Source organism: Sciurus carolinensis, unplaced genomic scaffold, assembly GCF_902686445.1.
Source record: "Sciurus carolinensis unplaced genomic scaffold, mSciCar1.2, whole genome shotgun sequence".
NCBI classification, from domain to species: Eukaryota; Metazoa; Chordata; class Mammalia; order Rodentia; family Sciuridae; genus Sciurus; species Sciurus carolinensis.
In genome coordinates, this window is record NW_025920127.1 from 1,988,365 (window position 1) to 2,045,855 (window position 57,491).

Below are 57,491 nucleotides of genomic sequence, written 5' to 3' on the forward strand. Positions count from 1 at the left end.
CAAAATTCACTAAGACCACAACATCTGTGCTTCTCCATTTTGGTGACAGAAGTCTGAACATCTTTGTTTTGGGTTGGAATTATTGATAATCCCTTTCTGGGAATCCCAAGTTGATGAGGAGTGGGGGTCTAGTCTTCCTGGGTTTTTGTCACCTGTATTTCCTGGGACTGCACCCCACACTCTGGTGGAGACTCGTTGTAAAGACTAGGTTTCTTTTAGTTGTAAATGTTAGGTCTGCAAACTAACTTGTTGATGTGCAAAAGTTAGTTTGTTTTCTTAAGTAAAAACTTGTGAAACCTAAGAATGTGGAACAAAAGTAACTGTTATGTTACCACCCTATTGTGTAACCACCCATTGAGTAGAAATCTCAGAGAATTTTCAGACCTGGGGTTCAGAGATTTTGGTGTTAGCCTCTCTGGATTGCTGCAGCTTAATAAACCTGCTTCCTGCAAATTCCTCAGGTGTACAGCCTCATGTGTCCTACATCAATGCCTGCTTGGAATGCTAGAATGTCCCCATTCTTGAAGGGCACACAGAGATAGTGCTCTGTCACAGTATGAATTCTAAAAAGAGTCATTAATCACAAAAAACTGAAGGGAGATTATACTCTAGTGACCTCAAAATCAAATTAGTGTTACTTGATAAAACTTATATTGTATACATATGTTGAATTCCTTTGACATGCTCCATAAAAATGTATAAGTGATACATCTGAATACATTCTTTTAAATCTAGTACAAAATATGTTTTTTGAGAAATCTGAACGCCATCTTTGCATTTTGTGTTGTTTGTAATATGCTGTAATAATATTAAATATAATTATATTTATTACATCTGAAAAAGACATCAGAATATTTTACTGTAATATTGTTAGTAAAGGGGATATTTTGGTGGTTAGAACTTAAGCTTTCCTGTTTTTAAAGGTGTCATGTTGAATTTTTTGCATCATAAATCAACTCTATCAGAGCTTCAGTCCAGTCAAGATACAATTAGAAGCCTTGACCCAGGGTGGAGGGACCTGCATTCCAGACCCTTATTTGCTAGTTTAGGGCAAACTTGACTGCTGTCTGTGCTTCAATTTCTCATTTGTGATGATTTTTACTCAATATTTCCATGGGGCTATTGAAGATCAGTGAGGAACTTCATCAAGTTTACCAAAGTCTGGCTGGTCTCCAGTGTGAGGAGGGGCATCCTGCCAGAGTTGTCTCTGTAACTGACACCCGACCACGACCTTTTTTACTGTGTAGTCCCTGTGGAAGGCAGAGGGAATCCTGTTCATCTGCCATCCAGCCTGTCAGCTCCAAGGCAAAGGGACCCTCCTCTTCCCTGCACCTGACAAAATAAAGAGGGTCATTGTCAGTTCTTTCAGAGGGTGGGATATGGTAGGTAGCAGTGAGTAGTGAGCAGTGAAATGCAAACCAATAACAGGGCAAGGTCATGGGTTTCCTTTAAGTTACTTTTAATGCAAGTGGGTAATCAGATAGTGTAGAAAAACAACAGATGTACAAATAAACAGAACAAAGGGAGCCACTTATGAACTGTTTCAAGAAAGATTAATGAGACTATTACAAATTCTTGACAGTGTCATTGTAAAGCCAGAATTTATGGCCATGCATATCTTAATATATTTCAGAAGAAAACTTTTCTTAGTAGCACAGGCATACAAAGGTAAATTATGTCTGGTCAGTGACCCCAATACTCTCAGTAACATAGGATTGACTTGTAAATGAATTTTCCCCTTATAACAATGGCCACTATAACAGTTCTGGAAAAGACTAACTAGGTCAAAAACTCTACCACCCGCCATGGAGGAGTTGAACATATGATTGGCAAAGAGTGGTGAAGGTGGACCCCAGTTCTCAAGGTAACCACAAAACACCAATAAATTTGGAGACAGCATGGTTTCATTTGTCATTCTGTCCTGGGAGATGATACACTCTCATGAGAGTGCTCTTCGTTTGAGACTTACTTTACTTTTACTTAAAATAAAGTTCTCTTGCATGGCTTTTGATGTCTGATTTAAATTTTCTCTCTTTGGAGCACAAGAACTGAGGTTTGGAGCTTCAAATTTCCACTTTCCTGTGAAATAGGAAAAATTAACATGGTCCCAGCACTCAGCTCGACAGCCATCTATAGGACTAGTATTTTAACTTCACCTTGTTCCTCTCCCAACTTTGGTTGAGATGATGTCTAATAGCCTCTGATATCTTGCCTTTTGTTTTGAGCTTCTCTGTGTACACTTCTCTGCCAAAACTCTTTTGTATGTCACACCCGTGCTCTGTTTGATGTCAACTATGTTGTCGTTGTTCATTTTTTCTTCCAGTCAGTAACTGCAGTGACAACATTTATTTTTCCTGCTAACATGGAGATGTACACTCTCTCTTGCTTTTTGTAGCATTGTTTTGACCAAGGCCACCAGAGAGGAAATGTGACTTCACTGTTCTGACTGTTACCTTATGGTGTCCCCCTGACTCTATTCAATAATGAGAATAATACAACCTTCATTTAGAGGTCATGCCCAGAATCTGGAGGGTAATGAGTTCACCATCTTTACTTCCTTACAAATCACCTCATGGGACACTTGTTAGTTTAAGACATTTCACAGCTGGTATCTTTACACCAAAATTGTAGTTTTTGTCCTTAATGTTTACTGACTCTGCATGAACACTCTGTCCCCTTATAGTTCTTATTCCAAGGGAAAGTCAAGCAATACCATGATCTTTGCTCTTTACTGTCATTTATTCCTGTTGTTATTTTGGGCTGGCTATGTTTCCAACAGAGTGACACAAAGACCACTTGCCCCCTCCATTCTCCAATATCAGTACCATTCTACTCTTCAAATTCTCTGCAAAAGGGTGAAGGGTCACTTACAAAAGTTATATCAGTTGGCTGTCATAAGGTGATTGAAGATAATTCTTCAATAAGATTACAGACTTGAGCAACAGTGTGTTCAGCAAATAAGGCCTGAGTTGATGAACTTGGACACACATGCTGCAGCAAGTTCTAGGAAACCACAGAGGGATGCCTCTTGGATCTTTGTTTACAATGGAATGTGTGAGAAGGATGGCTTCATGCATTCATCTCTCTTGCATGTCAGAACTTATGAGGGACTCCTGGGGTATTGACTGGTTCTGTCATTTTTATATATTTACTTATTTTTGTATTTATTTAATGTGTGTGTGTGTGTGTGTGTGTGTGTGTGTGTGTGTGTGTGTGTTTGTTGTACCATGGATAGAACCCAGGGGCACTTAACCACTGAACCACATGCCCAATCCTTTTTATTGTTTTACTTTGAGGCAGTCCTTTCTAAGTTGCTTATGGCCTCGAAATGTTGCTGAGGTTGGCCTTGAATTTGCAATCCTCCTGCCTCACCCTCCCTTGTTGCTGAGATTACAGGAGCATGCCACCAAAACCAGTTGGCTTTATTTTACAGACAGGAATTCAACCATTGATATAAGCTACCATTTCCTTGGAGCACATAGTGCAAAACTGGGACCATTTTTGCCTGGAAACCCTTAAGAAGAGATTAATTTTCTTTTATATTGTTGATTGGCCTCAATATAAATTAGGGGATAAAGAGAAATGGCCCACTAATGCAAGTCTAAACTACAATACTCTGTCCCTATGAGATTCATGTGGCAGAAAGGAAGGAAAATGGCCAGATATCCCCTACCTACAGTCTTACTTTTTATTAAGGGATCAAAAATATTTATGCCAAGTGCAGCATTGATGCAATGCTCTCTAGCAATTTATCAGTTATAAAATGAAGTTGAAATGAGTTTTTAGCTATGTCCTGTTTCAAAGTCAGTTAATTAACTAATTTGTGATTAAAAAATGAGTATTTTTCCATGTATCTTATACTGACTTTATAATTTCTTCTGCATGTCAATACACATATCCTCTAAGATATTTAAGTCATTTAAGCCAAAGCTTATGAAACATGTATGCTGTATTCAACATGGAATTCTTCAGATCAAGCTTAGCACTCTTAATGAAATTTGATGCTCTCATCAAAGAAACTAATTATTGTTCTTTTCACAGAGAAAAAATACTGAGGTACTTATCAGTACATGGTAAATCTAGAATTTCAATCACTATAGCTACTATATTCTCTAAATATAAGGCAATATATGTAAATTTATAATCTTAAAGGATTTTACAAAATAATGAAAGTGACCTGTCACAAAATCAACAGAGAAAATCCAGTAAATAGGTTCAAGAAACATGAAGGTAATCCTTCAACTGCCAGACTGGATTATATACCTAACTGGTAGTGAAATGCTAAATTGAATGAATTGATTGAAGATGAATAGGATTTATCAGGGAAAACTTCACAGAAGAGTGAGATATAACCAATTCTTTCAAGAAGGGAAGCCAAAAATACACAGAGAGGTAGTGCAGGTCAAGAATTATATATGGACGGAAGATGGTAGTGAGGGGGTTGTTCTGATGAAAACTGGGTGTCTCAAAAGAAATTTTTAAAGAGAATATAATTAATCTGTATTGAAGATATTTAGTCCTTGACCTTGAATGCATTCTAAGTACATTCAATTTTATTACAAAATCATCATTTCCCACCAATAACTTCAAGAATACAAAGCAAATGAAATCAAGAGTCAAGTTACATAGATTATGGATGAAATTTTAATCTATACAAGTTCTTGAAAAAATCATAAATATGTAAAATAAATGGCAACATTTATTTTCTGTTTTCTTTAAAGGGAAATACTTTTGTGAGAAATACAATTTATTAGAAGCAAACATTTAAATAAAACCACATAATTTCAAATACAACTCACTCAAGCATCATATGAGGTGGCAATGGGAGCAAACCAAATGCCTATTTGTCAAAGAGAAATGTTCAATGGTAAAAACATAGCAGAAAGAAATTCCATAAATGTAGGCTGCAGCAATAAGAGCAGGTGCCACTACAGAATCAGATGCAGGGGCACATGCAGGGTGCCAGGGCAAGAATGTGGGTGTAAGGGGCAGGTACAGGGGGCAGGAGTATGGGTGAAGTGGGAAGGTGTAGGGGCAGTTGAAGGGGCAGGAAATCTGGGTGCAGGTAGCAGTTGCAGGCATCAGGTGCTCTGTGAACTCTCTGGGGCAGAGAGGATAGCAAAGAGGGCTGGGGACCTGCCCACTTGCTAGTGTGCTGAGTCCTGGTAGAAGGAATTTAATGATGGCTTCTGGAGGACTTAGAACCCCAGGTTTCAATGTGGCTGGAGAAGCAGCTGCAGACTGAACAGAGTGGAGTTGCACACTTGGGAAACATGCATGCTCTTCTCTTGAGGAATGTCCTGGAATCTTCCACACAGGAGCTGGGGTGTCCAGAGGCCCCACTGCCTGACCAGGCTCTGGTGGGGCCTGGGTATCTTCTCCTCCTAGTCCTGAGTCTCCCCAGCAATAAGTGACTAGGGAAGCCCATGGCCTTCCACTCCCTCTGGGTGGAATTGCGGGCTCTGGGGCCTTGAGGCTAGTAGTCTGGTGCATTTTTGTCCTTCTGAAGTGAGAAGGTGTCAATCTGAAAACCAGAGAAGGGCAGGCAAACTGAAGTGCAGTTCCTGCCTTAATGGCCGGTCACTATGGTTATTTTTTTTTTTTTTTTTTTTTTTTTTTTTTTTTGGGGTTTTTTTATTTATTTATTTTTTTTACGTTTACATAGGGTAATGATGTTTATTATATTTTCCCCTCCCCCCCACCCCTCCCACCCCTCCCACCCTCCCACCCCTCTTTTCCCTCTACACAGTCCTTCTTTCCTTCATTCTTACTGCTCTCCTTAGCCTAACTCTAAACCTAACCCTAAACCTAATGCTAGCCCCTCCCACCCCCCATTATATGTCCTCATCCGCTTATCAGCGAGATCATTTGTCCTTTAGTTTTTTGAGATTGGCTTATCTCACTTAGCATGATATTCTCCAATTTCGACCATTTGCCTACAAATGCCATAATTTTATCATTCTTCATTGCGGAGTAATATTCCATTGTATAAATATGCCACAGTTTCTTTATCCATTCATCAACTGAAGGGCATCTAGGTTGGTTCCACAATCTGGCTATGGTGAATTGAGCAGCAATGAACATTGATGTGGCTGTATCTCTGTAGTATGCTGATTTTAAGTCCTTTGGGTATAGGCCAAGGAGTCGGATAGCTGGGTCAAATGGTGTTTCCATTCCAAGCTTTCTGAGGAATCTCCACACTGCTTTCCAGAGTGGTTGCACTAATTTGCAACCCCACCAGCAATGTATGAGTGTTCCTTTTTCACCACATCCTCGCCAACACCTATTGTTGCTTGTATTCTTGATAATCGCCATTCTAATTGGGGTGAGATGAAATCTTAGGGTGGTTTTGATTTGCATTTCCCTTATTACTAGGGATGTTGAACATTTTTTCATATATCTGGTGATTACTTGTACATCTTCTTCTGTGAAGTGTCTGTTCATTTCCTTAGCCCATTTGTTGATTGGATTATTTGTATTCTTCGTGTAGAGTTTTTTGAGTTCTTTATAGATTCTGGAAATTAGCGCTCTATCTGAGGTATGGTTGGCAAAGATATTCTCCCACTCTGTAGGCTCTCTCTTCACATTTCTGATAGTTTCCTTTGCTGAGAGAAAGCTTTTTAGTTTGAATCTATCCCAGTTGTTTATTCTTGCTTTTATTTCTTGTGCTATGGGAGTCCTGTTAAGGAAATCTGGTCCTGAGCCAACAAGTTGAAGATTTGGACCTACTTTTTCTTCTATAAGATGCAGGGTCTCTGGTCTGATTCCGAGGTCCTTGATCCATTTGAGTTGAGTTTTGTGTAGGGTGAGAGATAGGGGTTTAGTTTCATTCTATTGCATATAGTTTTCCAGTTTTCCCAGCACCATTTGTTGAAGAGGCTATCTTTTCTCCATTGCATATTGTTGGAACCTTTGTCTAGTATGAGAAAATTGTATTTATTTGGGTTTGTGTCCATGTCCTCTATTCTGTACCATTGATCTACCTGTCTATTTTGGTACCAATACCATGCCGTTTTTGTTACTATTGCTTTGTAGTAGAGTTGAAGATCTGGTATTGCAATACCCCCTGCTTCGCTCTTGCTACTGAGGATTGCTTTAGCTATTCTAGGTTTTTTATTCTTCCAGATGAATTTCATAATTGCTTGCTCTATTTCTGCGAGGTACATCATTGGGATTTTAATTGGAATTGCATTGAATCTGTATAGAACTTTAGGTAGTATAGCCATTTTGACGATATTAATTCTGCCTATCCAGGAACATGGGAGATCTTTCCATCTTCTAAGGTTTTCTTGAATTTCTTTCTTTAGTGTTCTGTAGTTCTCATTGTAGAGGTCTTTCACCTCTTTTGTGAGATTGATTCCCAAGTATTTTATTTTTTTCGATGCTATTGTGAATGGAGTAGTTTTCCTAATTTCTCTTTCTGAAGATTCATCACTTATGTATAAAAATGCATTGGATTTATGAGCATTGATCTTGTAACCTGCTACTTTACTGAATTCACTTATGAGTTCTAAAAGTTTTCTGGTGGAATTTCCAGGTTCCTCTAAATATATAATCATGTCATCAGCGAACAGGGATAGTTTGAGTTCTTCTTTTCCTATTCGTATCCCTTTAATTTCTTTGGTTTGTCTGATTGCTCTGGCTAGAGTCTCAAGGACGATGTTGAATAGAAGCGGTGAAAGAGGGCATCCCTGCCTTGTTCCAGTTTTTAGGGGGAACGCTTTCAGTTTTTCACCATTTAGAATGATATTAGCCATGGGCTTAGCGTAGATGGCCTTTATAATGTTTAGGAATGTTCCCATTACCCCAATTTTTTCTAGTGTTTTGAGCATGAAGGGATGCTGTATTTATCAAATGCTTTTTCTGCATCTATTGAAATAATCATGTGATTCTTAACTTTAAGTCTGTTGATATGGTGAATGACATTTATTGATTTCCGAATGTTGAACCAACCTTGCATCCCTGGGATAAAACCCACTTGATCGTGGTGCACTATCTTTTTAATATATATTTGTATGCGATTTGCTAAAATTTTGTTGAGAATTTTTGCATCGATGTTCATTAAGGATATTGGTCTGAAATTTTCTTTCCTTGATGTGTCTCTGTCTGGTTTAGGTATCAGGGTGATATTGGCTTCATAGAACGAGTTTGGTAGGGTTCCCTCCTCTTCTATTTCATGGAATAGTTTGAGGAGTATTGGAATGAGCTCTTCTTTAAAGGTTTTATAGAACTCGGCTGAGAACCCATCTGGTCCTGGACTTTTCTTTGTTGGTAGGCTTTTGATGACCTCTTCTATTTCATTGCTTGAAATTGGTTTATTTAAGTTGTGTATGTCCTCCTCGTTCAGTTTAGGTAGTTCATATGTCTCTAGAAATTTGTTGATGTCTTCAAGGTTTTCTGTTTTGTTGGAGTATAGATTTTCAAAATAGCTTCTAATTATGTTTTGTATTTCACTCGTGTCTGTTGTGATGTTTCCTTGTTCATTCCGAATTTTAGTAATTTGAGTTTTCTCCCTCTTTCTCTTTGTTAGTGTGGCTAAGGGTTTATCAATTTTATTTATTTTTTCAAAGAACCAACTATTTATTTTATTAATTTTTCCGATTGTTTCTTTTGTTTCGATTTCGTTGATTTCGGCTCTGATTTTAACTATTTCCTGTCTTCTACTACTTTTGGTATTGGTCTGCTCTTCTTTTTCTAGTGCTTTGAGCTGTAGTGTTAACTCGTTTATTTGTTGATTTCTACTTCTTTTTTTGAATGCACCCCATGAAATAAATCTTCCTCTAAGTACTGCTTTCATAGTGTCCCAGAGATTTTGATATGATGTGTCTTTGTTCTCGTTTACTTCTAAGAATTTTTTTATTTCCCTCCTGATGTCTTCTGTTATCCATTCATCATATAATAGTGTATTATTTAGTCTCCAGGTATTGGAGAAGTTTCTGTTTTTTATTCTGTCATTTATTTCTAATTTCAATCCATTATGATCTGATAGAGTACAAGGTAGTATCTCTATCTTCTTGTATTTACTAACAGTAGCTTTGTGGCATAAAATATGGTCTATTTTAGAGAAGGATCCATGTGCTGCTGAGAAGAAAGTGTATTCATTCTTTGTTGGATGGTATATTCTATATATGTCCGTTAAGTCTAAATTGCTGATTGTGTTGTTGAGATCTATAGTTTCTTTATTCAATTTTTGTTTGGACGATCTATCCAGTGGTGAGAGAGGTGTGTTAAAATCGCCTAATATTATTGTGTTGTGGTCTATTTGATTTCTGGAATTGAGAAGGATTTGTTTGACGTACGTGGATGAGCCAATGTTCGGGGCATAGATATTTATGATTGTTATGTCTTGCTGATTTATGCTTCCCTTAAGCAGCATGTAATGTCCTTCTTTATCCCTTCTGACTAGTTTTGGTTTGAAGTCCACATTATCTGAGATGAGGATGGATACTCCAGCTTTTTTGCTGTGTCCGTGTGCATGGTATGTTTTTCCCCATCCTTTCACCTTTAGTCTATGGGTGTCTCTTTCTATGAGATGTGTCTCTTGCAGGCAGCATATTGTTGGATTTTTCTTTTTAATCCAATCTGCCAGTCTGTGTCTTTTGATTGATGAATTCAGGCCATTAACATTCAGGGTTATTATTGTGATATGATTTGTATTCCCAGTCAATTGACTCATATTTGTTTTTGACATGATTTGGTTTCTCCTTTATTTGGCTATTCCTTTAGGCTAGCGCCTCCTGTTGCTGATTTGCATCGTTGTTTTTCATCTCTTCCTCATGGAATATTTTGCTGAGAATGTTCTGTAATGCTGGCTTTCTTTTTGTAAATTCCTTTAGCTTTTGTTTATCATGGAAGGATCTTATTTCATCGTCAAATTTGAAGGTAAGTTTTGCTGGGTATAAGATTCTTGGTTGGCATCCATTTTCTTTCAGGGCTTGGTATATGTTGTTCCAGGCCCTTCTAGCTTTTAGGGTCTGGATTGAAAAATCTGCTGATATTCTTATTGGTTTCCCTCTGAATGTAATTTGATTCTTTTCTCTCGCGGCCTTTAAAATTCTGTCTTTATTTTGTATGTTAGGTATTTTCATAATAATGTGCCTTGGTGTGGGTCTGTTGTAATTTTGTATGTTTGGAGTTCTATAAGCCTCTTGTACTTGGTTTTCCATTTCGTTCTTCAGATTTGGGAAATTTTCTGTTATTATTTCATTGAATAGATTGTTCATTCCTTTGGTTTGTTTCTCTAAGCCTTCCTCAATCCCAATAATTCTCAAATTTGGCCTTTTCATGATATCCCATAGTTCTTGGAGATTCTGTTCATGATTTCTTACCATCTTCTCTGTTTGTTCCACTTTGTTTTCAAGGTTAAATATTTTGTCTTCAATGTCTGAGGTTCTGTCTTCCAGGTGTTCTATCCTATTGGTTATGCTTTCTATGGAGTTTTTAACTTGGTTTATTGTTTCCTTCATTTCAAGTATTTCAGTTTGTTTTTTTTTCAGTATCTCTAACTCTTTATTGAAATGATCTCTTGCTTCCCGTATTTGGTCTTTTAACTGTTGATTGGTGCGATCATTTAATGCCTGCATTTGCTCTTTCATCTCCTCCTTCAATGCCTGCATTTGCTCTTTCATCTCCTCATTAGCTTCCCTGATCGTTTTAATTACGTACATTCTGAACTCCCTTTCTGACATTTCTTCTGCTCTGCTGTCATTGGGTTTTATTGATGTAGTATCTAGGTTTGTTTGGGACATTTTCTTCCCTTGTTTTCTCATAATGGTCAGTTGTCAGTGGGACCCTGAGATATTGCAGTTTTCCACTATTGGCTTATAGTGTCCCAGTAGATTTCCAGTGTATCACCTCCCAGCCTTCAGTAGCCTGATGTCTTGGAGGAATCTGATAAAGCAGCTCATTCGAAGAATACTGCCCCTAGCCCCCTACTGGTTCCACGTTTTGGAACTGGCTCTGTGCGGAAATGCTCTCACTGTGGGCCTGCACCGTGCAGCTGGCCGTGTGGGAAGAGCCCACTGTCGGAGTGTGGAAGACTACCTTGGGAAGACTCAAGCTGCCCTGCCCGGCTCTGCTAAGCCACCTCTATCTGGGCCTGCCACCCGGGCTGAGCTTTACCCAGTGGGCAGACTCACCCGTGGCTCCACTTCAGTCCGAGTCTCTCAATGCCTCCCCTTCTTAACTCCTGGGTTCTGGAGCGACCGGGGGTGCAGTCTCCCTCTAGGCCGCCATCTTGGATCGCCCCGTGAAGAGAGCCCCCAGCCGGAGTGGGCAGAGCCGCCTGAAGAGGTCTCCGGCTGCCCTGTCCTTATCCCTGAGGCTGATTGCAGATCGAGGGTCTCCGCTGGTTCTTTGCAGGAGTACACTGCACTGCAGCAGCTCCGGGACTCGGAGCGTGCTCTGTTCAGACAGGCTCTCACTAGCGGGCCAGTTCCGTTCCGAGAACCTGGAGAAGCTGGCTGTGTGGGCGGGGCCCACCGCCGGAGTGCGCAGGACTGCCTGTGGATGACTCTAGCTGCCCTGCCCGGCTCCGATAAGCCACCTCTATCTGGGCCTGCCACCCGGGCCGAGCTTTACCCAGTGGGCAGACTCACCCGTGGCTCCACTTCAGTCCGAGTCTCTCAATGCCTCCCCTTCTTAACTCCTGGGTTCTGGAGCGACCGGGGGTGCAGTCTCCCTCTAGGCCGCCATCTTGGATCGCCCCGTGAAGAGAGCCCGCAGCCGGAGTGGGCAGAGCCGCCTGAAGAGGTCTCCGGCTGCCCTGACCTTATCCCTGAGGCTGACTGCAGATCGAGGCTCTCCGCTGGTTCTTTGCAGGAGTACACTGCACTGCAGGGGCTCCGGGACTCGGAGCGTGCTCTGTTCAGACAGGCTCTCACTAGCGGGCCAGTTCCGTTCCGAGAACCTGGAGAAGCTGGCTGTGTGGGCGGGGCCCACCGCCGGAGTGCGCAGGACTGCCTGTGGATGACTCTAGCTGCCCTGCCCGGCTCCGATAAGCCACCTCTATCTGGGCCTGCCACCCGGGCCGAGCTTTACCCAGTGGGCAGACTCACCCGTGGCTCCACTTCAGTCCGAGTCTCTCAATGCCTCCCCTTCTTAACTCCTGGGTTCTGGAGCGACCGGGGGTGCAGTCTCCCTCTAGGCCGCCATCTTGGATCACCCCGTGAAGAGAGCCCCACTATGGTTATTTTTAATGAAGAAATTTCTTGAATCTTGTCTTGAAGAGAGGCAGACAGGGGTTTTTGTCATCCCAGAGGATGGTGATTGAAGCCGTCTTAGCCAAGTGTCCTTCAGGTTCTGGGTTTTTCCTCTGAAGGCTGTGGTCACACATCTGAGGACCTCTGGAGGTATGCCTTTGAGTTTCTGGTCCTGGTGGGCCTGTGGGAATGGAGAGTGCTTGGGAGAGGGCTTGGTAACCATGTTCTTCCTGTTCTTTCTGAGGAAACAGGGTGCAGATGGGCAGTACTTTCTTCAACAAGGCCTGTGAGCCCAGGTCTCAGTCCAAGGCTGAGGGGTCTGCTCACCCTGCACATAGGGGTTGTAAACCCCAGCTCTTGAGGGACAGAGCTTCTGGCTGACCCTGGGGATGAAGATGGATACATTGCAGGACCCAGGCTTGCCAAGGCAGACCTGCTGAGGCCCTGAATATGTGACCATGTTGCTCTTCCCCGGATCTTTCTGTGTATGCTGGGTCCTCCCCTCACTTGGACCTTCAGGTTGCTGATAACAAATGGGAAAGGGAGATTCTGAACTGACCTGTGTTCTGGCCTGGCTCCAGGTGTCACATGTGGTTTGTCTCATGGCTGGGTCACTGCTTACCCCTCCTATGCCCTCCAGAGCATGTGCTTCTTTATATGCTTCCCTCTGGGTAGACAGAGGCCTCTTTTTGGGCCTATTTTGGTGCCCTGTTGTTCTTTGTCACTGAAGTCAAAAAAAGCTCATTTGGTCTTCTGGGACAAAGTGGATAAGGCTAGGCGAAGTGGGGTGCAGAGGCTTCTAGATGGTGCTGAGAGCCACATGTTAGGTACAGCAGGAGCAGAATAACCTGAGTGTCATGGTCAGGTGTGGGGCAGATCCAGATGAGGCCTCTGAGGTCTGTCTATGGTCCAGTACTTGTTAGAATGACTCTGCCCTCTTGTGCTCAGGGTTTCTCTGGTAAGACTGACAGATGCCAGGGCTCTATTGTGGGAATGGTCTGAGCACCACAAGGTGCTGAGCAGCATCCCTGCCCCTCCTTTCCAGTGGTGACAGTCAAGGCCTAACATGCCCTGGAGATTCCCAGGTGAGCCCTGACCTGTCACTGCCGTGGTCAGCATGTGATCACACTCCTCATACTATTATCTGAACTCCCTCATCTGTCCATTTACTTATAATTTTTTAATAGTTTTGGACTATTAAGCATCATCACTTTTATTGCCTCCTAAATTGAAGTATTCTAACCCAGAGGTAAGGAAGACAGAGTAGTTGGGTCACTTCTAAGTTGAGGGCTCTTTCTCTAGGATCTGTGGCCAATAAGAAGAGATCATTTATGGAATATTTTCTTCCCTGAATGTGGCCACTATTGAGTGCACTAAGGCCCAGGGCATCCCTGCTGTATACACATGCACACATACTCATGCTATGTGTGGCTAAATGTCATTTGCTACCCACATTCAGAGAGAATGGATGGTAACATTCTTTTTATTTACAGTTTTTAAATTAGTGCATTAGAGATATGCATAGAGGTGGAATTCCCTGTGGTATTTTCATATACACACATGGCATAATGTGGTCAATTTCACTTCACAGTTTATCCCATTTCCTGCCTTTCCTCCCTCCCACATAAGCCCATCTTCTCCTCCACTGATCTCCTTTCTATTTTCATGGGATCCCCCTACACACTTTATTCTGCTCTAGCTTCTTGCATGTGACAGAAAGCATTTGATCCTTGACTTTCTGTGTCTGAATTATTTCACTCAGCATGATATTCTCCATTTTCATCCACTTACCAGCAAATGACATAATTTTATTCTTTTGTTTTAGCTGAATAAAATCCTATTGAATACAGATCCTATTTTCTTTAGCCATTCATCTGTTGATGGGCAACTTGGCTGGTTCTTTAACATGGCTTTCGTAAACTTCCCTGTGGCTGTGTCCCTACAGTATACTCATTTTATTTGAATGAGCCTCCCCCAGAAATTTCCCTAGGGAGGTGCACATCAGTGTTCTGTACTTGGGTTCTGCTATTCATGCTGGTCAGCAGTGTTCTGGCTTTTTGGTGTAACTTTTATAGACTAATAGGTATATGCTACTCATTTTCATGCCCAGGTCATAGTTCACTTTTATCAACCTGTCATAGCCATTGCAAGAAACACACCTGTTGAAGTCCAAAGGATGGACTAAGACACAAGGAACACTTGCTTTGTTTTAACAAGGGCTTGCAAGACAGGGTGTCTGGGGAGCAGGCACATGGGAGCAGGTATCACCAGCATCCTATCCCAGAGTGCAAGGCCCCTCCCAAGTGGTTCCTTGCTGATTGAAGACTGTAGGGTGCAGTTTTCCTGAGGTGACCTGGGTTTTCCTGTCTCCCACTAGGCTGTCTAAAGAAATGGACCTTTAGTTATCCCTGCCTCCCTTCGTCTTGTTATGGTGGGAGAGCCCCTGGTCGAGTTTCCTTTGGGCACTGTGCAGTTAACCTCTGCTGCTCAGGTGGATCTTCATTTCCCCACCTGTCAAGGGGCTGTGGATCCACATTCTCTGTCACCTCACCTGCTTGTAACTTTCCATCCTGCCCCCTTGGCTTCCCTCCTTACACCCCAGTCATGTTACATGTAAAGCTAAGAATGGACCACTGGTTTTTCTATCCTTTACAAGTCAGCTCTGGCTTCTTGGTTTATTATTTCCAGACCAATAGCTGTAGACTCTGTCCCCATTTTCATGACTGCATTGTAGTCCTCAACTATTAGTCTTCTGTGGCTGTGAAACTGGTTTTTCATGTTCTTGCTATTACACCCAACACACTAATGAACCTCCTGTGTTCTTGCTCATCTCTCTTTAGCAGAACATTTTTCTTTTTGACACTGGGGATTGAACCCATGAGTTGTCTACCATGGAGCCACATCCCCAGCCCTTTTCCTTATTCTTCATTTTGAGACAGGGCATCCCTAAGTTGCCCAGGATGGCCTTGCACTTGCAGTCCTCCTGTCTTAGTCTCTCCAATCACTGGGCATGCACCACCATGCTCAGTCCTATCTAGCATAACTTCTTAGGAAAAGAACTGTCTCATTAAATGCCTCCACTTTTTCTCATCTTTAACTTTGTTCTAGATGTTTATACCAGGTTTGTGATTTGTATTTACTTGCAGAGGATCACCAGAGTTCTGCAGATTTATAGACTGAGTTGGAGCTGGCTTTGGGTTATTCAGAACCAGCCTCTCGAGTCCCCATTTTCAGAGGAAACACACTAATGCAGCACAGCACATGTGCAGGAAGCACACAGTAGGTTGCAGTGTGACAGCATTAACCAAGGGGACACAACTAGGGTCGCCTCAGATCCAACAGCAGAACTTGGCCAGCATCCATTTGCCTGTGTGGATCCTGCCTGTGGGTCAGCTTTGGCTGTTAAAAGAGCAGTACCAGATGTTTCTGGGTCTCTTCTGGTGAACTCGTGTGTGCCTTTCTGTTTGATATCCACCCAGCAACGGAGTGGCTAGATCCTGGGTGTGCATATGTGATAGATGATGACAAATTTTCCAAGATGGTCCCCTCTTGGAGTATAAGCATCCCAGTTTCCAGGCTTTAGATTGCCTTCCTTTTCCAGAGTGGTCATTCTGGCAGCTACCATCACCTCTTTCTGGTGGACATTTTCTTTTTCTATGACATGGTGACTTTTCTTTGTGTGTATTGTACATGCTAATGCTCCTTAAAAAATCTGTCCCACCCTGTTTGTCTGCTGGACTGCCTGCTGGTTTTTTCTTATTGATTTTCAGTAGTTCTTTGTGCATTTTGGATATGAGCCATTTCTTAGTTACATGTATTACAAATTTCTTCTGTGACTGGGTCTTGCCTGGGTCTGTAGTATCTACTAATGAGCAGCAGTTTTAAATTTTAATTCAGCCCAGTCTGTCAAGCTCTTCTCTTCTGTGTAGTGCTTTTTTATGTCCTGGTTGGGGAATCTTACCTAACTCAAGATCATAAAGAGCCTCTCTTATCACCTGAAACGATCATTGTTCCCTTTCCTGCTCAGATCTATAGCCTGTCATGTTGTGTCCTGGATGCTGTGGATGAGGGGTCAGGCTCTGTCTTCACCCATATAGATGCCAACTTGCCAAGTTCCCACAAGGCAAGACACCTTCCCTTTCCCTGCAGCACCACTGCCTTCATAAATCAAGTGCTCTCTCGGCCTGGTTATTTCTGATTCTGCTCTGCCTCAAATGCTATTTGCACACTGCAAGACTGCTGCTCTGAAAGATGTGGCAGTCAGTGTTGCCACTGGTGGGGCTTCTTAGCACCATTTCCTGCAGTCTCTGGGCCAAGCAATGCACCTGGTGGTGGTTTCTGTCTCAACTCCACCTGCTACTGAGGCTGGATGACTTCTCCTAGGTGAATTAGCTATCTGTGTTTTTCTTTCATGTTATATACATCCCTTGATTTTCCCCATGGAGTGTTTGTTATTGACTCAAGCCCTCCCTGCACATTACAGATGTCAACTTATTGCTGGATGCAATCCACCCCCCTCATTTTTCATCTTGACTACTTTTGCCTTGTATAATTGAAAATTTTTATATTGTTACATGTACTGATGTTTTCTCTAGAAAAAGTGCACTGGCTTCTTAAAGCAGCAGTAACCAATCCCAGACACTCAATGCTCAAAACAGCATGTGTTTATTATCTTAGAGGCCAGATACACAGAATCAGTCTTACTGGTCTAAAATCCAGGGGACACATGGCTGCATTCCCTTTGGAGGCTCAGAAGAGAATCTGTTTCCTTGCTGTCTGTCTTCTGAAGATGTTTATCCTCTTCTCCTCTCCTCTAATGTCTTCAAATCAGTCCTTCAAAAATCCACATACTGGGCTGGGCTTGAGGCTTAGTGGTGAAGTGCTTGCCTAGCATGTGTGAGGCACTGGGTTTGATTCTCAGTACCACATATAAAATATGAATAAAGTAATAAAGGTCTATCAACAATTAAAAATATTTTTTAAAAATCCACATACCCATTGATCTACCCATCTGTCTGTCCACCCACCCATCCTTCTACCAACCCACCCCATCCTTCCACCAACCCATCCTTCCACCAAACATCCATCCACCCACCCAACCATCCATCTACCCTTTTACCCATCCACCCATCCACCCATCCACCCATCTACACATCTCCATCCATCCCCATCGATCTACCTATCCACCCAACCACCATCCATCCATCCACCCAACCATCTGTACACCTGTCCACCCATCATCTGTCTCCCCCACCTCTCAGACCTCTGCTTTACTAACTTCCTCTGGTTCTTACCCTCCTGCCTTCTGTCTCAGGAAACGTAGTTTAATTGCACTGAAATAGCCACCCATGTGTGTAAAGTAGCAATCATAGGTTCTGGGGAATGGGATGTGGACATCTTTGGCATAGGGCAGTCTACACATCATGTAAACAAGAAGAATATAAAAGTCAAGTGTGTCTGCACCATCCCGTTCTGAAGCTACATGTGCAAGTCAGATGCCCACTCCCAGTGCTTTGTCCCTCCCCTGGGGGACGACAAGGCCCAGTGAGGCCTTTCCTCCACTGCACATCAGGGCTGGGTGGGACAGGAACAGGAAAGAGGACAAGATGCTCTTGCTCAATGATTCATCCTCAGCCTAGAACTGTACTGGTATGGGCAGGTTCTCCTGAAACACCTGTGTGAAGATCAAGGTGTGAGAACATAAATGGGGTGCTTAGGATGCAGCAGGTACCCAGCTGGCTGGGTGGCTCAGCCTGTCCTCAAGTTCAGAGGATGCTGGTTGTTGAAGGCTCATCTTTCACCACCCTGACCCTGCTGCCTCTGAAGTGTCAATGCAACCCACCTCATCCCTAGGCCTCTGCCTAGCTGAGCAGAGACTTGCCCCTTGTCTGCTGCCCCAGAGTCTCCTTACTAGCCTCCAGCTCCTGCAGCTGCTGCATTCCCAGCCTCTTTCCCACAGCAGATTGAGTGTCCTTTTAAAGAGGCAATCTGGTCATCTTCCCATGACCCCTCCCCAACTCCTTCACACTCACGTGAACCCTGACCCTCCCTGTGGGCTGCAAGTCAGCATGGTTGGCTCTTGTCCACTCCCTTTCTTTCTCACTGCCTAGCAACAGGGCCTTTGGGCCTGCCAGTCCCTCTGCCAGGATTTCCCTACTCCCTCCTCATTCCTTCCATGTCACCTGAACCAGGAGATGCTTCCAGTGCCAAGTCTGCTCCTGTGCTCTTCATGTGGTCATTGGGGTGCACTTGTCTTTCACATCTCCAGCTGCAAGTGTGGTGTGCAGTTCCCAGTGTGTGGTGTACAGTAGGGATTTTGACTGACAAGGAGACTGAGCTTGTGAAGCAGAATACCCTACTCAGCTTCCCTGCTTCAGAGCCAAGCCTGCAGGAGTAGACTGCAGCCTGCCAGAAGATAGGGCTTTGGGCTAAGATGTAGGCCATGTGACTTCCCTGTGCTCTCTGTACAATAAATTCAGGCTGCCATCTGTATCTGCAAACTCATTCTGTAGGTTTTTGCTCTGGAAGAAAAGTATACCAAGGTGGGATTTGTCTCTTCTGTGTGGAGCTGATGGTGTAGGGATCATGCCTGGCTCCGAGCAGCATGTTTAGTTGCTTGCTTACTGGGAAAGAGAAGGGCTACAGCAAGCAATTGCTTGAGTGGTGCAAGGTTCACGTTGCTATTTAAATTGTGTGATGTTATTTTGTGAGGAAACCACATTATAACAATGCTAATAGAAATCAGGGAAAAAGGAGAAAAATTACCCATTTTCCTTGTTTTATACCTTATGCACACACAAACATTTTACATAGTGGGTATTACAATGCAGGTGAAGTTTGTATTCTCCAGGTAATTAATTTTAATAGGTTTGCAAAAGGCAAGATGCTTTCTTGGAGGTTTATTCACATGTAAAGCAACAGAGTTGAGCCAGTGCAGTTTGAGCTCTGCTATCCTCCTTTAGTCACCTGCCTGGAAATAAGCAAAGGGTCTGAGTTTCATGGACACATGCCCGTGAGGCTGCAGCCTAGTGTTGTGGCCTCCCACTGACGCCAGACTCTGGGATGCATAGGATCTCCAGCACTCACCGTCTGCCATGGCACCACAGCTGCAGCTCTGGCTAACTCTGTCCATGGTGCTTTTACCTTTTCTACTGTGGATTTAGTCTGAATGTTAGAACCTATGTGGACAAGTCACTGAGCCCTTGTTGGCTCAAATTACCTGCAGTCTGAACACTGTGTGAATTAGACCTCACAGCAACAGGCCACTGTTCTTTCTGCTCCCCAACTGGCACTGGATATGGGGCAGGCACCAAAATCCTGGAGATGTGGAATGCCCAAGGGTCAGATCCTGGAGTAACCCAGTGGGCAAGGGACCCATGAACACTGCTCTGCCCTGTGACTTTCACACTCCTGGCCGGAGCAGAGGTAACTGGAGGGGCACTTTCATGTGATAAGAGCACAGTTAGGGGATAAAGGTGGCATATGGGACTGACTTTGGTCTCAGAGTCATAAGAAAATGAGGTGGCTGGGAGCCCACCTGCTGATGGAGCAGCCCTAGGGGCATGGTCATCTAGTCCTGATGATCTTTCCAGGGAAGTTGCCCCTATGTGTCATCTCCTGATATTTAAATATTTTCAACATATACTCAAAACCATACAGTAGGGCTCAGGTTGACCCTGGTGTTGGGGGTGATCACCAGACTCATGTGGGATATGAGCACATACTGTCCCTCTGAAAGAGGAGACCCATTAGCTTCTCAGATTTTGTGAAAGCTCAGAATATGCATGAATACAAGACACTCAGAAACGAGGTGGCCAGGGTCTCCTGCCCTGTGCACTCTGGTCAGAACCTATCCCCACTTCGAGTCCCTGAGAAGGGGCAACAGGAGCTGAGGGCATCCAAGTGGTTCCAAGAGTGCCTACTGTTCTTGCTCTGGGAAAATGAAAGGCCAGGCCAGTACTTATGGCAGGTGGGAACAGCCCGTGGGGGCTCTCTCCAGAAGCTCCATCCCTGCCTCCAAATTTCCAGAATGCTCATGGAAGCAGGGATAGCTTTGGCTTGCCCAGGGCCATGGAAGTAGGAGGAACTGAGCTCATGCCCAAAGCAGGGTTTGCATAAAAACAGGTTGCTAGTCTTGGTTGATATGGGTCATTATATGGCCGCCTGTAAAAATCCATCTGAGTTCATGTTAGCACATCACAGGTGGAAAAAGAAAATAGAAGAAACACAAGTGAGTCTTTTCCAAGCAAAGGCTGCATGTGGACAGCTCAGAACATCTGGCCTTGGGAGGCAAGTATTCCTTATGAGGACATCTTGCTTCTTGAGGCTTCTCTCTCCAAGAGTTTTGCCATTCCTAACCCAGAACAAAAAAGCCCCAGTCAACTGACTGAGTCAACCACTTGGCAAGGATGGGTGACCTTGGAGAGGCCATTGGTTGGGCTCACCTCTGCCTCCTAGGCCATGCAGAGAAAGCTGGTTTGACTTCCTAATGCAGTTAGGAATGAAATACTTGTAGGCATTTTAAATTGGGAGATTTCACCTAAGTCTGGATTTCTATCTTCTCCTGGGAAATGGAGGACCTCAGGAGGGATCACTTTCACATGCAGGCCACCATTTGTGGTCCATGCACATTCTCCTAGAGAGGGCCATGGTTACCTCCCTTCCCCTGGTCTCCCCTGCTTCCTGCCATCTTCTACCCCCGCTCCTTTTTATTGTCTTCCCTTCCACTCCTTCGACTTTTCCTTCTCATTTTCCTTATTCAAAGGGAACTGATTCCCACCAAAGAAAAATAATAAGGATCACAAATCATGGTTGTGCTGTGTGGTTATGTTTTTTATTACACACCTAAGTAAACTTGTTCTTCAATATCAGGGCAAAGTCTGAAGTCCTGATAGTATCCTTGAAATCATGTGCTTGGCACGTCTTTCAAATGTGCATACAATAGATGCCTGACTGTGAAGTAGAAAGAACACCTGACGACCTGCAGTGGGTGACCTACCCTTGGGAGTCAATGCTGTGCAATGGTCCAGGCAACCCCCTGGGAACACTGGACTTGTGGTCTTTGGGATGATCACCTACCTTTGGAGGCCTCTGGTTCTCCAACAAGGTAATGATAATCTGGTGTGTTCTAGCCTCGTGGGCTGCTGGCAGGAAGGTCTTTTGTGAACTTCAGACTTGCGTGCTGGTCAGAGTCTGCTGCTTGCCTGCTGGTCAGAGCTTGCTCTGTGGTGGCCCTAGAACCAAATGTGGCCTGCAGGTGACCTGAACACTAGTTTAGTGTTGAAAACACTTGCCAATTTCAAAATCAGGATTTTTACCTTCGCATCTTCATTCCTCATATTTGCCCTGAAACCTGACTTTCTGGCTGTGCTTGTCTGACCTCTGCAGCCTAGTGGTGGGGCAAAGTGGTGGCTGTCCTGGGGATTTTTCATCCTCATGCAGTAGGTCCCAGGGCTGACTGAGCTCCTGGCAGGGGTGTGGTCATTTTTTGGATGCCCTTACCTGACATTCTGCAGTGTTCCAGGAAGGGGAAAGGCCCTTCCCAAGCACCAAGGACATATGCAGGAAGGGATAGGGACCAACAGAGGAGCCAACCCTGGAGGTTTCTGAGATGCTCTAGGGTTGGCATTCCTGTGGACTGGGCTGAGGCAGAGGAGGGGTGAAGGGGTGCCTGGACAGCAGGAAGCCACTACCCCAGAAAATATTGTGGGGTACACTGGGTAGCCAGGAGGTGTGTTGTCACTCATGGTCTGGGAAGAGTTTGCCCAGCCCAAGAACTCCTGATAACAGAGAGGGGTGACCCACTGCCTTCCCTGCCCAGCCAGAAAGCCACAGGGTGAGCTGAACCACCACCTGCCCTCCTGTCCAGGAAGGAAAGTGTGACCACAGGGACACTTGTGACCTTGGCAGGGAGGAGGAGCAGGGGTGTAGGACTTCAGAGGTGAAGAACTGAACAAGAAAACTTGGGGTTTCCTGGAGAGGTGGGGTGCAAGTTGAAGAGACTCCTGGGAAGACCCAGACCCCACTGTGCATGCGTCCAGGGTGGTTCCCCCAGGAGCACTGCTCAGCTAATGGAGCACTCAGGAGAAGGCATCTGGCCCTGCCCTCTCTGCATACCCCCAGCACCCATGGGGTGGGGGTCTCCTCTGAGGGGCAGCTTCAGCAGATGGCCACTAGTGGGCACCAGGGCATCATGCCTCATCCATGGCTCTGAGGGGTGGGGTGCTCCATAACACCACGGCTTGGAAGACCATGGGTGGGATGGGGGTGGCTCCACTTCAGGCATCATCATCTCCAACAACCTTCTCAAGAACAGTGGCAAAACAGAGGCCTGTTTCCCTCAAGTGGGATCATGGAGGGTGGAGAGGCTGCAAACTCTGCCAGCTCCTCTGAAGGAGGCTCGGGCCCCTGACCTCCTGCCAGGCAGAGTCTGGTCACAGCAATGACCAGCTAGAGGGGTTTTGTAGGGGGTCATCAAGGGCTCTTTTGCTATGGACCATGAGAGCAGATGTCAGTGTGTCACCCTGCACACAGGGCTAGTGTGCCCTTTTCTCTGAACAGGTGCTGAGGGTGGAGGACAAGGCTGGGCCAGCAGTTTTTCTGAACTTGTGACTGGGGTGGAGGACAGCATGGTGGTGGGAGCCCCAGGTCACCTATGAGTGCTCCTCCTGCTCAGGGAGCACAGTTCCTTCCAGCCCACCTCACGGCTGGCTGGGAGTGCATAGCCAGGTAGTGGAGATGGAAGGTCCCCCAGCCTCCTGTGTCTCCCAGCACCCTCCACACCTACAGCTGTGAGGCCACCCAGATGTGAGGAGGGGCTGGTTCACTGGGTTTGAACCCACAGTTCCCAGAAAGTGTTAACTGGGTGGGTACATTTGGGGCATGACCATAGAGTGGGTCCTGGTTATCTGGGAGTCCTTGGATGTGCAGGGTGGGGGCCCAGCCAGCATCATCCCACTGACATTCAGATAATCATGGGTTGTTGATCCAGCAGCTTTTTATAGCTCACATAAGACTCTTGTCTTCTGAGAAACCAGCCCTCATTTGTGTGTAAGCAGGGCTCATGTGTAGATGTTTGCAGGGACCCCATGCACCTGGGGATAATCTCACACTCCAGAGTCCTTGTGTCTGGAAGCAGGGCAGGCCTGCAGGGCTGGGCAGAGCCTGCCCTCTCCCTCTTTGGATGGGCCTCTCCTCAGACTGTTCATCACTGTTCCCTGGTCAGCCTGTACACAGGTTATGGCTTCTCCTGGCACTCAGGGAAGATGGAAGAGGCAGAGGGGAAGTCAGAGGAAAAGAGGAGCAGGGTACAAGGGGAACTGGTGTTGAGGTGGCAGAGTGGGCCCGAGTGTCCTGAAGCACAATCAGGTGGGCAGCAACTACCACCTTCCCTGCTTCACATTGTCATCCTGTGCTCAAGTTCTGGCCCCTGTCCTCAGTTCCTACTTTGTCAGTAATGGCCTCGGTGCTGCATAAGGGCCAGTGAAACACCTGCAGCAGGACACAGGCAGTGTCTCCAGCTGTCCAGTGGGAGCAGACCATGGACCTGGCACTGCCCGCCATGGTTCTAGCACCTGTCTTCATCCCACCTATGTCCTCATCATGTCTGCACCTTCACACCCAAGCTGCTTCCCCTTTATGTGGGTGAACATCTTTGAAACCTGTAAGCCTGCTTTCTCTGGCCAGCAGCAGTCATAGCCAGGAAATATGGTGGTAAAGTGCAGCCTACATCATTGTTGGTGGGTACTAAGATCTGTGTGTCACTGAAATGAAGTGTTGACCCATGGACTACACCAAAGGATCCTGTAGTTCCAAAGCAGTCACATGAACTCTCTCCTGGTGAGCACTGTCAGCTGGACTGGTGGCTTCTCTGGCTGCCTGTCACCATGCAGTCCAAATCACATTCAGCTCTCTGACCTTGAGCTGCTGTCTTGGCTATGACAGAGGACCCCAGGCAGCTGCAGGAAAAGGCCATCCTGGGCCAGCCTGATGGAAGAAGGATGGAACCAGGTCCCCAGAAGGACTGGCCATGCTGCTGCCTGGGGCTAGTGGGGAGATGCACACCCACGCAGAGCAAGGTGACTGGCTGGAGGGAGAAGCAGTAGAGAGACAGCAGGAGAAGAACTGAACCAAGTGCTAAGAGCCTGAGCCAGAAGGACAATAGCTTGGAGCTTGCCAAGGTCACTCCAGGTGGCCTGAAGCTCTCTCTGTGGCTGAGTCCCATCCCTGTGAAAATAGGCAGAAGCACTTCATTTGCACAGCATGGGAGAATATATTGGAGACACAGGGCTCCAGAAATCCTTGCAGTTAACTGAGCATTCAGTGTGTCCCCTCTGGGACAATACTTGGCATGCTGTGCATTGGTGACCTGTTAGCAGGTCTCCCTGTGTCTTCTCAGGTGCTTTTGTCAGGATGTCCTGGTGGCATCTGTGACACCCTAAGTGGGTGGCTGATTGTTGGGGACTTGCTTAAGCAGGACTCTGGAGGATCCTGTCCCATCTGCCTTCCATTCTGCATCTGTGTGGAGGTCTCCTCCTGCTGGAGCACTTTGTCTCTTGTAACCCTGAAGCAGAGCTCCCCTAAGAGCTTCCCAGTTCCTCCCAGGTCTGTCTACATGGGCACCCTCACCTAGGCCAGGAAAAGAAAACAGAGTGCATCCTGAGACAGAGGGACAGAGGAGTGGTCACCTGCACCAGACAGTAAAGTTCTACCATGAACATGGGGGGCCTGGGAGTGGCCCCTGGGCCACTGGCCTCCTTTCTGGTTGTGTTTAGGCAGGGTGGGCTCCAATGTCTGAGGGTGTGGGTCAGGCTCCAGCAGCCAGAGGGGCCTGATTGCCTTGACTCTGAGTTCAGTCTTACTCAGCGCCAGTATTCTGAGGCCAGTGTGGTGGCACTCGCCACTGTCCTGACATTCCAGGCTGGGGTCTGGTATTGCTGACCATATGATCATTTTGCACTTGTCCTCATCTGCTCCATCTTTGAACCTGCCCTGAAAGTGAGCTCTTGTGTGACCAGTACAGATCCAGTAGGCAGGTGCACAGTCCCCTGGGGGCAGGTCATTGCTGCTTGGCCATCAGGGAGTTAGAGGACAATATCCATGCCTTCCCTAAGAACAAGGACCAGGCTTTTCCCTCCACAGGGTGGTTGGGCTTCCCCTAGCAAGTCAAATTGGGGCCAGGGTAATACTGGTTAGCTAAGACCCAGGTGCTGCAGAGGTGTCTGGAAAGGAGCTCAAGCCCTGTCACCTGAACTGCAGTACAGGATGCTGAATGGACATAAGTGCCAGCAGTCTCTGAACAGCCAGAATGAGCAGTGGACGTCCCACACACTGTTTCTCCCTGAGGGTGTCAAGGAATTGACTGGAGGATGAGGCACCTGGGTGGCAGCTGAAGTTAAGGACCTGGGGAAGGATCCCCAGGAGTGTCCTCAGGAGCCAGCTCCCAGGTCCTGGGAACCCTCCACCTAGGGACATTCCACCCCAGGGTCTAGGATGTGAGGTCTTGGAATTCTGCATGAGGACAACATCTCCTCCTCCTCTGCATAGAACCCAGACTGCTGTCAGGTCTGTGAGAAGACCTCCCAGGCAGCTTCCGGTCTCCTGTCACTCTTCCTCTGGAGGCCCAGTGGGCTTCAGCTGCACTGACAGTATGGCAACTCCCACCTCCTGCCAGCTCACCTTCCCAGCACCCTCTCTAGGTGTGGGCTGCAACATGTGATGTGCAAGTGGCTTTTCCTTAGGAACCCTTTCTTGTTTGGTGTGCTTCACACAGTTGAGGTGCCTGCCAATCAAGAATAGGCAACTTGGAGAAAAGCCTTCCATGGAAGCCAGCACCATGTTCAGAAATCATGCAAGAATGACAAGGAACCCAAGGCAGGAGGCTCAGAAGTCACAGGCCACTCACCACAGCAGAACAGAAGGCAATGCTTTCCTAAGGTTTAGACTCTGGAATGGACACTGCATGTTGCCTCTCTTGAGGGACAAGGCTCAGATGAATGTTGACCAAAGTCCACCCTATAAGTCAGAGTGTGATTTCTCCAGGACCGATCTGGCCATGAGCCTTCTGGTGATTCTTTGTTCCATCTTGTTTGAGGACTAGTGGTTGGGGACACCTGGGCAGAAGTTCTCAGGACTGCTGTCCTGCTGGGCAGCTATGTGGAGTACCTGCTCCATGAGTCTTCTGACTCAAAAGCTCATGCCTCATTGGAGTCACCTTTCCCTGTTACTTGGGAGTCTGTGTGCTTACAGGTTCAATGCCACCAAGTCTATCTCCCTCAGTTCCCACTGCTCTTCACCAGGAGAGCCCCAGGCTGAGGGCAGCAGTCTCAAAGCAAACCAAAGTCCAAAGGCAGGTTTGTGGAGGCAGAGTTGGTCAAAAATCTGCACCACGTAGGGGATGTGGACACCCAGAGCCCAGACATTGCCGGGGACTGTGAACATGGACTTCATCCCCATTTCTGCCTGGCCCCTTTAGGACCCTCTTTGGTTCCCTCCTGTTCCCACCAGCCCAAGGAGACCAATAACCACTCTTCTTTCACTGTCTCTTGATGGAATTCCTCCTTTCCCATTCCTGGTGTTCTGTAAAGCTGCCGGGCTGAGCCATTTTGCCTGTCTCTCTCTGCTGACTGCTGCAGGAGCCCTGGAGCACCTGTGTGTATCCCTGACACCATTCTTGTAGTCCCTTTGGTGGCATCCCGGTCCTACAGCAACTCTGCTGCAGGCTCTGATCATTGATGGAATTCTCTGCCAGGCTTCAGGGTACCCTGTCTGGCCATCTCTCCTCTGGTCCTCTCCCCCAGCTCTGGGCACCAGCACTCTGGGGTTTGGCCTGGGCTGTTCCTCCCTCACCACCATCCACAGGCTCCTTCTTAAGTCTGGAGTGCTTGCCTGACTGTGCTCCTTGGCTCATGTCCTGGGAGCCGATTTGCAAACCTGGCCTTATGCTACCTGTTTTGCAGGGCACTCACTGTCCCTCCTCCTGGGACACGAGTCTCAGGACCTGCTTAAGCGTTTGTTCTCCATTTCTATGCTTGGTGATTTGACTTATTTTCAATCCTGGCTATGTCATTTGTTTGGGAGGTTAGTTTTTTTTTTTTTTTTTAATTAACTTGTGGAGGTAAGTCATGGAGGATTTTGAACCAGACCAGAAAGATGGTCAGCTGAACCATTCCATGGGGAAGGTGTCTGGGAAGAGGCTCACCAGCTGTTGGCTGCTTACTGGGGTCTCTCGCTCCTTCCTGCATCTTCGTGCTGCATCAGCTCTAAGATGCAGCCATACTGATCATCTTTCCACTGAAATGGAAATTTCGCCTGGCGGAGTCAGTGGATCTCCCTCCGTGTGGACCTGGACCAGCTCAGTATCTGTCAGGCAGAGTTACTCCTGCATTTGTGTCTCATCTGTTTGTTCCTGGGCTTTTCCCTCAGAAGGTATGGGACACCCTGCTGACTCCCTTGCCAATTCACGAGTTAAGAGGCATCTCAGGCATCTGAGTCATGAGTCACCCTTTAAAGATGTCCTTCAATGAGTGGGAGAGTCCTAGGGGCAAGTTATGCATCTTCTTCACTGACTTAAGAAATGTGCATGGTGTGTATGGTGTGTGGTTCTGTATGGTGTATGTGTGTGGTATGCATGTGGTGTGTGTTTGCTGTGTGTGTGCATGGCGTGTGTGTTTAGTGTGTGCAGTGTATGTGGTGTGTGTACATGGAGTGTGTGTGTTATGTGTGTGTAGTGTGTGTGGTATGTGTTTAGTGTCTTTGTGCATTGGGTGTGTGTGTGGTGTAAGTGTGGTATGTGTATGTGTGGTGTGTATGGGATGTGTGTTTGGTGTGTGTGGTATGTGTGTGTTTAGTGTATGTCGTATGTGTGTTTGGCATGTGTGTGGTGTTTATTGTGTGTGATATGTGTGCATGGGTGTGTGTGCTTGACATGAAATTTTGTGTGTGGGGTGTGCGTTCATGGGGTGTATGTGCTACATGTGTTTAGTGTGTGTCTGTGTGTGTGCAAAGGGCATTTGGTGTGTTTGTGTGGTGTGTGTATATTTGGTGTGTGTGTGCCTGGGATATGTGATTAGTGTCTGTGGTATGTGTGGTACATGTGTAGTGCTTATTTTGTGTGATGTGTGTGCATTGGGGCGTGTTTGCATGGGGTGTGTGTGAATATGTGGTGTTTGTGTGTGCATGGGTGTGTTACATGTGTGGTGTGTGTATTTGCGTGGTATGCGTGTGATGTGTGTGTGCATACAGCCCTGAGTGCTGGAGGCTGGGCTACCTGTACACTGGGAAGCCTGCAGTGGATGGGAACAGAGATGAGTCCTCCTGCAGGCTCCGCAGGCCGTGTTCTTCAGTGAGCTGCCCCCCTCTAGGGGGGTGACATCATCCTTATAGTGGCATACAGAGGGTTGGCACGACATGCATTTTTGTCAGCAGCACAGGACAAGGCTGCAGAGCCTAGTGGTGCAGCTGGGAAGTGGAGGAGCCACCCTCTGGGAGGCTGGCATGGTTCCCTGGGCACACCTGTGCTGGAGTTCCCTATCGCAGAGATTGCATACCAAGTGCTGTATTCTCGCGGGCAGAATACTGGTGCCAGCAAAATAGCAGATCTGATGTCAAAATTATCGTTATCCTTGTTTGTGTTTGAATTCCATTTGCTTATAATACTTTTATCCAGCCTTTCACTTTGAGTCTGAGTCTGTCTTTGCATTTTAGGTGAGTTTATACACAGCATATTGTTGAATCTTATTTTATTTTTGATGTATTCAGTTAGCCTGTTCTTCATTCAGAGAATTAAGTGTATTTATTTCAGAATGATTATTAAAAGGTATGTGTTTCTTTCTGCCATTTCAGTATTTTTTTTCTGGTTGTTTTGAATATTCTATGTTCATTTCTTCATCTTTTACTCTTCTTAGAAGTTTGATGGTCTACAACATTAATAATGTTTGATTCTTTCCTACATCTATTTAGCCTGTCTACCCTTTCATTGTGATTTATTATTTCACATGTTCTCATGACTGCAATTGTCTTTATTTCTCTTCTGGGTGTAGATAGAATTCTCTTAAATATAATCTATAATGCTGGTCTAGTAGTTATGAATTCCCTCTGTTTATGCTTAACAGGTATTTATTTATTCTTAAATTCTGAATGATAACCTTGCTCTTACATTAATCTACGTTGACAGTTATTTTCTTTCAGGACTTTAATTACATTATTTCATGCCCTTCTAGCCTTTAGGGATCCAGCTGTAAGATCTGTTGTTTGTCAAATGGGTTTTCATTTATTGTGGCATGGCACATCTTCTTTTGCAACTTTTAAAGTTCTTTCTTCTTCTGCACTTTTGGAAATTTATTTATGACATATCATAAAGATGTTCATCTCTGACTATGTTTGTGTGGGATTCTAAGTGCCCTGAAACATGGATGTCCATTTTTTTCCCTAATATTTGAGAAATTTTTTATTCTTCTTTCAATTTTATTTGTTTTCTATGTATTATGAATGTAACTTTTCTTCTGGTGTGCAAATTATATGAATGTTTGATATTTTAATGGTGTTCTAGAGGCTTCTTTTTTCTCTATTTCAGTCTGAATATGATATTTTAGAAAAATCATATTTTGAGTTCAGATAGGCTCTTTTCCTTTTGACCCACTTTGTTGTTTCTATATTCAACTGAATTTTTAATCTGACTTACTGAGATTTTTAATTTCCAAAATTTGTGTTTGTTTCTTTTCCCCAATTTCTACATGTTTATTTTATTGCTTATTTATTCTGTATTGTTTTTCTTAATTCACTGAAATGCTTATTTGTATTATCTCAGATTTCATTGAGTATTTTTTTATTCATCCTTTGAATTCTTTGTGTAGCATTTAAACCTCCTCAGTATTTTTGGAATGTTAGTGTGGAGTTAAAAATTCTTTTAAAGAAAAATATGAACACAGGAACTTGTCAGAACAGCTGGGAGAAGCTGCGGAGCCTTGGTCCCCACCCTTGGAAGCACAGGACAAGGCCATGGATGAGGCTTCATTGAGGAGGCTATAGGTCACCTGTGTCTTCTAGAGCCCTCTTTTTTCCCATGCTTCCCCAGTTCTCCCAACCAAGAAAACTCTTGTGAGAAGTTGACCATGGTGAGAAGGACTGTTCCCTTGGGGTCACTGGGTTTGAGAGCCCAAGCTGCTCCTCCAAAAGTTGAAGAAGACAAACAACCTGCTTTTCAAGCTACTCTTGACTGGGGACTCTGGTTTGGGGATACTTTCATCCTTTTTTGGATGATACATTCAATACCACCTTTATTTCCACCACAGGAATAGACTTTAAGATCAAATCAGTTGAGTTACAAGGAAAGAATATCAAACTACAGATATGGGATATAGCAGGCCAGGAGCAATTTTACACCATCACAATATCCTACTACAGAGGAGCAATGGGTATCATGCTAGGACATGACACCATCAATTGTAAATGTTTTGAAAAAATCTGCAAATGCTTAGAAAAATAGACGAGCATACCAACGAACATATGGAAAGAATGTTACTAGGAAACAAGTGTGATATGGACAGTAAAAGAGTTGTACCTAAAGGCAAAGGAGAATAGATCATAAGGGATCATGGCATTAGAATTTTTTGAGACTAGTGTAAAAGTCTAAACATGGAAAGGCATCCCTCTATTAGTTGAAGGTATCCTTCAAAAGATCCTGGTAAACTGAAAATGTAGATATCAGCAGTGGAGGAGGTGGGAAAGGATGGAAGAGCAAAGGTTGCTGAATATTCTCCTGTTCTGTCCTTGCTATCCACCACCTGTTTCTCTCCTTGCTGCAAAATAAACCACTATGTCCATTTAAACAGATTTTGATTCTCATCATAACTCTACAATTCACCTATTTTATTTGTCTTTCATCTGTGACTGCTTGCCGATTTCTTTATAATTTTCTTCAATCAAAAAATGTATAGAAAAGTCAAGTATATGACCTCATTTTTGATAGTACTTGTTCAGCTCACCACCACATTTCAGTTGCATTAGAGTCCAGTTTTTAACTACATTAAAACTTACAGCAATCATGTCAACTATTCTACAAATTGTGTTAAAGTTAGACATAACACTTTTATTTTGTACAAGAGAGGAATTTTCTGTCATACAAAACATGCTTGAGTCCCTGTAATCTATAGGCACATGATAGCAAAAGAAAAACGAAAGCTGGGAAATCACTCATTTTCACCTTACATTTCTAAATGGGGTTAATTTAATCCTGTACCTTATGTGGAAAGGAACTTCTTTGGTTTTAACTTTTTTGTTTTGGTGGAAGAATGTGCTGTAGACATAATATAAACCATTACAATGTTTGTGGTTTACTTAGGTATAATTCAAAGTGTTGTTAATAGAGGACAAAGGGTATTGCAGAAATGACAACTTTGGTTTGCTGAATCTCATTTTGAGTGGTCTTGTTATTTCAAATTGTTCCCACCTCTGGATCTCCTTGGTCTCTTATTTCACTGTGTCTCATCTTCCTGTATGGTGCTTTATTGGCTTTTCCTCCCCCACCACCTCATGGTATGAGTTATTTTAAAATGAAAGGGGGAAACTAGTAAGTTGTCAAGTTTAACATAAAGCATTGATGTAACTTGCTAACTAAACTGAAAGATAAATTCTGCCAAATATCAAATATCACTTAACTGCTTTCTTCCTTACATATATATTGTTCCCTAAAACCTCTGTCCCAGATTCTTTCATTGGTTGTTTTACTTCTATGTACCTCTGATTCCCTTTGTTCTTTTCCTGTCTGTCCATTGAGTTTATGAAATGGAAGACATTAGTGCATGCTGTAGTGTTTGGATGGTGTTGTGGTTTGTCTTTATAATTACATGTATATCCTATTCACTTTCTTAGAATCACTCTGGATCTAAATTTGAGCAGTCTCTATTTTGGCAACTACTCTGGCAGTTTGGCACCCCAGTAAAGATTCTTTTTTAAAAGTGGGAAACAAAGAGTGTATTTTCTTAACATGTTTGCCAAATGTGTTGGCCTCCGAGGAACACTTTTTCTGTCTTAAGTTGTCCTTACCCTAAGATGTAGTAATATTTTAGAATATTATTAATTTTAAGTCCTATGGTCATGCCCTCTTAGAAATCTTGAACAAACATGGATTTTGAAAAAGGACAACAAAGTCTTCCCATGTAAATATAAGACCTCTAGCTATTTCTAACCCGGTCCATTCTTCGATTCATCTTTCTTGTGATTCATTGATTATCATTATTAAGATAGGGTAGGTTGAGTTTGTTATGCTGCTAGTGTCCTAAGGTGATACCTTTGTTGGAGTAATTGTGATTAGGATAATTCAGTTCAAGCAAGGCTGAGTTTAGGACAGAAGCTTCCATTGAAAACTCTTTTGTGTTGTGACACATTTTAATGACTGCTTGGCTTACATGAACAACAACATAGGGATTTATCTACATTGAAAATTCATGAATTTTCAGATAGTGCTAACAATTTCATATGTCATGCTGGTTTTTGTTCTTAGGCTTTCCCCTCATTTGACTTTATAATTGGTTAATAGTAAAAAGCAGCATTGGCTAATAATCCATAATATTCCAGTACAAAATAATGAAAAGCTGTCACAGCTTTTTTGGAAAAGTTTTATGTTAAACCTATTGTTGTTAGGTTAATGTATTGGTTGCTTCCCTTTATCTGGAATGTGTCTTAGTTTTTTTTTACTTTTAACCCTCTTTAATCTTTATTCAAATTCATTTACTTAAAGTTTGAGAGCTAAACACTGGGATTTTGGGGTAACAGACTGACTATTGTTTGCATAATTATATTTGTCATTGTACAGAGAAAGGATATGACTACCTTTAGTTAAATCTGCACTTTATAAATATCAAAAAAGAGAAATGATGTACAAATTAATTTTTGTATAATCTGTTTGAAACAAGAGTTTTGTTTGCTTAATATTAGGACTTTGCCCCTTTTCTGTAAGTTGAAGGCCAAAGAAAGAATGGGCAGTATATCTCCTGCCACATGCCAGGACCTCAGCTGGGTGCCTTGGCTACCTGGCCTCATCCACAACCACAGAGACCACATCACAAACACAAACAGGTGGAAACGGGAGGACTTGGGAACATTCTGGCATCCCAACATTAGATGCCAAGCAGTTTCAGGAAGGTAAGACAGGTTCCCAGAAGACTGACAGAAACTTATAGAGGGGAGAGGGTTGGGGACAATGGTGTACCAGAAGGTTAATGGGCAGTGCAAGGGGTAGCCTCTCCTCAGCAATATCCGGCTTCTGCCCCCTGGGGAGGCCAACTCGGTATGGCCAGAAGTTCAGAGTTTTGAAAAGAAGCGGAAAACACAACTTTACACAGGAAAACCCAGTTTTTCAATCTTGGCAACCTAACTCAACGGCAAGAGGTTTTTGTGCCAGGCAGGAGCTGGTTAACCAACCAGCAAGCAGACACCTCCCTCTTGCTCAGAGACCTCTGGCAAAGACTGGTCACCTTCCCTGCACTGTCTCAGGGGCCTGCCGGGGTTCCAGGAGTGGGAGTCTCCCAGGGACATCCTGGGGAGGCCAGGGTCCTCGGCAAGGTGGAGTCGACTCCACCTGACCCCAGCCCAGGAGCCTGGTCAGGTGGTCACAGGCACCACCTGGGGTGTGGTGTTTGGGTTTAGTGAGAGCTGAGCTGAGCTGAGCAGGCTGGGTCAGTGGGCACCTCAGGAACTGTGCTCAGGAACTGTCCCTCCCTGGGCAGGTCAGCCGCTCTCAGCCCCACCCAGGGAGGGGCACTGGGAAAAACAGCTGGCTGAAGATGAAAGCAGTGTTCCCGTGTGCCGGGTCTTTCCCCAACAGCACAGGCTGGCTAGTTCCAGAGACATCCATGTCCTAACCCTTCACGCCCATAATGACATCCCTGCCCCCGGAGTGTCCGGATCCTGAAATGCTATGAGAAGAGGGCATGGCAGTCTTTAAAGATCTGCTGACCACGGGGCCTGGAGAGGAGGGGCCTGGAGACAGCAGTCAGGAGGGGCAGAGCCATGGGACACGCATGTGGGAACACAAGGCTGTGGGCGTGTACCACCCAGCTCTGCTGTGTACCATCCACGCAGCCTCGGTCAGTGACGAGGCTGCCCTGCCTCCACATCCCTCCTGCAGCCTGGAGTAAAACCACACACACACACACACACACACACACACACACTCCTGCACTGTGCTAAGCTGTTAAGAAAAACAAGCGTCCACTACTCATTCACAGGCCTGGTTACTATCACCTGCCATTGGACAATAGAGTGGCTGCCCTACCAGTGGCCTCTCAGTGCCTGCTCCCAGTTTGCCAGTTCCTTTGACATCATCCCTGATTTGCTGGCCTCTACATTAATGCTCAAGCCTGCCAGAGACATGCTGACCACAGGACCTTTACACTTGCTACCTCCTGGTCCAACCAGCTCCCCTCCTGTCTTTACCAGGCCTGGTTTCTGCTTGCCCAGTGTTAGTCCAAACATCCTGCCCTCAGACAGCTCTTCCTGGTCACACTAGTAAAAAAAGGCCACCATGTCCCTGGTGTCCTCTTTTCAGAGCCCCTAGCCTGTTCTGAAACCACCTTCCTTACTGGTTGCATCTGGGTCCCCAAATAAAGGAGAGTTCACTGAGGACCGGACCCAGCCTGATGCAGTTACCCCTGCACCCCCAGCACTGGTCCAGAGAGGACACTCCAAAAACATCTGCAGATGGCCAACAAGCTGAGAGCTCAAAGGGAGCAGTGGGGACGGGCAAGGGCTCAGGCCTCAGGGCTCACAGCTGCAGGGCACATCCCCATGCCCTCCACGCATGTGACCTTTGGAGGTCACTAATCCCGGGGCTTCCTCTTTTCCATATGTGAGTGGGGACCATGGTCCGAGCTGCGTGCAGGTTGACTGCGAGATGAACATCGAGGCTGTGTGACAGCCCCTGGGCCTATCCAACACCCCAGAAGCAACACTGCACCATGAACACTGCCCCTGGACCCTGCGTGTCCAGCTGGCCGGGTTGGCACCCAGGGGAGCCCATGATCCCCTCTGAGGGAAGGCAGCTCCAGGGGAGCCCAGCCCTCCTCCTGCAGGTTCCAGGCCAGACCTCTGTGTGTAGGGAACAGTGTCCCTGCTGGCCCTGAGTAAAGGACCCAACCTGACCCAGTCACCCCTGCACCTCCCAGCACCTCCAAGCTACCAAGCCAAATCCCACAGCAACCCACATCCAGGTCCAAGCAGGTCCAGACATGACTCAGGGCCGAGGCCACCAGCCAAAGGTCTTTTTAAGAAGTACTTTGCTGCCAGCCTGAATGGGGAGACAAAGGACGACGAGAAAGAAAAAATAAGTGACTACCAAACTCAAGCAGATGTTCGCCAACAGAATCACCAGGCCCTGGCAGGAGTAAGCAGTGAAGGGGCCGGCTGCAGAAGCAGGAGCAGGAGCAGGTGCCACTGAGCACCTGGGCAGGAGGCAGGGAGGGGCTTCTGCTGCAGCCCCACAATCAAATCCAGGCACGCGGCACCACACAGCTTTATTATAATCAGGCCATGCCACTCCTCTAGGCTCCTGCGCTGTGGCCACCAACAGACTGTTATCAGTTGCAAGCAGCTTTCCAGGAACCCCACATCTGAGCCCTTTATCTAGAGATGAGGGTCTTGGTTGTGGGGAGATAAAACATGCTGGCCACTCCCTGGAGACTGGCAGAGAGCAGAGCAGAGCACTGCAGAGAAGCGCGGTCCCTCCCGCTCCCCCTGCCCAGCCCCAAACACAGAGCCTGGGGCCCTGGGGCCCCCTACCACCTGTCATCCTGAGGAAGCATCTGGAACAATGTGCAGAGGGTGGGTGGGGTGCCGACGGGGAGAGGGCACAGCTCAGGGGACCAGGGACCGGGGGCTGTGCAGGCAACACAGAGGCTCCCAGAGGCTGCGGCAAACCCACCGGTGCTGGACAGATCCTGGTTCTGAGGCCTCCTGTCAGTCAGTGAGCAGACACCAGCCCCTCCAAGCTGCAGGACTGTCGGGACCCTCAACACTAACCTGAGCCTGGGGACAGAAGATCATTCTAACAGGGTCCAGACACTGGTGCCGAGAGGACACTGCTCGCACCCCAGAGCAGGCCTGCACCCAAGGCCCTCCTCAGACATGTCCATGACCAGCCCAGCAGGTTACAGATGTTGTCAGCGTGGCATCTCCTCTGTCCTCAGGGGGGTGCGTGGGTGCCACCCTCACTGTTCAGGGCCAGATCCAGCCTGAAGGGAGGCAACTGGCCCAGCCCCGGAGTGGGCATGGGACAGGGACCCTGCCCACCATCACCGGCACGCATGGCCCAGTCCCAAGAAGCAGCACCTCAGCGTGAGAACATAGAGAGCTTGGTGCCAGCAGGCAGGGAGTGGGACCCACTATGCCCTGGGGCAGCACCTTCTCTGCACTCCCAGGGCCTGGCACTCCACAGGGTGCATGGTCACCAAGGCAGACAAGGTGCCTGCTTGAGAAGGCACCATCTAGTTCAAATGAAATCAGCCCAGCCAGATGGAGGTGCTGTGCCCGATGTGCCTGTCCTGTGTCTGTGCCTGAAGCAGGGAGGAAGAAGCCAGACCAGAGCCGTCTGCAAGCCTCCTGACCCCACCAGTTTGTGTGCTAGAGAGGAGGGTTCAATTGGGTCAGTATTCATTAACTGGGTTCATGTGCAGCAGCGGAACTGAAAGCCATGGTGGCTGGCAGCTGCAGGGCAACAGCTGCTTATGGACACAGGAGGATCCCACAAGGGGAGAGGTCCAGGAGTGCAAGCAGGGTGGAAAGGACCCCACCACAAAGCTGACCAAGGAGGGACTGGAAAGGTTCATGCCTTTCACCATCCACCTAGCAGATGGGGTGCACTCCATCCGCAGAGCGAAGGGATGGGCAGAGAGTGAAGGGATGGGTGCAGCTTCCAGGCCAGTGGGTTCCAAATGCCCTTACAGACGGCCAGTTCTGAAGACCCACAGGCACGTGGATGTGAGCCACAGGCATGGAGTAAGGCCCTGACCAGGCAAGGCCACAAATTCAGATCTTACAGGGGTGATCAGAGGCTCTGCACCCACTGTTTTTTTTTTTTTTCCATAAAACACTTTTGTTGTAAATATATGAGGACAATGGAAATGGTAGACAAGGGACTTATCTGTTTTTAAGAGGAAAATTCTCATTTTAGTAAACTGAGCAATTGGTAACCCTGTGTGTGGTGGGCCAAGGGGTAGAATCTTAACACCTGGGTCAAACAACCCAGTCCGCAGGAGGCTCCTGAAGGTGTCTGACTACAAGGTGTGGCCGTGGGTCCCTGGGGAGCTGCCCGTCTCCTGGGGCAGTTGTGGGTATGGGGCAGGTCTCAGAGGGGTGAGGTCCAGGGACGTGCCAGGTCTTGCAGTCTGCACAACAGTCCTGACAGGTAACTCTTACCCTGCTCACATGCCCACTGTGTGGGTCAGCAGGTGGGCTGGGACCGCCCAGGCCAGGGTGGCCCACCACTGCTCTTCCCTTTCCTGCCTGTGCAGTTGCTGGACACCAGGGGAGCTGTGCCACATGCAAAGAGGGCTCTCCTCCCTGACTCCAGCTCACCCCACCTATGAAGCAGGGACTCTTTCCCAACTGTTCTGAGTATAAAGAGGTCTAGGTTTTCTTCCCTCACCCTCAGCTGCTACCTTATACTGTGCTCAGAATGCTCTATTTGGTACCAGGGATTGAACCAGGGGAGCCTAACCATGGAGTCACACCCCCAGCCCTATTTTATATTTTAGAAACAGGGTCTCACTGAGTTGCTTAGTGCCTCACTAAGTTGCTGAGACTGGCTTTGAACTCACAATCCTCCTGCCTCAGCCTCCCAAGCTGCTGGGATGAGCGGTGTGCGCCACTGTGCCCAAATCTGATGCTCGATTTTTCAGGGATGTTTTACACACCTATACAATTAGAGACTGAAGTCCATTGGTGTGCAAGATGAACAAAGTGTTAAACCAGTGGCCTGATGAACACTTCTGTGCTGCCCTGCTCTCCTCCCACATAGATCTGTTCTTACCCATTTCTGGCTCCACCACATTCTTTTCTGCAGATTTCGCTGGTGCCTCTTGGTGATCTTTCCTCTGTGGGGCTGTGTTGGAGAACACGCCAACTGGAGCCCACTCAAGATACAGCGGGACATGTTGGACTGCAGAGGCAAAGGTGCCAACCTGTGGGGCTGCATCTTGGGACATAGCTGAAGTGGAACTCAGTCCCCTGTGCAGATGAAGAGCCCGAGGGTCAGAGGAGAAGGGTGCTCCCCAGGGCAGAGGAGCCAGAAAGAGAAATGTGGTCCAGAGTCCCAAGAGAAAAACACTCTGGCCCCTGGGCTGCACCTCAGGCTGCAAAGGAGAGCCCACACCTCTGCTGCCTTGGTCCAGGGTGGAGTCAATGCACCCCTGCATTTTCTCTAATCAGAGGATAAAAGGGGGAGTGTGACAAGGGGAGGAACTGCTAGCAAGGGGCGGCTCCAGCAGGAAGTCAGTATGGTCACCAAGAGAAGCGCTCTTGTTCCACACACATGTTCAGAGGCGATTTCTTAACTAAGGAGACACAGACATTGCTAATGGCTGCCTCAGTAGAAGGTGCTGGGAGCTGCAGGGCAGGGTGGAAGGATACTTGTCATCTTGGGCCCTCTGGGACTTGTTTCAAATTTCACAATGCGAGGTTCACAAGTTAATTACAATCAGAAAAAAAAAAAAAGCAGTCAGGTGCTGTGGGGCACACGTGTAATCTCAGCAGCTCTGGAAGCTGAAGCAGGAGGATCGCAAGTTGAAAGCCTCAGCAACTCAGGGAGGCCCTAAGCAGCTCAAGGAGACCCTGTCACTGATAAAATATAAAAAAGGGCTGGGGATATGGCTCAGTGAGTGACTAAATGTCCCTGGGTTCAATCACCAGTAAAAAAAAAAAAAAAAAAAGAAAAAAGAAAATTCATGCTCAGGAGTCAGACTGGGGAGCAGAGAGTTAGCTGTGCTACTTCTGAGCTGGGTGACTCTGGGTCACTGGACCTCAGTTTCCCTTGTGCAGAAGAGAAACGTGGCATTGCCTGGGCGGGCCCTTCACCACCCTTCACCTGGCGATGATTCCTTCCCACAGCAGCGGGAGGAAGGAAGAAGGGTGTCTGTGGTGCTGGCACCGGCACCTGTCTTGTGGGTCAGGAGCTCACTGACTGCCTGGCAGTACAGTGGGCAGGGCCCTAGCTGGGGATGACCACCGGGGGATAGCAGCTGTGGAGAAATGACCTCCACACCTGCAATGCCTGCCCTGAGGATCACTGGGGGACAGTGGTCTGCAAAGCATGAAGGCGCCCGACAAAGTACTCATGGTGGGTTAAATGGTGGCTCCCCAAGAGACGGCTATGCCTCCACCGCAGAATCTAAGGAGACGTCCCATGCAACTGTCATCAAGATCCCGAGGTGGAATGTCCTGTGTTATTTGGGTGGGCTGTAAACCCAAGAGAAGATTTCGGATGAAGAAGGCCCAAAGATGGGGCACAGAGGGGAGTGGGATGGTACTGGTTCAGGGAACCAAGGGACACCAGGAGACCAATGGTGGCAGAGACAAGGTCAGGTCCTCCCCAGAACCCTTGGAGGTGCTGGCCACACCCTGGACTTGGAAACCTTCCTGCCAGCTCTGCGACAGGTAACTTTCTGTTGGTCTAAGCCAACATGCTGTGGATATAGATATTCTTAAACAGCCCTGTGTAGGGAACTCAGCTTATCACGGGTACATGACAGCAAAGAAGCAGACAGTGAAGGCTCAAGTTGAGGCAGGAAAGGAAGCCAGGGAAAGCGGGGGCGGGGTGCTTTCTGCAGGTGCACTGCGGGAGGGTGAAGCTCAGACTGAGGGCCCTCCCACACACCGGGTCCCTCTCCCCTAACTGCGCTGGGCAGCCCTACCTTGGAGTAGGCCAGGTGTCAGAAGGCCCTGCACACATCCAGGGGCTCCAGGAACTCCATGATGATGGCAGTGACGCTGCCCTTGGGCAGCAGCACTCGGCCCAGGCGCCCGAAGCAGCCGAAGGTCTCCCACAACTCAGCTTCCAGGGTGCCTGTGGGGAGGTTCTTGGCCATAATCACAGTCTTGCTTCGCTCTGCTGTGGCCTATGGAGTGGACAGGACTCGTGAGGGATGACAGCAGGGGTCCAGTCTGACACCAGCACTGTCTGGGGCCCCAGAGGCCAGGCGCCTGGGAAGCAGACCCAGGAGGCGCCACCCTCTCCAGCAGGCCACCTGCTGGCTCCACAGCTGGGCAGCTCTGCTGAGGGGTCAGCCTCCAGCCCCCCACTGAGTCGTGCAGACCCTGACAGTGAATGACCAGCCTGCTGGACCTCCCAGGTGCCCCAGCCGCTGTTCCACTGATCAGACTGGTATCTCAGTGTGGAACTGCAGGCCACCTGCTGCCACAGGCGTGGAGAAGCCCCAGGAGCAGTCTGTCCCTGCGAGGGGCAGCAGAGCAGTGAGCCCTCAGATTTTGGTTCCAATCACCACAGGGCCTGTCAACACAACCCCAGCCTCCCTGGAGCCCTGTCCCCAGCTCTGCAGCAGCCACCAGTTGGGCCATCAGAGTCTGCGGGGAGGGCAGTGGGGACCCACCTGGCTGAAGGAGTCCAGGCTGACCCCATTGTGGAGGAGGAAGCACTGCACCTCTTGGACCAGCTGGGTCTCCCCAGGGGCCACACGAAAAGCCATGCTGCACTTGGTCTCCTGAGGGAGGGAGGAAAGGAGGCCTGCGGCCATCAGGTGGACCCTGATCTGCTCTCTCCAGCCAGCAGCTGAGCAGACCCAGTAGAAGTGGGTTCAGCAGTGCCCCTCACCCAACCACATCCACCTGACCCCCTCGGGCGCCCTCTCCAGCAACGAGTCCCCACACCCACTCGGGCTCTTCCCTTTTCCACAGTGGGCAGGTCTGTGGCTCCTCCTGCAGCCCCTGGGGGCTTCTACAAGGCTGACCCTGACCCCGACCCCTCACACCAAGCAGTCCTTGCTCTGTCACCTCCCCGACCAGCCCAGGCTCTCCTCTCTCCACCTGTCTCCACTAGGAGGCTCCAGAAGTCACCAGAAGGCTCTAGAAGGCAGGACCCTGTCCCAGCACTACGAAGACCTGGTGCTCAGGGCACTCGTGGCACCAGAGCCACTGCAACTGTCCCTTGTCCTTCCCTCCAACTCAGGCCAAGCTGCACTGCCCAGCATGGCATCCATGAACCCCTGGGCACCTGAGGTGTGGCTTGTTCAAACCCACGTCTGCTACATGTGGAATTCAGTGGCCTGGGTGGGAACGAGGGAGGAGAAACACCCTGTGTCTACACTGGGCACAGCAAAGCGATGATCCCTCAGACACATTAGCTAAAGAGGGCATCTGTTAGAATTAATTTTTCTGCTTCTTTTTAAAAACGTGGCTACCAGGCCGTTCAGTTACACATGGGCTTGCCGTCCACCTCTACAGACAGGCTGGCCTCGAGTGTCTTGAAGGGCAGAGGACCGTGAAGAAAGCAGCCAATGGGCAGAATCAAGGGACGTCCCTCGCCACATGGCTGAAATGGGCTCCTGGTTTTGCCCAGAAAGAACTCCGCAGGGGTCCAGCCCTGGACAGATTTGCCAAGAGGATCTGCAGACACGAAGTTCGCAAGTCACGGGGCACTCACATGGCCCCACACTTGGCTCTTGGTGGCAATGTACTTCTGTGTGATGGCTTTGGCCACAGCATTGGGCCCCATGAACAGCATATTCCAGTTGTGGGAGCTGCAGGCAGGGGCAGAGCAGGACAGGCCACACTGGGACCCACGGGCACTCTCTCGCAGACACACAGCCTATCATAAACCTCCCTGCCTTCCTATCCCTCCCGCCACCTCACCTCCCACCCGCAGGCAGTGGGGCTGAGAGATCCAACCTCTGGCATTGCCAACAGCTGACCTGTGCCAGGGCCCAGCAGGTGGCAACCATCCACTCGTAGAGGACGAGATACCTCAGAGCATAAGTGAGCTCTGCACCGCTCTCCCCATCCACAGTGGGGAAGGCAGCTCAGAGGTGAGGATGAACCTCAAGCTATAGAGCAAAAGGGACCAGGTGGTCAGGAAAGGCGGAGAGGGCAGCAGAGCCTGGGCGGGGCTGGCAAGGACCTGGAGCTGCTGGCTTTGTCCTTGGATGCCGCCTTCTTCTTATAGGACGAGCCGGGGGTGTCGGCATCCTCACTGGCTTCCTTCCTGATGGTGGACGGCAGCATGTGCAGCATCCTGCCCTGTGGGGACAGGGGAGGAAGTAGGCAAGCTGCCCTCCCACCCTCCAGCCCCGCCCTCCAGTGGGGCCTCCTGTCTAGTGGTGCCTCCTGTCCTAAACAAGTTGGACCCAGGGCCAGACCTGCAGGAGGACAGGGACAGCAGCCGGAGCAGACACACGTTACTCTCGGTCCAGGTGGCACTGGGGTCCCCGACATGGCCATGCCAATGGAAAGGTGCTCCTCTGTGACACCCCACAGCCCCTCACACTGCACCCCCAGGCCCTGCACAGGGAGAATGTGAGTGGCTGTGGATGGACCAGGTCTGGCCTGGAGCCCACAAGGTCCATACTCTGTGAATGAAGGTGCACTGGAGGGGAGGTGGCCTGGGCACATCGCAAGGTGACCCTGAAGAGCAGAGCTCCCTGCATTCCACAGGGTCATCCCTCCTCTGTCACCAGGTTTGTCGACCCCAGTGGGCCTGTGAGCAACCTCACTTGGAACACCTGCCCATCCACTGCCATGTAGGCCTTCAATGCATGCTCAGGGAACATGAAGGTGACAAAGGTAAAGTCCTTGGGTTCCTTGGTCATGCTCTTGATGGGGTAGTGGAGCTCTGACAGGGGACCTGAGGACAGGAGAGTGTCAGTCGCCTGGGTTGGAGCTGGGCCCAAGCTCGGGGGAAAGTGCCAGGCACTAAGGTTCAGCCACATGAACACAGAACAGCTGCTGTGCACTGGCCATGCCCACTCAGTCCGAGGGAAGGATGGCGACTGCCAGCCACAAGGTCCACCTCCAGGTAAAGGGTGTCATTTCCCAGTCCCCTCATACCCACCCTAAGAAGCAAGGAGGAAGATGCCGGGCTGCACCTGGCTCCAAGGCCTGCAGTGCACAGCCTGTCCTGGGCAGTGGCCTCGCCCACACAGGCCTCCTCCTCTCACCTGTGCATGGCACAACAGTTGCCACACACACAGTGGCCTCAAGGGTCCAAAAGTTAGTGTGCAGCCACTACCCAAGGCCTGCTGCAGTTAGTGCCACGTAAGTGTTCGTGACGCTGTCCCTCTCAGAGGATACTGTCTGCAGTGGTTCCACTCTGAACACCAGAGTGAATACCACATCCCAAATGGATACCTGCAGTCTATGGTCAAGCCCCCTTCCATCCATTCAGTGCTGCCATGTGGCCAGGGCACCAGCCTGTGGGAGGACCTGGGGAGCAGGACAGCGTGGATAGACCTTCAGGTCCCATCACCTGGCCTGAAAGCAGGTTCCACTTGGGACCTCTGAGCTGTCCTTGGCCCAAGCCACACTCACACAGCCTTGCTGATCCTCCACACCCAGGCCAGTCTCCTTGGAGACAAGGGCGCTGGCAGCATCTCCAGAGCACAGATTCACCTGCACTGTGAGCCCACCTTCCTCCCCTCGACAAATGGCCCCTGTGGCCAAGCTCAACTACAGGCCTGCAAGTTCCCAGCCCAAGAAGAAACAGCAACAAAACCAATGACAGCCCTGGCTGTTGCCTCTTCTCAGAAGCTGGGTTTGCTTGGGAAGACTTGAGAAAGAAACGCATTCTCAGGCAGGAGCACAGTGGGAGGGGAGGGCTGGGCGGCTGCTGAATTCCAACACCAGAAGCCAAGAAATCTCAGGAAAATGCCTCCATCACTCCTGCTCTGCGTTTGGACAGTGAGAGCTAAGGAATCAAGTTCTGCGGGGCGTGCTGGCTATGCCTGCGATCCCAGCAACTTAGGAGGCTGAGGCAGAAGGATCAAGGCCAGCCTCATGGACTTACCAAGACAGTCTCAAATTAAAAGATAAAAAAACTTGGGATATAGCTGGGTGGCAGAACGACCCTGGGTTCAATCCCCAGCACCATTAAAAAAAAAAAGGAATCCAAGTTCAAGTTCAGAAAGCAAAAGATGCCACTGGATCTGCAGTGGGAACAGCAAGTCCTATTTTCAGATGAGGAGACTAGCTGGAGCCACTGCCCAAGGTCAAGAGCAAGAGGGAGGCAGATGGGGCGGACCCAGCCAAGTGGGAGCCGGGCACAGCAGGGGTGCATGGCCAGGAGCAGATCCCTACCTTAGGAGGAGAAGAGCCCCTCCAGGTCCTCCTCGGTGCTGGCGTAGGGCAGGTTGCGCACAAAGAGCCTCCTGGAGTCAGCCAGGTCCTCCTCCTCCTCGTTCTTCCCAAGTGTCCGGCCTTGTCAGGGCTGCACACTGTTCTTCAGGGGCCCTTGGCTGTGAACACGTGTTTCTCCCTGAACACCTTGATGTAGCGTCCACCTGCAGGAGGAGAGGGTCAGGGCTCTGAGGAGCCTGGGACTTGACACACCTGGCTAGGGACCCAGACCCTGGCTGCAGGCTGCCAGATGCTCCAACTGGGAAAGGCGATGGGCCTGGCAGCAGGCTCTGTAGCGGGGCAGCAGCCTGAGCCCCTGGGACCTCACCCAGCCTGCCAGCATGGCCTTGTCCCTTAGAGTCTGCTCCCACTGTCCCAGGCAAAGTGACAGGTCCTCTGAACTCTGAGTCTACTCTGGCACTGCTGGCGGCTCTGCCTTGGGAAAGGTCTCGTGTGACAGCCAGACCCTGAACAATCACCTGCTAGTGAGCAGGTTGCAGAAACTCACCCTATGTGCCTAACAAGGCCACAGGAATGGCCTGCCTCCACCCCCACTGCCAGAGCTTGATGGATACCTTCCACCGACCTGCCAGCAGGACTCCCGGGGACCCCGTCTACCCTGACACAATGCATCCCCAGGAGCTTTGCTTTTCTGTTATTACTGATGACTTTAAATCAACACATTAAGTTTAAATAATAAAAGGAAGGTTGCAAAGAACTTTCTTGAGTTCAGACTCTGGTGTGCTTGGGGGATCCACCTGTGGGGCGAAGCTCAGCACCAGCTTGGCAAAGGCCTGGATGTTCCTAATTCTGCCTGACACTTCTACGTTGTCCTTCAAAAGGCATGAAAATGTTTATTGCCAAATGTGAAAAATGTATGCCACATTGGCAAGTGAAAAACCTGAACTTGCAGTTTCCATTTTGTTTTTAATAATTATGAATAAATTCAAGCATCTGTACAGGCCACCTGAATACTTTTTCTTCAAAAACCTCTTGTCCTTTCTCCATTTTTCTGTTGGGCAGGTCATATATCCTTCATAAGAATCTGTGTAAATTAGAGAAATTGGTGCCTCTTGTCTGCTGTTCAGGCTATGGATTCTGCAGTCCACCTTCTGAACCCGTGGCAGCTGTGGCCTTACAGGGTTTCTGGCTGGTAGGCAGTCAACATGTCCATTTTCTGTTTTTCCATCAAAGTTTGCAAATTGCTTAGAAAGAAATTTGTTTAGCTCAAATCCTTGATGTTTCTGAAACTTTTCTCATTATGAGGAGTCTTTTTCCCTAAAAAAATGTTAACTAGGATGGGCGTGGTGCACGCCACTCTTCCCAGCAGCTTGGGAGGCTGAGGCAGGAGGATCATGAGTTCAAAGCCAGCCTCAGCAACTTAGTGAGATCCTGAGCAACTGAATGAGACCCTGTCTCAAAATAAAATATAAAAAGGGCTGGGGATGTGGCTCAGTGGTTACATACCCTGAGGTTCGATCCTGGGTACCAAATTTAAAACAAACAAACAAACAAAAAAAAAACAAAACCCAACTGACCTGGCTCTCAAGGAACTGCTTCAGTATTTCTAATAGCAAAAAATTTTAACTCCCATATCCCCATTTAGGAGACCAGGAGTGTATCAAAGTGTCCCGAGCATGGAAGAACATGCAAGAAGGAAAATGGCGGTGTCGCAAGTCAGTCCTCATAGAGGGATGTGGAAAAAGCAAACCAACGACAGAGGTCAGTGTCAGTGCACAAAGAAAAGGACACTTAAGGTTAGTCCCGAATGTCAGGGATTGTCACTGGGTGGGACCCGGGAATTGGGGCGGGGCAGCCCAGTGTGCCGAGGACAGTGGGCACCTGCGGATCACCTCCAGTCGCCAGACCTGCAGCGATCACACCTGCATCCTGGCACCCCCTCTGGCTACACCTGCTCATGGTCACTCACACGGCCATCCTGGTTATAGGTGACTTTCATTCTTTTTATTGAGCTGTGTCTTCTAGGATCTCATATGGGGAACCTCTACGGCTGTCGCAAGGTGGGCATGAGAACAGTGTCCTCTGCTATGGCAGCTCTAGGGCCAGCCAGCTTCATGGTGCCAGCTGGCCTGTGGCCTGTTTCTGAAGACAGCAACACCTCCACACTCACAAGCGCCTACAGCAGCCGCCCGCTGCGAAATGGGGAAGGACTCTCCCCAGGGACCATCTGACCACAGGCCAGCCCTCTGCCCCAGCTGCCCACCTGCCCTGCTGTAGGTGAGGGAGCAGAATAGGCCTCCTCCTGCTCGAGGCAGCCATTGCAGTCCCTCCTTGGTGACACTCAAGATGCCATTGGTCAGCTTTTGGTCTGTGATTCCTTCAGCTCTCAATCTGAGTGGCCTCCTCCTTGCCCTGTCCTCAGAGCACATACCTCTGTGACACTGAACAGGGCTCTCCACAGCTTCACGGTGTGGGAGGTGGTGGGCTCCTTCTTGTTTGCTGGTTTCTCTGTCTGAGAACAAAGAGAAAAGGCCACAGTGGTTCCCTGAGGCGGCGGGAGCAGGGGACAGACCGGGACATCGCAGCTCCAGGAGCAGCTGCAGCCAGGGTGGCAGGAAGTGCTGGCGCCTGTGCCTGCCACAGAGTCAGGGTCTGGTCAGTGTGGAGGCAGTGGATGCAGGGTCCCCGTCTGCCTCTGAAGTGAGAGCTGCAGCCAGGTCAGCACACCATGGACAGGCAAGCAGGCCCCTGGCCAGCAGAGGGCCAGGGCTGAGGGAGGAGCCAAGGCACGCATCCTGCAGCCGCTGATTTCAGCTGGCTCCATGCTACACGCAGAGGCCAGCCTCCTACTGAGCCTCTAATTCCACACGGATTCTGAATTCGGCACCTTTTCCTATAATTCTGGACTCCAGATAGCTCTGCACAACCTAAGTTTTTGGTAGATCCTTTGGTGCTAAAACCTGCCCAGCTAGCACTCACTCCCCAGCAGAGCCTGCCATGAGCCAACAGGTGCAGAACAAGGTCATTTCTATTCCCACCAGAGAAACATCGATGTGCTGGGAAGGTTGCTGCCCCAACCCTGCTGGACATGGTGACCCCCAGGGCCACCCTGAGTACAGGGGTTCAGGAGATGGCTGGAAGGCCGGGCACTGCCAGGATGTCCTCTGAAGATGAGGATCAGAGAGGCCTGTGGGCTGAAGCATCCCCCCAGGCCCAGCAGCCCCCAAGGGTCAGAGATGAGACTGAGCCTCAAACTCCCAGACTCCCTGCAGGGCACGGTAACTAGGAAGGAGGGAGGAGGAAGAGGAAAGAGAAGAGGAGGCAGAGGGAGCCCCTTCCTCTCATTGGGAAGCAAAAGACTGGTTGCTTCCAACTCAAGAATGGGGACACACACATGTCCAAGTGCCCTGTGTCTGGAGCAGAGGACTCCCCATTGGGGGACAAGGTGGCCATCCTCAAGGGTCGTGTCCACCTGTATACTCTCAACTTCAAAGCCTGGAAGACCTGGGCTGGGGCCTGACCCCATCATGGGAGCCTGTCACTTCCCTTCTCCGGGCCTCAGTTTCCTCACCTATGAAATGGAAGAAGAATGGCCCCAGAGACTGTGAGGACATTCTGTGATGGCGGGTTCGTCACCGGGCACATAGTCAAGGCTTGACTAAACTCTCCTATCAATCACGGCCTGTTCAAGTCCATCTGCCTTGTTACTGAACACCACGTGCAACACCGCCACCACCCTCACTCCTCCCAGAGCCCTGACAGGTGGTAGGCGGCCCCTCCAGGTATGGCAGGCAGTGAGCTCAGAGGGGGCAGTCTTTCCTCCATGTGGCACCCCAGCAATGGGGCTGCAGGACCACGTGGACATGCACAGAACCCCTCCCTGTGCCCCAGAGGCACACACCTAGGCTCCGGGCTCCTGTGGCCTCCTATTCCCAGGCAGGGCCCCTGTGCTTCCTCGCACCTGCTGGGTCTCGGTGGTGGAGGACTCCTCTGCCTCACTCCCTTCATCACAGTTCACTGCTTCGTCCTCACTCTCCTCCTCTGAGGACGACTCGGCGGCGACCATCTTGGACTTCAGGTACTCCATGTCCGAAAGTCCCTTTTGTGCAGCCGTATTTGGCTCAAGGCCTTGTTCTGCTGAGAGAGCCGGGGTGGAGGAGGGTAACCTTCCTGGGCAACCAGAGACCTGGGAAACATAGGGCTGAAAGCCTGGAGGGCAGCTGAGGTGCCACAACCACCATGACCAGGCACCTGTGTCCAGCGGCCCCAGGAAACCCTGTGATGGGCAGCTCTGTATGATCTGTGCCACACACCCAGGGCGCCATGGCTTCCGCCACAGCCTGGTTCTCTCCTGGACGGCCCTCTGCAGTCACTGCTGACCCTCCTAGCTGGGTTACATCCAGGCACATAACGTGTTAGAGAAGGCGTAGGTACGACCAAGGCCTTACTACAGAGGAATGCACTATGGCGTCTGTCACCACAGAGGGCTGCCTGTTCCATCCTGGGCAGGGGCAGCTCTCATCCATCTGAATAGCAGGACGGTGCCAAAGCACCTCCAGCACATCACTGTCAACTGTGCTGTGTGCTGCACTCTGGACGTCCCCATCCTGCTACCTGACACTGGACATGCTGTATAATATATGAGGAACACTTGGTAAGACGTCAGCCACTGAGGAGCTACGGATGGGGAATGTGGATCTGTGGTGGAGTGCTTGCCTAGCATGTGCAAGGTCCTTGGTTTAATCCCTGTAGTGTCAAAATAAATAAATAAATAAAATAAAAGAAGAAGAAGAAGAAGAAAATAAAATGTTTTCTTAGATATGCAAAGTCTCCAAAAGGATTTAAAGACATTGGTGGTATTGTTTACTCTAGATATCAAAACTGCATACTGTTTTGCACACTTCAAATTATAAAACATCGTTATATTACATGTTAAAAATAGATAAGTGCTTTTATGAATTTAAAATGTTTTATTCTGCACAAAATATTTTAAAACAATTTGCAGAACTGAACAAAATGTATATAAATGAAAGTCCTATGGATTTGTATTCCATAATGCAATTATATTCAAAAATGTATTTAACTTTGAAACGTAAAAAGAAATTATGGTTCAAAAACAGAAGCAAAGCTAAATTCACCTGAATCAAATAGACAGTGAAAACAGCAAATTATAGCTATAATAGTATGGCAGTAAAATCAAATAACACTGATATAAAAATTTCTTAAAATACTACACTTACAAATACTAAAATGTTCCTTTGAACAAAATAGTATTTAATCTGTGCTTTAAAATTAAATGGTTTTCAAGATGGTGGAATAGAGGGGGTTGCCTTGCTGGCTTCTCCATGGCATGAAACCAAGAAAGCAGACGGGCAGCTTTTCCACAAGTGAGGTCCTGGAAACCTTCAGGGATACTACACATCCACAAGGTAGACACTCTACTGCCTCAGATCTATACTGTTAGATGGGTAGACACACAAACAACATTTGTCCCAAACCAACCAAGATATCCAGTAATAGAATCCATTGACACCACAGTGGAAGAAATGTTAGAGAAGGAGTTTTGAATTTACATATTTAAATTGATCTGCAAATTAAAGGATGGTATAAGGATTGAAATCATAGAGAAAATACAGTAAGCGAAATATTACTTCAATAAGGAGGCAGAGATTCTGAAAACAACAACAATAACAACAACAAAGATCCATCAGAAATCCTAAAAATGAAGAAATCAATAAACCAAATTAAAAATTCACTGAAAGCACCACCAGCAGACTATATCGTTTGGAAGACAGAATTTCAGGCAATGAAAACAAAATATACAGTCTTGAAAACAAAGTTGACCATGGAGAAAAGATATTAAGAGACCATGAACAGAATCTGCAAGAAACATGGGAAACTCTGAAAAGACCAAATTCAATATTCATTGGTATAGATGAATGCTCAGATGTACAAACAAAAGAAATGTACCACCTTTTCAATGAAACAATATCTGAAAATCTCCCAAACCCGAAAAATAAAATGGAAAATGAAATACAGGAGGCCAACAGGACCTCAAATACGCAACATCACAACAGACCAAAACCAACATACCTTCAGAACGCCTTACTTTCACAATAAGAACAGAATTTTAAAAATTACCAGATAAAAATGACAGGTAACATTTAGAGGGAAACAAATCCTGATCACAGCTGATCTCTCAACCCAGACCCATGAAGCTAGGAGGTGTCAGAACAACATATTCCAACTTCCAAACGAAAACGGATGCCAGCCAAGAATACCATATCCAGCAAAGTTAAGCTTTAGAAATGATGACAAAATAAAAACTCTACATGATAAACAAAAGTTAAAGAACTCACAACTAGAAAGCCTGAACTACAAAACATACCAAATAAGATATTTCATGAAGAAACCAAAAATAAAAGTGAAAACCAGCAAAGGCAGGAAGTACACTAAAAGAACAGCAAATCAATGGAGCAACCAATTTGAGCCAGAAATAAATCAAAATGACAGGGAATAGAAACCATATCTAAACAATAACATTGAATATAAATGGCATAAACCCATCAATCAAAAGACAAACTGGCAGACTGGATCAAAAAACAAGATCCAACGATATGCTGTTTCCAAGAGACTCACCTCATAGGCAAAGATATTCATAGAATGAAGGTAAAAGGATGGGGAAAACATATTCCCAGGATCGCATAAACAAGCAGGGGTTTCCATCCTCATATCAGACAAAGTGGACCTCAAGCCAAAGTTAATCAGAAGGGACAAAAAATACTTCACACTGCTCAAGGGAATCGTATCTCAACAAGACATAGCAATCACAAACATCTATGCCCCAGACAATGGAGCATATACATACATCAAACCAACTATTCCCAACTCCAAAAGTCAAATGCACCACAACACAATAACACTATGTGACTCCAACACAACCCTCTCATCACTGACAGCTACTTCAAATGGAAACTAAACAAAGAAACCATATCAAAATCTCTAGGACACTATGAAGGAAATGCTAAGAGGAAAGTTCACTGTATTGAACTCATTCACCAAAAGAATACAAAGTCAACAAATAAAAAACCTAACACCACATTCTCAAAGCCCTAGAAAAAGAACAAATCAACACCAAACACAGTAGAAGACAGGAAACAATCAAAACCAGAACCAAAATCAATGAAATTGAAACAAAAGATCAACTGAAAAAAGTGACAAAACAAAAAGTTGGTTTTTTGAAAAAAAAACCAACAAAATTGATAAACCCTCAGCCAAGCCAACAAAGAGAAAGAGAAAACTCAAATCGCCAAAATCCATGATGAAAAAGGAAATATCACAATGGGTTCTACTAAAATACAGATTATAATCAGAACTGATTTTGTAAGTTTATATTCTAATAAAATATCTTGAAGATAACAACAAACTTCTAGAGAGACATGACTTACACAAATTGAATCAAATCAGGAGGACACACAAAATTTAAACAGATCAATTTCAAACAATGAAATTGAAGATGCTATCAAAAGCCTACCAAACAAGAAAAGCCCAGGACCAGATGATTTCTCAGCCAAGCTCTACCAGAACTTCAAGAAGAACTCACACAAATCCTTCTCAAATTATTCCATGAACTAGAAAAGGAGAAAACCCTTCCAAACTTTCCATGAAATTTCTATCACCCTGATACCAAAACTAGACAAAGACACATCCAGGAAAGAAAATTTCAGACCAATATCCCCAATGAACACAGATGTAAAAATACTGGCAAATTGTATACAAATACATGTTCAGAAGATAGCGCACCAGAATCAAGTGGGGTTCATCCAGAGATGCAAGGTTGGTTCGACATATGGAAATCAATAAGTTTAATTCAAGACATCAGTAGACTTAAAGACAAGAATCACATGACTATCTCGAAAGAGGCAGAAAAAGCATTCAAACAAATAAGCATCTATTCATGTTCAAAACACCAGAAAAACTAGGGATAGTAGGAACATACCTCAGCATTACAAATGTCATATATGTGAAACACAAGGCTTACATTCTAAATGGAGAAAAACCTAAAGCATTCCCTGTATAAAGTGAACAAGAGAGGGATGCCCTCCTTCACCACCTCTACTCAACATAGTCCTAAAAATTCTAGACAGAGCAATTAGACAAAAGAAAGAAATCAAAGGAATATGAATAGGAAAAGAACAACACAAACCATCCCCATTTTGCTGAGCACATTATTCTATATTTAGAATACCCAAAAAACTGCACCAGAAAACTTCCAGAACTCGTAAACGAATCCAGCAAAGTGACAAGACACAAAATTGACACTCATAAATCAATTGAATCCTCATACATCAGTACTGAATCAACTGAAAGCAAAAAATAGGAAAACTATCCCATTCACAATAGCCTCAAAGAAAATAAAATGGTTGCAAAGCAATCCAACAAGAAGTGAAATCACTTCTACAATGAAAACTACAGAATGCCAAAGAAAGAAATTGAAGAACACCTCAGAAGATGTAAAGATCTCCCATAATCTTGGATGGGCAGAATCAACACTGTTAAAATGGCCACACTACCAAAAGCACCACACAGATTCGATGCAATTCCTATAAGGTTCTGATGTTCTTCATAGAAATAGTAAAAGCAGTCATGAAATCCATCTGAAACAAAACAAAACAAAACAAAAGGCCCAGAATAGTCAAAGAAATTCTTAGGGAGAAAAGTGAGCCAGACCTTAAATTATACTGCAGAGCTATAGTAACAAAAACAGCATGGCATTGGCACCAATATAGACATGAAGATCAATGGTACAGAACAGAAGACACAGAGATGAACCCACATAAATACAGATTGTCATACCAGACAAAGGTGCCAAAAACATACACTGGAGAAAAGAGAACCTGCTCCACAAATGATGCTGGGAAAACTGGAAATCCATTTGCAACAAAATAAAACCCATCTCTCACCCTGCACAAAACCCAATCAAAGTGGATCAAGGACCTAGGCATTAGACCAGAGATTCTGCGCATACTAGAAGAAAATGTAGGCCCAACTCTCCATCATGTCGGCCTAAGAACCAAATTCTTCATCAAGATTCCAATGTAGGGCTGGGGACATAGCTAGTTGGTAGAGTGAGTGCTTGCCTAGCATGCACAAAGCCCTGGATTTGATCCCCAGCACCACCACCAAGAAACAAAACAAAACAAAACAAAAAAAATGTTCTAAAGTACAAGAAGTAAAATCAAGACTCAATAGGACGGTATCACAGCAGAGTAAACAATCAAGAACACGAACAGAGCTTCCACAGAATGGGGGAAAATTCTCTGCCACCTGCACCTCAGATAGAGCAGTAATCTCCAGTTATATAAAGAACTCAAAAATCTCTACACCAAAAACCCCAAATGACCCAATCAACAAATGGGCAAAGGAACTAAACGGGCATTTCACAGAAGCAGAAACATGATGTCAGCAAATATATGAAAAAGTGTTCAACATCACAAGCAATTAGAGAAATGTAAATCAGAACTACAGAGGTTGCATCTTACCCCAGTCAGAATGGCAACTGTCAAGAATGCAAGCAACAATAAATGTTGACAAGGATGTGGGGAAAAGGTACACTCACATGTTGCTGGTGGGTCTGCAAATCGGTACAAGCACTCTGGAAAACAGTAGGGAGGTTCCTCAGAAAACTCAGAATGGAACCACCATTTGACTCAGCCATCCCACTTCTTGGCATATATCCAAAGATTCAAAATCAGCCTACTATAGTGACTTGGTCACATCAATGTGTATAGCAGCTCAGTTCACAAGAGCCAAGCTATGGAACCAACCTAGGTGCCCCTCAACTGATGAACAAACAAAGAAAATGTGGTACACATACATGATAAAACATAAGCCATAAAGAAGAATAAAATTACAGTGTTGGTTGGCAAATGAATGAAACTGGATACCATGTCAAGTGAAACAAGCCAATCCCCCAAAACCAAAGGCTGAATGTTCTCTCTGATATGTGGATACTGACTCACAATAGGCCAAGGTGTGTGTGCACACGCATGGGTGTGTGTGTGTGTGTAGTTTCATCAGATTGGACAAGAAGGCATAAGGAGAAGGAAGGAGGTTTGAAATGGGAAAGACAGTAGAATGAATCAGACATAACTTTACTATATGTTCATATATGAATACATGATTGGTATAAACCCCATGTATAACTAACTACAAGAATGGGAAGTTATACTCCATGAATGTATGATATGTCAAAATACATTCTGCTGTCATATATAAAAAGAAAAAAAATTGAAAAATTTAAAGGCTCAATTAAAAATTATACATTAAGTACATATCACATAATAATTAAGAAGAAACACATTTCTGAATATGTGGCAAGGATAGAAGCCAATTTGTCCTTATGTAAATCATAAGAAATTTAGAAGTGATTGGAAGTGCTATGGATAGATCAACATATATTTTACGAAGAGAAAATATAAAGTAATATACCTTGCAAATAATTCTATAAATTATTAGTATTTTATTAGATGTAATCACTTTACACAATAGCTGTTTTCTAACTTTTACACATTATATCTGATAATTATTTACTGTATTTTTCTCAAATTTAGAATTTCTTTTTTTTTTTTTTTTTTGTGGTGCTGGGGTTCGAACCCAGGGCCTTGTGCTTGCAAGGCAAGCACTCTACTGACTGAGCTATCTCCCCAGTCCTAGAATTTCTGTTATTTATCTTTAATGTTTTTAATGTTTTTATCATTTTAAATGCAATAATAATTATTTTAAATTCACTGATTTCTCTTAGGTTACTTGAGAGACAAACTTCTTTGTATCAATCTCTTTGTACTAAATAATTGTTTTCAACATATTAATCTTCAAAAATATTTTAAGAAATTTTGATTTTAAAACCTAAGTAAGGTCATGTGCCCAGTGTAATATCATTTCCTTTAGTAACAGACCACATTTACCATGGTGGTCCCATAAATGATATTGCCTAGTAATGTCATATCTATCTTAGTTTATGTAAATACATTCTATGAAGTTCATACAATGAACAAATCACTTTACTATGTATTTACCAAAATGTATCCTTGTTTTAAATGATCCATGACTATAATCACAAATGAGAATAGTCAAGGAAAAGACAAGTTCAGAAGAACATTCTAATGTAACAACCAAAGAAAGCTTTAAGCAATAAAAACCAAAAACAGAAAGTAAAACTTTAAAAAAATTCTATTCAAAACACCAAATAAAACATGCATCAAATTATGATCTTTACTAAATTATTAATTAGATAACAATTTCCCACTGTTTTGGAGTCACACATTACTTCCCTTAACCACCACCTCCACACAAAAATACACCCAAATTATCATTAGATTACAAATTCCAAAATGCCATAATGTCTATATACTAAGATTCACAGTTTCTGAACTTATTTTTAGATAAGTACTTTTAAAAATCCCTGTTGAGTGAAAAATAAATATCTTATACAGAAGTCATTCTTAGTTTATACTAATAAGCCATTAGCCATTAGTTTGTCATCTGAGGTTAAATCAGTACTACTTATAAAGGTCTCTCACCTTCACAATCTTAAATTCCAGAACTATTAAGTAAACCTAACCTAAAATCATCTGACAAATGAGAAATAAAATAAATTCAAATCATTGTTAGCTAATGTTTATTCTGAAAATACAAGACAGGTCAACATCAGAAAATCTAGTTACAGAACACATTGAACTAACAAAAGATAAACATTATTATCTCAAAAAACTAGAAAAGACATTTTGCAAAATACAACACTAAATAATAACAAAACTCAAAATAGAAAGAGAACACCTTTAATAAAGGGAAGCTACCAAAAACCTTTAGCAAACATTCTTAAAAAGAGACTCCTCAAGCAGTCTTAACTAAAGTCAAGATCAGGCAAGTTTGCCTCCTTTAAGACCCACTAGGCCAGGCTATAGTCAATTTAAGGAGACAGTACAGTAGACTGGTTAAAAACTCAGGTTGTTTTTCCAGATTGCCTGAGTTTATGTTCTGGCCAGCTGACCAAACTTGAGTTAGCAAATCACCTTTCTATCTCTCACTATATTCACTTTTAAAATACATAGTAGTACCTACACCTCATGTGTTGGCTTAGAGGATTAAATGTGATAATGCATTCAAAGCACTTAGAACACCCAGCACATACTAAGTACTGAATAAAATATACGTAGGTGACAAAACACTTTTTTCCCCAATTTTTCATTTCTTTAAAAGAGACTATTTTAAAGCAAAATTAAAAATGGTTGTATCTGTTCCAGTAAAGTTCCCCACACCGCTTTTTTCTGTTCACCCACCTTGTGTAGAAGTTGCCTTTCTTGGCTTTGACCTGCAGAGCAGTAAGGAAAGTGACCTCCTTTATTCTGCCATCTTGCTGTTCAGGATTTACATCTCAATTTAGAAGGTCCTCCTCTTAAGCAGCTGAAACACCAGAAAGCCTAGGCCGCACACAAGACTGGAGCGCCCTCGGCAGCTGAGGAGTATGAAAGTCCAAGGGTGTGCGCGCCAGGAGAGTGGGCAGGAGCAATAAAAGGCACTGGCGCTCCAGCGCTCCCAGCAGTTACAGTGAAGTGCCCACACGCCTGGGGTGGGGCGTACAACTGGGCGGAGTTAGCGCCCTGCTGGCGTGCGGACGCAACGCGTTGCGGCGGAAGGACGGTGGCTGGGAGGCGGGACCGCGCAAGCGTCTTAGAAGGAGGTAGCGGCGGCAGCTGCGAGGGAGATCCCGGAAGATGGTCTTGGTCAAGGACTTGTGAGTGCGTTGGGGGCGCGAAAAGTGTCTGGGAGGGCGACTGAGAAATGGCGGATATTCCTAAGATGTATTGAGCTCCTGACCAGCCGCTCCCCATCTCCCCGGGGAACACTCCCGGTCCACCTCAGGGCCCTTAGTGGCGCAGCCCGCAGACCCTCCGGGTGTTGCGGTGGTAACACGGCGGTCCTCTTCCCCTGCACGCG

At 46.6% G+C, this 57,491-nt stretch overlaps 1 pseudogene; it reads left to right on the forward strand.

Annotated features, from left to right (window-relative positions):
* Positions 1–24,136: 24,136 nt before the first annotated feature.
* LOC124973988 (ras-related protein Rab-10-like) lies at positions 24,137–30,949 on the forward strand (annotated as a pseudogene).
* Positions 30,950–57,491: the final 26,542 nt, after the last annotated feature.